This window comes from Bos indicus, chromosome 16, assembly GCF_029378745.1.
Source record: "Bos indicus isolate NIAB-ARS_2022 breed Sahiwal x Tharparkar chromosome 16, NIAB-ARS_B.indTharparkar_mat_pri_1.0, whole genome shotgun sequence".
In the NCBI taxonomy this organism is placed as follows: domain Eukaryota; kingdom Metazoa; phylum Chordata; class Mammalia; order Artiodactyla; family Bovidae; genus Bos; species Bos indicus.
Window position 1 is genome coordinate 9950449 of NC_091775.1, and position 72089 is coordinate 10022537.

The window sequence follows — 72089 nt, forward strand, 5'->3', positions numbered from 1 at the left end:
CACTATAGCTACACTACTTGTATAATTAAATTATGTAAAAGAATATTGGAAACAACCATTTCAGCAAAATAGCATGCAATGTTATTGAAATAGTAGAAAAACACTTGTATGTGTGTTTTGATTCATCTTCCCTTTAATGTGATCATTTATTTTTAAAATACAGAAAAAAAAATGCTTAAAAATTCAGGGGAAGACACAGGATAAACTTCCTATTTCCAGTGTCAGTATTCTAACCTAATTTGTACAATAGATGTTCGTTAAAATTTTGAGAAAGGAGGTGAAATTCTTTACCTCAGAATGAGGTTAGTAAGATTCTTCTTTGGTAATCTTATTTTTGCAATGTTATTTTTAAAAAATTTTAATAGATTAATCCTTTAAAAATGCCATCTAACTGCTGTGACCTTTTGGAGTGACAAATTAGATACTGGGTTGGCAAAAAGTTTGTTTGGGTGTTTTGGAAGATCTTTTAGAAAAAACTGAATGAAACTTTGACCAACCCAATATTTTTAAATAATAGTTTTATTGACAATTATAATTTAGCAGGTAATTATTTTAATAGTTGTCTAAGACAAAATATGAGATAGATTTAATTCATAAATAGGGAAAAATGTTTTCAGGATGAATGTGGATTAACCTAGTGCTATTCTTTGTAAGCAAAGTAGCAGATATTTCATTGCCCTTAGAAGCTGATGGAATGTACTATGTCTTACCTTATGTATTTAGAATTTTCACATTTATTGGTGAAACAAGACTTTCTATACATGACTTTTCGGTAATCTAGAATATGTTTTTCAGATACCCAATCTGAATTAAAGATACAACTCAGCAGTGTGGGTGTCTGGGTGTAAATCCAAGGTCAACAAGTTTTTGTTTAAAATTGGTAGAGTGAGTAAGCTCTCTTTGCCTCAGTTTTCTCATCTTTGAATGAGGCTGATAATACTACATTTTTAAATGGATTAAATAATGTTACTCATATAGTACCAAGACCTTAAAAATGCTTTTTGAATGTAGACATTCTGAAATGGCTGTGTCAGTGCTAGTCTTCATGTTTACTCATGCGATGAAATGATGTAATTTGAGACGGGCTGATGCTTAATCAGATTTGTACATAAGACACTAACATCTGCATCCCCAGTGCAGCTCTGTGGACAGAGCATTCATTTCATCTCCATTTAATTTTATTCTAGAAAGCAGAAGTATCTCTTCTGTAGGCAAATTGGTGGGAAACTCTATTATAAATAAAACTATGCTTATTATTGCAAAATATTTGACAGTCATAGTTGCTGTTTTAAAATTATTTGAAGGTTAATTAGAATGTTATTTTAGTGAGAAGGAAATTTAGTGGATAGTGTAGATTATTTGCATCTTTAGGACATTTTACATTTAAATGCACCATATTTCTATATGATGCAAATTCAGCATTATGTTATGTGTCCTATAAAATAAAACAAATGAAACCTAAATTACTTCATTTTGCAGAATCAGTACTTATAAAATGATATCTAGGGAATTTCAGTTCTACACACAAAGCAAAATGTAATATTAGCAATGCTGTAACTCAAACTGTTGATTTGTTGGACTGGAGATGAGCAAGGGTTCATAAAAACATTAAGATGCCTAGAATTAATAAAATATTTGAAAAGCCATTATCTCCTGCATTGCCAAGTTTTACTCTCATATTAACTAATTCTCATATTTCAACTGGTAAATACAATAGAGGAGTGATGGTAGCAGAATTAAGTGAAGTGAAAGTCACTCGGTCACGTCCAACTCTTTGCGCTCCCATGGACATGCTGCTGCTGCTGCTAAGTTGCTTCAGTCGTGTCCGACTCTGTGCAACCCCATAGACTGCAGCCCACCAGGCTCCTCTGTCCATGGGATTTTCCAGGCAAGAGTACTGGAGTGCGTAGCCTTTCCTTTTTCCAGGGGATCTTTCCAACCCAGGGATCAAACCCAGGTCTCCTGCATTGCAGGCAGATTTTTTACCAGATGAACCACCAGGGAAGCCCAAGAATACTGGAATGGGTAGCCTATCACTTCTCCAGTAGATCTTCCCGATTTAGGAATCAAACCAGGGTCTCCTGCATTGCAGATGGATTCTTTACAAGCTGAGCTACCAGGGAAGCCCTGGAAGAAATTGAAATAGCCACTTTAAATCCTTTATCCAGAAGTAGCTTTCTAGAGGAGAAGGCAGTGGCACCCCACTCCAGTACTCTTGCCTGGAAAATCCCATGGATGGAGGAGCCTAGTAGGCTGCAGTCCATGGGGTCTCGAAGAGTCGGACATGACTGAGTGACTTCACTTTCATTTTTCACTTCCATGCATTGGAGAAGGAAATGGCAACCCACTCCAGTGTTCTTGCCTGGAGAATCCCAGGGACGGGGAAGCCTGGTGGGCTGCCGTCTATGGGGTCGCACAGAGTTGGACATGACTGAAGCGACTTAGCAGCAGCAGCAGCAGCTTTCTAGAAAGGTTTGTTATAACAATTCCAACTTTAAAACAATTCCTATCCTACTTAGCAATGTTGTATCCTTTGAAAAACAGCAATATTGGAATGAAAAAGACTCCTATAATAATGCTAATAGTGAAGGAGTAGCTTTCTCTAATGGGAGACTAAATAGTCCTGAGGAGAAAGGAGAGACAAATCCCTTAAGAAGGTATCATCAGGGAACAAAACATAGCAGAAGTCATATAGTCATTTGATTTGGAATCAATGAGTTTTCAAGTATCAGAGTGTCCCAGTGTGGTGACTGCTAGGGTTTTTAAGCTGTTCCACTGCACCAAATTACAACTTTTAATTTTACAATAAAATGGCACTAAGGACAATAGTTATCCAGATTCAGATTTACAAGGTGTCTCCTAGGTGGAAGGCAACTGGACTCAAAAAATCCACCATAGTCAAAGGCATTCACATAACCAAAATTTCCAAGAAGATGTTACCTGTGTCTGTCAAGTTTCAATCTGAAGTTTGAACATGCAAAATTTAATATAAATATGAATTAGTAAAAGGAAAACTGAATTGGGCATATAATTATGGTGAGGGATACAGTAAAGATACATGAAGAAAGTGACCACTATCTTGGGGCTGATGAAGAGTGGATAAAGGAGAAATTAGGTGCTTAAAAGATTCCCCATATCCTCCAAGAACTAAGATTCTGACTTTGTTGGAGAGGAAAGGAGCATAGATGCAGAAGGCTGTTGAGAAAGAAACTTCCCGAGTGCTGAATCATGGCTGGTCAAGAGGAGCAGGCTGCTGGTGGTGGATAAACTTGCTGTCAAGTGTGGCAGTCTGAAGCTGAGTCATGGGAATAGCTCACATGGTAAAGAAATTCTCCAGATGCTGTTGTAGATACAGGTTCAATTGTGTTGGAACTGGTTCATAGGAAGAGTGTCCTAGGTGGTTGAGAAACTCACTGCAAGATAGATTGGACTTGGTCCATGGATGAGTTGTGTTCTGGATAGGGCAGGCGGGCTAGAGCTGTTCCAAAGGAATGGTCTGCCATGTAGGCCAAGAAACACACTTGTGCATATGCTTCAGGTGGAAGTAGTCTGCGAGAACCACTAAGACGATTGTTACTGGCTTCCAGCACACTGAGCGACAGCCATGCTGGAGAAGAAAACCACCCCAAGACCTAGAGGACATGTCTTTCCTCTTGCCATAGTCTCACAACATCATTCCAGGGACCTTTATTGGCACAGCTTCTATTGTACTGTCTGGCAAAGGAGAAATTAAAGTTGGGGCACAGTATTGGTATTACAAAGTGAAGTCGCTTACTCGTGTCTGACTCTTTGCGACCCATAGACTGCAGGCCACCAACCTCCTCCACCCATGGGATTCTCCAGGAGTGGGTTGCCATTTCCTTCTCCAGAGCACAAAGCAGGAACACAAAAGAACAGTTAGTGCTTAGAGGTAGTAAATTGATAACTTATTGTGCCTGTTAGTTGGACTAATGTGTTATTTCTACTTGGACTCAGGTTATTTAAAAAAAAAAACTATTATATTTTTAAGAATACTCCATTTTGAGTATTGCTAACTATTCAGTGCACACATTACAAGATGTTTGAAATCTTTTTAGGCTTATGTCTCATGCCTTGTCCCACCTGAGCCACCCTGATTGTGACTCATCTGAATATGCCTACTTGTTTTCCCCAGAAACTCCATTATAGATCAAACAACCTACACGGAAGCATAGTGTAGAGACAGAGAGGAGGAATTCTCACCTCTCTGTTTTAATGTCAATGTTTTAGACATTAAAACTACATTTTAATGTCTTTTTAAAATGAACTCTTCCAAAGATGCTAACTGTTTTTTAAGAAGTATTAGAGCTTGATAAACCCATTCCAGTATTCTTGCCTGGAGAATCCCAGGGACAGGGGAGCCTGGTGGGCTGCCGTCTATGGGGTCGCACAGAATCAGACACAACTAAAGCGACTTGGCAGCAGTAGCAGCAGAGCTTGATAATGAATTAGCTTAATTTTTTTCTGTTATTCTTTGCAACATTTCATTTTAGCATCACTCACATTGCCTGGCCCTCCTAAGCATCAATACATTAATACTATATCTTTCCTTTAAGTTTTTGTTGGTTCTGGAGATCCAACCAACCAGTCCATTCTGAAGGAGATCAGCCCTGGGATTTCTTTGGAAGGCATGATGCTAAAGCTGAAACTCCAGTACTTTGGCCACCTCATGTGAAGAGTTGACTCATTGGAAAAGACTCTGATGCTGAGACGGATTGGGGGCAGGAGGAGAAGGGGACGACAGTGGATGAGTTGGCTGGATGGCATCACTGACTCAATGGAGGTGAGTCTGAGTGAACTCCGGGAGTTTGTGATGGACAGGGAGGCCTGGCATGCTGTGATTCATGTAGTTGCAAAGAGTCAGACACGACTGAGTAACTGAACTGAACTGAACTGAAGCTTACTTGGTCTAAAACTATGACAATTCTAGAGAACATATACTCAAGACATTAATTTGGATTTTAATCACATACCTATTTGTAAACAATATGGACCTCATTGCTATTGATAAGTGAAGTAGTAATTATCTTTGTCAAGAAGTAGCATTGAACTTTTAAAACCTTTAAGCTTTTCCTTGTGATCAATTGAGATCTAAATACATAGATTTTAAGATATTGGTAGATCAAGCACCCATAGCATTTAGTATGAGGAAAAGCAATGCTAATTCTGAAGACTGTGGAGTGGAGTCACCTGTGTGACGTTATTTAAGAGCTCACAATAGTACCTTGATAAATTTAAAGGGGTATATATTGATTCCAGAGTACCTGAAGGGCCACTTATGTGGAGGCATAAGGAGATGGGGTGATAAACAGAATTTGGTACAAGGTTCATCTCACAGATGGTTCAATTTATTCATGAATCCATCCTATGATTATTTTCCTAACATATGTTTGATTACACATATAAACACAATTAGGATCTATTTCTCTAACAACTTAGTAGCTACCAGTATTGTTACATATACTTTTTTATTCTTTTTCATAAAAAAATTTGTTGATATAAAATTTATTTACAATGTTGTTAGTTTCAGGTGTACACCAAAGTAATTTATATATATATATATATATATATATATATATATATATATATACCCACACACATATATATTCTTTTTTTACATTATATCATGTTATAGGTTATTGCATGATATTAGGATAGTTCCCTTTGCTATATAGTAGGTTCATGTTGTCTATTTTATGTATAGGAGTGTGCATCTGTTAACCCCAAACTTACTAATTTACGCTTCTCCCACCTTTGCCCTTTGGTAACCGTAAATTTGATGTCTATGGCTGTGATTCTTTTTCTGTTTTATAGATAAGTGCATTTATATAATTGTTTAGATGAAACATATAAGAGAAATCATATGAAATTTGTCTTGTCTGATTTACTTCCCTTGTATAATAATCTCTAGGTCTATTCATGTTGCTATAAATGGCATTATTTCATTCTTTTAAATGGCTAAGTAGTATTCAATTGGGTATATGTAGCTCTTATTAATTTTTCTTTCATCTATTGATGGATTGCTGCCATGTTTTGGGTATTATAAATGTAAATAATGCTGTATGAATATTGAAATGCATAGTATCTTTTTGAATTATGATTTTCTCTGATCTATGCCTAGAAGTTAGGTTGCTGGATCATATGGTAACTCTATTTTTTGCTTTTTAAGGATACTCCATACAGTTTTCCATCGTGGATGCACCAATTTACATTCCCACCAAAAAGGAGGGCTCCTTTTTCTCCACACCCTCTTCCATATTTGTTATTTGTAGATTTTTGATTATGGTCACTTCGACTGATGTACTTTTGATTTGTGTTTCTCTGTAATTAGTGGTGTTTAGCATTTTCATGTGCCTTTTCGTGATCTGTATGTCTTCTTTGGAGAAATATATATTTAGATCTCCTGCCCATTTTTCAATTTGGTTGTTCATATTGTTTTTTTTTGTTTTGTTTTGTTTAAATTTTGAGCTGCATAAGCTGTTTTGTATATTTTGGAAATTAAACCCTTGTCAATTGCACCACTTGCAAGTATTTTCTCCCAGTCTGAAGGTTGTCTTTTTATTTATGGTTCCCTTTCCTGTGCAAAAGCTTTTAAGTTTAATTAGGTCCCATTTGTTTATTTTTGTTTTTATTTCCCCTATTCTGGAAAATAGACTCAAAAAGATACTGTTGCAATGTATGTCAAAGAGTGGTCTGCCTATGTTTGCCTCTAGTTTTATAGTATCCACCCTAACATTTAGATCTTTTATGCATTTTGAGTTTGTCTTTGTGTGTAATGTTTGAGAATATTCTAATGCCATTTTCTTACATGTAGTTTTCCAGTTTTCCTGGTATCACTTATTGGAGACATTGTCTTTTTTCCACTGTATATTCTTGCCTCCTCTTTCATAGATTAATTGATCATAGGTGTGTAGGTTTATTTTGGGGCTTTCTAGCCAGTTTCATTGATGTGTATTTCTGTTTTGGGGCCTGAACCATACTGTTTTGATAACTGTAGGCATATAGTATAGTCTGAAGTCAGAGAGCTTTATTCCTCTATTTCTGTTTTTCTTGAGATCCCTTGGGCATTTTGTATTTATGTACAAATTTAAAAAAATATGTAGTGCTTTGAAAAATGCCATTGGCAATTTGATAGAGATTGCATTGAATCTTTGGAGATTACTCTGGGTAGTCATTTTCACAGTATTTATTCTTCCAATCCAAGAGCACAGTGAATCTTTACATCTGTTTGTGTCATCTTTGGATTCTTTTATCAGTGTCATAGTTTTCAAAGCACAAGTCTTTTGCATAGGTTTATTCCTTTGTATTTTATTCTCAGTGTACACCTTCCAAGAGTGGAGTATCTTTCTCCCAGTATCTTTAATTGAGCTCCTGCAATTAAATCCCAGTGGCCTTCAAAGCCAAATGTTCTGGAAGCTTCTCCTCCCAATGCCAGAGACCTTGGCTGGGGGGCCTGCTATAGGGCTCAGAACTCTCAATCCCATGGGAGAACTTCTGTGACATAATTGTTCTTCAGTCTGTGGGTAGCCCACCTGGGGGGTATTGGACTTGATTATATTGTGAGTGTGATCCTCCTCTAATCTTGTGGTTTCTTCTTTGCCTTTAGATGTAGCATATCTCTTTTGGTAGGTTCCATTCTTTTTTACTGATGTTCATTCAGCAGTTAGGCGTGATTTTGGTGTTCTCATGGGAGGAGTGAGTGCAAGGTCCTTCAACTTCACCGTATTTTCTCAAGTCCTACATATACTTCTTGACCCATGGATTAAGGTTATAATAGGAAGAGCAAAGTGAGAACCTGGCCACTGCTTAACACCCTGTAACCCTATCCTCAAGATAGGAAATAAGAAGATAGTGTGTTTCTGAATGATTGCAGAAACTAAAGTCACTGTCATATACTCAAAAGATTCCAGAGTGGTGGTCTCCATTCAATTCTTCTACCCAGGGTCTTAATAAAACTTATACAGCATGGCAGAAATTAGTGGACTGTTGTAAACCTAACAACGATATGGCCTTTACAGAAGCCATTCTGCTGCTCTGGTGTATTTATTGGCACAGAGCAGTACTGTCACAAGGATTTACTTTTTGCCAATTCCTTTCTTTGAAATTTATGTTAGAGTTAGTATTCCTTTATACAGTAAAGCCAACAGTACATTTTTACTGTATTGCCTCAGGACTATGATAATTATCTCACTCATAACTGAAATATTACATGTAGGAAACTTGCTCATAAATATTTTTTGAGAAAGTCCAAACTCCAGGTGACCTATCTTTGCTTACATTCTCCCTGAATATATACCAAAGACCTCCCTTGACCTTTGACCAACTGAAAGAAGGGGAAAACAATTTAGTCCAAATGCTAATTCGTGATGAATGGATGCTCTGTCTTGGCAGTAATTGGAAAGGAGTTGCTCCATATTACTCATATCAGGGTAATTCTGAGGCACTGAGGTGGTGGACAATTCTCCAAGGACATAAAACGGCATTTGCTAAACTTGGTGATCTACTTTATATGGAAGAAATGTGGCCTGGAACTCATAAGCACTAATTCGTGTGCAAAGATAAATGTGGACAGTTGGTCTATCACCTAATAAAAACAAATCTGGAAGACTGATGTTGGATAGGTCTGACAGATACATAGGTGGATTTATGTTAGTGAAAACAAAGTAAATGAAACTTTGTTTCATGTAAAGTTGAAGGGAAAGCAGCTTGAACCACAGAGCTATTTAACCACTGCATAAAAACGATACTTTCTGGGGAATTAAATAGCTTCTCTCCTGTACCACCTGAGTAATTTGACAGTGAGTCCATAGACAGGGTGGATAGTATGACAAGAAGGATTATGCAGTTTTAAAATGAATTCATTCTCACCAAGTCATCTAGCTGTTGATACCCATGAACGTGCAACCTGCCAACAGAAAAGAAAGATGTTGAGCCCTTGATATTTCAAAGGGACCACTGCTTGCTACATGAAGGTTCGTCAATTGCATTAGATGTTTTGTATTTTGAAGGGTCATTTTTGCCAGAATTAATGCATATTCCCAACAGAAGGATGCCTTTTCTGATATCTCTATAGCATCATTGTCTAAGTGCTTACAGAACACATTTATCTGTGAACATGATATAATAACAACATCAATTCAGACCAAGGGGCATATTTTATACAAAATAGTTCATGCAGTGGGCTTAGAAATTACTAATCATTCCACACACCCTATCAATGAGAAACAATCAGACTGATAGAAGAGTCTCAGACACGTGTAAGTTTTAGGGCAAACCTCTTAGATAGATCAGTGCTGCCTTCCAGGAAACACAGCATGCATTGAATCATTTGTCAACATATAGTAGCATGTTACAGCAGCTACATTAAATGGATCATTGAGCTGACGGATTTAAGCGGGACAACACATGTGTTCATCATACCCACTGAGTCCCTTGAACTTTTGTTTTTCTTCCCTGCAGCTTTAAGTCTGCTAGAAAAGATGTCCTGATTTTCAAGAAGAAAATACTTCTGCCCAGGAATATATTAATAACAATGCTGACTGGGAGCTACAACTAACAATCACCTTCTTAGGGCTCCCCGTGCAGTTTGAAGTACTGGCTAAGGGTGAAGAACTCTAGAATGGGTAGTGATGTGATGAAGGGGTTTCAGCGGTAGAGGCTATAACTTTTGTTAATTTTTAAAATTAACATTCTTTCTTAAGTGCTCTGAGAGATAGAGATTGATCTTCACAGAAACTTGACTTGATTTAACATGTACTTTCACAACTGGTAAAGAAGTGTTCCAAAAGTGGTGTCTCATTTTGCAATAGAAAACTCAGCAGAAAGGTACCATGAGATCTGAATACCACAAGGAATGAACTATATCAGACATACCTGTATTGTATCTTGTTTTCTAAACTGTACTTGTCTCCTTAGCTCTTGGAACTTACACGGAGACCAGGGATCTATCTGCCAAGGCAGATATCCAGAGTCTTGGAACCCTTTAATTAATTTTGAACTCACATATAGCACAATTTTTTTTCAGAGAAGGGTACTGAAATGCCATGTGGTGGTGATGGTTTCGTGGCTAAATCACATCTGAATATTGAGACCCCATGGACTGTAGCCTGCCACGCTCCTCTATCCATGGGATTTCTCAGGCAAAAAGAAGTGTTGTTATTTCTTTCTCCAGGGGAGCTTCCTGACCCAAGGATCAACCCCAAATCTCCAGCATTGCAGGTGGATTCTTTACCAATTGAGCCACCAGGGAAGCAAGCCCCTGAGATACCACAGCAATATCTTGCCAAAGGGGTAAGACAATACTCCTCAAAAGTGTGAAGGTTATTCTTCATAGGGAAAAATTTCACCAATGAGTGATAGGTAGCAACACAGTATCAGAGAAGAATATCTTCTTCATCCTCTCCTTTAATGGATGAATCCAAAGCATAACTTCAGTAGTTTCAGTAGAGACTGCCCAAGGCTACCTTACATGGTCAGGGATTAGTCATTGCTCTTCCTACAGTGACAGTCAACTGAATAACATACCACTGGAGATTTATTTTCTTTCCTGGCCTTGTAATGCTTCTCTTCTCTCTTACTCTGCCCTGGTATTGCACCTGGTTAAATATTACTGCTAAGATTTGCTCAGATTCTATTTTCTAGAGAACATAAACTAAGACATAAGAAAATATTCTAGATGGGAACAATCCTATCTCAATGTACTTGTATATTACATCATCATATTATATGCTTTAATACAAATTTACCAGTTATAACTCAATAATAAATAATTTTTAAAAAGTTACTTAAAATTGGTGGCTCAGATATTAAAAAATCTGCCTGCAACATGGGAGACCTAGGTTCAATCCCTGGGTAGGGAAGATCCCCTGGAGAAGAAAATGGCAACCCACTCCAGTATTCTTGCCTGGAGAATTCCACGGACAGGGGAGCCTGATTGGGTTACAGCTCATAGGGTTGCAATGCGTCAGATATGACAGAGTGGCTAACACTTTCACAACCTTAAATTAACTTGCTTTATTGAGAGGAAAAATCTAGACAGCGTGTTAAAAAGCAGAGATATCACTTTGCCAACAAAAGTCCATATAGTCAAAGCTATGATTTTTCCAATAGTCATGTATGAATGTGAGAGCTGGAATACAAAGAAGGCTGAGTACTGAAGAATGGATGCTTTCAAACTGTGGTGCCAGAGAAGACCCTTGAGAGCACTTGGACATCAGGGAGATCAAACCAATCAACCCTAAAGGAAATCAACCCTGAATATTCATTGCAAGGACTGATGCTAAAGCTGAAGCTCCAATACATTGGCCACTTGATGTAAAGAGCCAACTTATTGGAAAAGTCCTTGATGCTGGGAGAGACTGAGGGCAGGAGGAGGTGGGGGTGACAGAGGACAAGATGGTTGGATGGCATCACCGACTCAATGGACATGAGTTTGAGCAAGCTCTGGGAGATGGTGATGGACAGGGAAGACTGTTCTTCAGTCCACAGGGTCACAAAGAGTCAGACACAACTGAGTGACTGAACAAAAACAATAAAGCTGAGAGGATAAAAGAAGATGTAGTATAAAAGAGGTAAAACCCAGTTTTTTATAGTACAGTCTGAGAAATAATATTGAGTATTAAAAATCAAAGTGAATCGGTAAATAAACATGCTGTTTATGAATAGGGAAGTTACTACCAAAAGAAAATTCTAAAATACTTGGTAGTGAGACCACAGAGTGGGGAGAAGTAGGGAAAAAGTCTTTTTTTGTTTATAAGCTGTTTAGTGTTATTGACTTTTAAAAGTTTATTCACGTATTACTTTGCCTTTAATTAAAAATCAAAAAATTGTTGGAACTGTTAAAAATTACATTTTGCTTTTTAACTAATCAAAAGATTAGGTAATAATCTTATAATTTAATAATATCTCATCTTTATGATAAACTCATGTAGAATAAATACAGGTATTGTTTAAACTGAATGTAAAGTTGCTCAGTTGTGTCCAACTCTTTGCAACTCTAAGGACTGTAGCCTTCTAGGCTCCTCTGTCCATGGAATTTTCCTGGCAAGAATACTGGATTGGTTTGCCATTTCCTTCTCCAGGGGATCGTCCCAATCCAGGGATCAAACCTGGGTCTCCCACAATGCAGGCAGACTCTTTACCATCTGAGCCACCAGGGAAGTATATTCAGTGGTATCTATCTAAAAATAAGCATGTGACCTCTGGTTTTCCCTTGAATCCAATCTATGCTGAATAAAACATATGATGACTTACTCCTGGGGGGGTGGGGGGAAATGTATCTGCTTACAGTAAGTCACCCAGGTTGAATAAACAATCTCACCTTGGTTTAATTTATTTAAAAATTGCTCTATTGGCTTATACACACACACACACACACACAAACACACACACACACCGTAATGTATGCAAATAGATCCAGATAGCCTTTGGTATTTGTGCATTTCAGATAAGTAGCCATTCTAGCAATGACACACAGTTCACATAATACCATTTTCAATTATTGAGAAGAAGGCCCTTTCACGTAAATATATTTTCCACATTATACCACCTATGCTGCTGCTAAGTCGCTTCAGCTGTTTCCGACTCTGTGTGACCCCAGAGACGGCAGCCCACCAGGCTCCCCCATCCCTGGGATTCTCCAGGCAAGAACACTGGAGTGGGTTGTCATTTCCTTCTCCAATGCATGAAAGTGAAAAGTGAAAGTGAAGTCGCTCAGTCGTGTCCGACTCCTAGCGACCCCATGGACTGCAGCCTACCAGGCTCCTCCGTCCATGGGATTTTTCAGGCAAGAGTACTGGAGTGGGGTGCCATTGCCTTCTCCGATACCACCTATATCTTGTATTAAATAAAATGAGTAAGAGTGTAATTCAATGTTTTTGACCTTTATGCATGCTGCGAACTTTTGGAAAGAAATGTGTTCTACATTATATTTAAAATTATCACCATTAGTATTACTCAAAAACGGTTTGACTGACAGGGCCCGTTCCCAAGCTGTTTTTTCTTTCAGTCACAAATTCTTATTCTTGACCCAGAGGCAAAATGTTATGCAAAGTGAGAGTGTTGAAAGGGGAACAGTACATCTTTCTGAATATAAAATCTCTCCCACTTTAACATCTCAGAAAGCTACAAGCTTCTCTCCTTGGAGGTGCCTCTGAGGGGGTGATAGGTTATTGCATTTATTTAAGGAAGGCAAGAGGGGGTACAAAAGTCTTTCTTGAATGTGTTATGAGACTTTCTGGGCAATTGTGACATGGGCTTTTATATTCAGGAGTGTGGTGTCTCATGACTGTAATATATTTTGTTGAAAATGTAAAGTTTTCAAATAGTATTGCTGGATTCAATCATCATAAATCCACAATTTATTTAAAAGTAACATCCTAAGATAATAGAACCTTAGTGTCTCAAGGTCATTGCTTACAGTCTGTTCTTTCCCAACCTGCCACGTCCTTTGGCATTGCCTTTCACTTTTCTAGGAACAGTGAGCTCGCCACTTCATGATGGAAATCTTCCATGTTAGGTTTATTCCTGTCTGCACATATTCTATTTAGAAGAAAAGAAAAAGACTTTGGCCTCACTAACATAAACATAACAAAATCTCATTAATTCAGCTGAACTAGAGGGAAAGTCCTAATAATATGAAATGCAGATACTTTTAAAGGAAGAGTTTACAGCTGTGTACACCCGTGGCAGATTCATGTTGATGTATGGCAAAACCAATACAATATTGTAAAGTAATTAGCCTCCAATTAAAATAAATAAATTTAAATTTAAAAAATACCTATAAAAAAAAGATAAAGGAAGAGTTTCAGTCATTCCCAGGGTATCCAGCAATTAAAGCCAAAATACAAAAACTGCCAAGTAGAAATCCTGCCAAACCCTATTTAAGGCACAAATAAAGCTAATTTTTAATTATAATTGGTATACAAATGATTGCTTCTAATTTAATCAAAAAGAAATTGCTTCCTTAAGTTGAACATTTATTCTTCATATCTTGTTTATATTGTTAATTTCCTTGCCAGATCTTTTTATATTATTATTAGCACAAGGAAAAGTCTAGCCTAGTCCTTGTCTGAATCAGCATAGAATCATTTTAAGATTATTCATAATAAACAACTTAACACATTATTTTTACTTGTGAATTGTGAGCCCATATTTAGAGGTTTTTGTTGATTAAATGTGTGTGTGCTTGGTTTAATCTTAATTTGTATATATTTGTAAGTTTTATCTTATGAACTAAGCAAAACAGTATAACAAAAAACTTTATAAAACTTTAGTTCTATCAAACTGTAAAATTCAGGAATTAGATTTTGTTTGAAAGCTTTTTCTTTTAGTGAAAATGTATACACCACTAGAAAGATAAGTAGCTTCACTATTTCAAAAAGTTCCTAAGAAAGTTTTGCTATGTAAGTACTGTTGTTTGCTTTTGTTTATAATCTATAATATTATATGCACTGCTAAAGCAACTAATTTTTGTCTTTCTTATTAGAAAATATTAAATACTTATAAACACTTTTTATTAAAGCTTGATGTTATATCCTATGTTTTGTATTAACTCTTTAAAAAAATTATTTAAGATAGTATATATTACTATAGGACCTAAGGAAGAAGAAATATTCTCTGCCCCTTTACTCTCTGAATTTATTTTCTAAACATTTACATGAACTATTATTCTACCTATTATTATGTAATAATTTTGTTCATTTAAGCAAATATGAATTACTTTGTAACATCAATATAAAACTTAATAATAATGAATTGTGTGTAATTAAAATATGTCACTGCAGTTTTTGAGATTTGGATTACTTCTACAATTGGTGATGTAAAAATTGCCCATAAACATATCCTTTAATAAACAAAATTATGAGTAATAATTCCAGAAATAAAAATTATTGTATTATTGTGGCATTCATTTTTATATATTTTCTCTAGAAAATCTACCCATCTGAAGGGAAACATGTAAAGGACACCACTTTTTTGCATAGTCTTATTTAGATGTTTGACAAATTCTTAAGTCATACAAACATATCTAATTTTGTGATTTTCATTTACTTAAAAACAAATGACTTTAGAAATTTTACCTTCTTTATATCCCTATTGATCATTTATATTGAAGCTTTAATTTATTTTAATTGGAGTATAGTTGCTTTACAACGTTGTGTTAGTTTCTGCTGTACAACAATGTGAATAGCTATAAGTAGACATACATCCCCCCTAATGGATCTGCCTCCTACCCACCCATCCCATTCATCTCGGTCACCACAGAGCACCAAGCTGAGCTTCCTGTGCTATATAGCAGGTTCCCACTAGCTATTTTACGCATGGCACTGCACATACATCACCTTAATCTCTCAATTCATCCCACTCCCTTCTCCCTCTGTGTCCATGTCTGTTTCCTATGTCTGCATCTCTATTCCTGCCCTGCAATTAAGTTCATCTGTATTATTTTTCTAGATTCTACATACATGTTAATATTATGTTTTTATTTTTCTGATTTACTTCACTCTGTATGACAGACACTAAGTCCACACCAATCTCTACAAGTGATCAATTTCATTTCTTTTAATGGCTGGGTAAAATTACATTGTATAAATGCATCACATCTTCTTTATCCATTCATCTGTTGAAGGATATTTAGGTTGTGTCCATTCCCTGACTACTGTAAATAGTGCTGCAGTGAACAATGAGCTGAATGTGTTCTTTTGAATTATGGTTTGCTCAGGGTATATGCTCAGTAGTGGGATTTCTGGGTTACATGGTATTTTTAGTTTTTATTATTTTAAGTAACTGCAAAACTGTCTTTCATCTTTTATGACTCTTTTCTCATTTATTTCCTTTGTCTGTTACCCATTCATAAAGAATTATCTTCACATGCTAATATACCTCTCTATACATTGTGCATATTTCCACACTTTTTATTTAAAAAGTTGATTTTTAACATAATGAATTTATATACATCTGTAATATTTGATTTCTGCTCTTGATATTACATTTAAAAGCTTTGTCACATCAAACTTAAATGAGTAACATCACTTTTTTTTTAGTATGCATAGACCATTTATATGTAAAGTTTGAACATCTAAAGTTATTTACAGCGTATTATAAAAATAATTGAATTTTGTTTTCTCTGATGCTCACTTGTGTGGTAAAATGGGTACATTTACTGTACATTACCATAAAACTTAAGTTGTTTCAGAACACTTTTGACTATGGATTATCTGTGTATTTTTGCTGCTGACTCATATTATTTTTGGTCACTTTATAGTATACCTTAAATTTTTATTTAGATAAAGTCATCTCAGTTTTTATGTTAATAATTTTCTTGGCCTATTGTGAAATACTGGGTTTTACGGTTACTTAATGTTATGTTAAGTGCTAATTAATGTTTCACTGGGAATATAACTGAATGAATAAATCAATTATATAACTTGAAAAAGATTGTCTCCATTCTATCAAAAAAAAAAAAAAAACTTAATTCATCCTACCCAAAAGCAGGAACCAAAATATAATAAACTTCCATCTCTAGCAACGTTAAATTGATCTAAAATTTTGGTTTTGGTTTGGTTTCAGGATTCTCAGAATTATGCATAGTGTTACAAAATGAGTTATAAAGATTCCTATCTGTTTATTCTTTGGAAAATTAATCTCATTATTTGAATTTAACAAACTGATTCTTATTTTATGTTTTAGAAATTCATGTAGATATTATCTTTCCTTCAGTGAACTTTATAAAATGCATACCTGGGGTGTAAAATAAAATGAGATTTGAAAAATACATCCAGCACTGCAATTGACATCCTTAAAAAGAAAATACATCCATATCTCCAGAAAACTTTCTAATATTTTTGCAGTCAACACCTCAACTAACTCCAGACCTGTTCTTGACTTTCATATAGTGAAATAACTCAATAAATATTTTTGTGGCCACATGAAGTTGATACACATCTAGAAGATTATTCCATTGATGTTATATACATATCACAATATTTTCATTTTATTTTAGAATGTATCCCAATAAATTTTCCAAAATGTGTACATTTATTCTCCTCCTGATAGACATTTGAGTTATTTACAGTTTGAATTGGGCTTCCATGGTAGCTCAGCTGGTAAAGAATCCACCTGCAACACAGGAGTCTTCAGTTCAATTCCTGGGGCTGGGAAGATCCACTGGAGAAGGGATAGCCTACCCACTACAGTATTGTTTGGCTTCCCTGGTGGTTCAGCTGGGAAAGAATTCGCTTGCAAAGTGGGAGACCTGTGTTCCATTTCTGGGTTGGGAAGATCCCCTGGAGATGTGAGTGGCTACTCACTCTAGTATTCTGACCTGGAGAATTCCATGGACTGTACAGTCCATGAATTTGCAAAGAATTGGACACTACTTGGGGACTAAACCACCATCACATGATGTTTTTGGAGACATGAAATTAAGATACGCTTACCCCTTGGAAGGAAAGTTATGACCAACCTAGATAGAATATTCAAAAGCAGAGACATTACTTTGCCAACAAAGGTTCATCTAGTCAAGGCTATGGTTTTTCCTGTGGTCATGTATGGATGTGAGAGTTGGACTGTGAAGAAGGCTGAGCACCGAAGAATTGATGCTTTTGAACTGTGGTGTTGGAGAAGACTCTTGAGAGTCCCTTGGACTGCAAGGAGATCCAACCAGTCCATTCTGAAGGAGATCAGCCCTGGGGTTTCTTTGGAGGGAATGATGCTAAAGCTGAAACTCCAGTACTTTGGCCACCTCATGCGAAGAGTTGACTCATTGGAAAAAACTATGATGCTGGGAGGGATTGGGGGCAGGAGGAGAAGGGGATGACAGAGGATGTGATGGCTGGATGGCATCACTTACTCAATGGAGGTGAGTCTGAGTGAACTCCGGGAGTTGGTTATGGACAGGGAGGCCTGGCGTGCTGGGATTCATGGGGTCGCAAAGAGTCGGACATGACTGAGCCACTGATCCTATCTGATCTGATACTTATATTGGCCTGGCGTGCTGTGATTCATGGGGTCACAAAGAGTCAGACACGACTGAGTGACTGAACTGAACTGAACTGATACTTATATTTACAGACATATGATTGGACTTTCCTGATGGCTCAGTGGTAAAAAGTCCACCTGCAATGTAGGAGACACTGGAGATGTGTATTTTATCTCTCAATCAGGAAGATTCCCTAGAGGAGGACATGACAACCCACTCCAGTATTCTTGCCTGAAAAATCCTATAAACAGAAGAGCCTGGCAGGGTTAGGAAACTGGCAGTCTATTAGAGTTGCAAAGATTCAGACATGACTGAAGCAAATGAGCACACATACATATAAGTAACTTTTTCAAACCTAAATGCATTTTTAGTGCAACATTTCAAAGCAAAATGTTTTATTTTTTAATTTTTTTTTCGGTGAACAAGGCCCACACTTTATTTTTCAAAATAGTTTTTATACCTTAAGTTGTGCATAGAGGATAATGGGGGAAGGGGTAGAGTCATGCAAGGACAGCAGTTCCGGGTTCTAATCAAGCCAGGCTTTCAAACTTATCATATGCAAAAGTTCAGGTGAATTACATCATCTTCTGGCCAGGAGGCCTGTTAACATTTTAAGAAACTTATCTTTCTCTAAAGGTGATTATTCCAAAGTCAGGCACCAGCCTCCAAAAAAGCATTGGACAAAGCTGCATTCCTATAGGGCAAAGGTGAGGTGGGCTCAATCAAGAAAAGAATTAACTCAAGGGTCCAAGGTTACAAACATTGAGGCTGCTACTTACATTTCTATACACCCATTATATCAATCAATACACTGCCAAGGACACAGTAGGTAAGGAGTATGGAGACTTAGCAGCAAACATTGGCCCAATAAGTGAAAAACCCTTCACCAATACAATTTCTAATCAATCTTTTAACTACTCAAAGGAATCTGTGTTTATACAGTTTAGAACATCTCCTGCCTCTCACAGTTGGGAGACTCTGAACAATCACATGTGGCCAGAAAAACCTATTCAGGCAGGCTAGAGGATTTCCAAAGGAGTTTGTAGGTTAAACACTCTCACACCCAGGAATTATTAACTGGAGCTGTAAGCTAACTCTTTTTTCAGAGAGAGGTAGTGGCGGACAGCCCCCCATAAAGTCAGAGGTGTAGGTGAAAGCACAAAGCAGAAAGTAGGCAGAGATGCTCGAGAATTTCCAGGGGGACTCCTGAGGCTCGATCCCGCCTTTGTGTATGCAGAGCCTCCTTCCTCATGACCTTTGTCATGGGTGGAGCTCCTCACGCTGGCTCCTGGCAGTGATAGAATTCCAGTTGAGCTATTCCAGATCCTGAAAGATGATGCTGTGGAAAGTGCTGCACTCAATATGCAATATGCACTCAGTATGTAATATGCTGGGTCCCGGCATCTCCCCCTTTTTTTATTTCTTAAAACAGCCAGATGCAGCTTAGTCGCTAGCTTCTGAATGTTCTGCTGAAGAATCCTGACAATACAAGGAAGAATGATTATGAGAAGATTAGACAGAATGTTTTTTCCTGAAATGAAGTTAGAGAAAGTGTGAAAAAAGTCATTAGCTGCTCCAGCAGCGGTAAAATCCAGTTGAGAGTGTTCCAGGGTCTGTATTTGATTATGAACTTTCCCTAAGTCCAGGCCAATGTCAGAGCTGTTCCAAACACCTGAGATATGATTTTTGATTTTTTACCATTCATAATCTGTCTCGTTTACCTTTAAAGATGTCACGCATATCCACCGGTAATCAGCGTGGCATGACAGAGCCATTTTCACTTTTAAAGCCTGTAACTCAGTCCCAATATGCATTATTGCTTCTTCCAAGGCATCTACTCTCATCTCCAATTTTCTATGTGTAGCTTCCTGTGTTGCTAGAGTTAAAGAAGCATTTTTAGACATGATATCAACATATTGGGCAGTATGCACTTGTTGAGTCAATGATATTGCTGCCACAGTAACAGAAGTAATTGCTGCTATTAAAGCTGATATTCCTAAAATAAGTAAGCCCACAAATCGTGGTGATCACATTAAATCTTGTAGTTGTTGTAACACAGCAAGACTATAGTTATATCAATAAGTGGTTACATCATAAGATAAGGTGGACATTGTAACACTACAAAGGAGCAAACATTATATTGAGGGTTTAAACAAGATGAGAGCATGCATTGTTCACAAGTCACTACATTGGGTCCACCAGTGAAAGTCATATGTAGATTAAGTTTTCCAGAATCGTTGGTAAAGAGAAAAACATAAGGAAAGGGTAGACAAGCCAAAACAGAATAAGTAGAATTATTCTCTGGTTGGAGTTCGCGCTGTAGCAGCCCTGTCCGTCTCTCTGGGATCTCGATGTTTATCTTGCCTCCCCTTCTGGCGGGCTCCTCTTTTGTGATCGAAGCAATTGGGGAACCGGATGTCTGGGGGACTGCAATATGGCGAATCAGCCTGTCCCGGAACTAAATTGGAGAATCTGCATCCTTCAAATTAGCCTGTTCCGGGCGCCACTTGCCGTGGTCCAGGGAATTCAAAGCAGGGATGGCGTCGGCGAGGATCAGGAAACAACTGCTTAATTAAACATTAATTAAGGATATAAAGAGTAATAGAATAAGGATAGCTCAGTAGGAAAATTCAGTGGAGAAGAGAGGCTGAGTAGCTTGGTTTACGCGGGAGACCAATAAAACTTCAAGACAAGAAGTTTGCACCACTTACGTAGGCCGCAGGTGTCCTTCCGTTCTCCTGAAGGAGAGGAGACACTGAGGCCTCCCCGGTCGGATCTTAGAAGCCCAGGCATAATTAGCAAGCATGGCGGATTCCGCACTCCAGATGGAGATTCAGCCAGAATTTGGGAGAGAGAGCGACATCGGGAGACCAAGTTTCGGTGAACAAGGCCCCAGCAAAATGTTTTAAATACAAACTATAATTCTTATTGCTACCAACTTTTGAGTCTATACAGTAAATTTTTTCTACTCTAAATTCATGGAAAATGTTCTCATACTCTTCTTCTAAAATTTCATATCTGTATCTTTTAAATTTTAGTTCAGGCCCACTTTAAATTAAAATTTACATAAACTTTTTTTTAAAAATTGAAGTATAGTTGATTTACAATGTTGTGTTAATTTCTGCTATACAGCAAAGTGATTCATATATTTATATATGTTCTTCAGTATTCATTTCTGTTATAGTTTATCACAGGATATTGAATGTAGTTCTTCATTCTACAGAGTAGGACCTTGTTGTTTATTCATTCTGTATATAACAGTTTGCATTTACTAATCCCAGACTCCTAGTCCATCTCTCTCCTTGGCAACCATCAAGCCTGTCCTCTACGCCTGAGTCTGTTTTTGTTTCATACATAGTTCATCTGTGTCATATTTTAATTCCCACATATAAGTGATGCCATGTGGTATTTGTCTTTCTGTTTCTGACTTACTTCATTTAGTGTGATACTCTCTAGTTCTATCCGTATCACTGAAGCTTTATCCATCCATCTATTGATGGACATTTAGCTTGTTCCCATGGCGGGGTTATTATGAATATTGCTGCTATGAATATAGGGTACATGTGTTTTTTGAATTATAATTTTGTCCAGATATATGTCCAGGAGTTGGATTGCTGGACCATGTGACAGATATATTTTTAGTTTTTGGAGGAACCTCCATACTCTTTTCCACAGTGACTGGACCAAACTTTTTGCTGGTGTAATTGTTTGGTTTTGATATTAGGGTGATGATAGCTTCATAAAATATGTTAGGGAGTGTTCCTTCCTCGTCAGTCTTTTGGAAGAGTTTGAGAAGGACCAGTTAAAGGTTTTTTGTGTTTTTTGGTACATTTGGTAGATGTCACCTGTGAAGCCATCTGGTCTGGGACTTTTGATTACAGGAATTTTTTTTTTCTTCTTACAAATTCTATTTCACTTCTAAGGGACTTGTCTGTTTAAATTATCTGTTTCTTCTTGATCCACTTTTGGTGGGCTGTTTGTTTCTAGAAACATTTCTGTTTCTTCTAGGTTCTTGAATTTGTTGGCATATAATTGTTCATAGTATTCTCTTGTTTTGTTGCTGTTGTTTTTTCTCCTGTATTTCAGTTATTCAAACACATTTGTACTTTTACTGAGATTTTAAAAATTGATAACAGTATTGTCTGTGAGTAAGAATGGCTTTACTTTTCCCTTTTCAATTTTTATCTTTTACTATCTCTTTTTATCATATTCTTTAAGTGTTAAAGGGCTTTCCTGGTAGCTCAGCTGGTAAAGAATCCACCTGCAGTGCAGGAGACCCCGGTTCAATTCCTGGGTCAGGAAGTTTCCCTGGAGAAGGGATAGCTACCCACTCCAGTAAAGATGTTATATGCCCAATTTTGCAATGATATTATGCTTGCTCTAAACAGCCATGTTCCTTTTAACAATACTGAAAGAGGCTAAAACCTAGTCTATTATATTTATACACAAATTTATCTTTTTGGTTCTTTTTATTCTGTCTTGCACATCTGGGTTTCTGCCCTGGTATAGTTTTCTTTCACCATAACAATATTTCTGCATTACATCTTGTAAGACAAGTCTGCTGACAATGTGGCTTTTTGGTTTTCCTTTAAATGAAAATGATTTTTTATCTATCTCATTTTGAAGAATATTTTCACTGAATATACAATTCTGGTTAATGTTTTTTCTTTCTTCAGCACTTTTTTATCTTCAGCACTTTAAATATGATATTTATTTGTTTTATGGCTTTCATTTCTAAGTTAGAAATGGTCTGTCTCACACCTTTCTAAGTAAAGTATCTTTCTGGATGTTATAATTTTTATAAACCTATTTTTAGTTTTCAACAGCTTAACTATTATTGGAAAAAGGTGTTTACATTTTTATATTAATTTCCTCTTCATTATTGTTGGAATTTGCATTTACCTCAAAATATAAGGGAAACTTTTGCCTGTTTTTTCAGTATATTTCCCTGACTTCTTCCTATTCTGGTTCACAATCAATCTCCTGACCCCACCCCTCTTTTCCAATTGGTTTTGATCTCCAACTATATGTGTGTGTGTGTGTGTGTGTGTGTGTGTGTGTGTGTGTGTGTAAAACTTTGTTTTTCATCAATAAAGATTACTTTTATAGCAGTTTCAGATTTCCATCAAGATTGAGTGGCAAGTGCACAGAACTCCCATATACTTTCTATTTTCATATACACAATTGTCTCCACTACTGACAGCCTCTTCCTAAGTGGTATATTTGTTATAACTCATGAACCTACACTAGTCAATCATTATCACCTAAAGCCATAGTTCACATTAGAGTTCACTGTTAGTGTTTTACATTCTATGGGTTTGGACAAATGTATAATGATATATATCCTCCATTGCAGTATTACATTAAATCACTTTACTGCCCTAAAAGTCTTCTATCCTCTGCTTATTCATTCTATCTTCTCTATGCAAATTTTTGATCTTTTTACTGTCTTCACAGTTATGTCTTTTTTAGAATGCTATATACTTGAAATCACACAGTATGTAGCCTTTTCAGATTAGCTTTGTTTCACTTAGTAATATGCATTTAAGATTCTTTTATGTCTTTCATGACTCAATAGCTCATGTCTTTTTGTTGCTGAATAATATTTCATGGTTTGTATATACAATGGTTTGTTTACTGAAGAACATCTTGATTGTTTCCAAGTTCTGTCTATTATGAGTAAAGTTGGTATAAACATTCATGTATAGGTTTTTGTGTTAAAATAAGGTATCAGTTTCTTGGGGAGATATCAAGGAGCACAATTGTTGGGTTGTATGGTTACAGTACATTTATTTTGTAAGAAATTACTGAATTGACTTCCAAAGTTGCTGTACCATTTTGCATCCCCACAAGCAATGAATTAGAGTTTCTTTTATTTACATCCTCTCCAGCACTTCAGAGAAGGCAATGGCAACCCACTCCAGTACTCTTGCCTGGAAAATCACATGGACAGAGGAGCCTGTTGGGCTGCTGTCTATGGGGTCGCACAGAGTTGGACACGACTGAAGCGACTTAGCAGCAGCAGCAGCACCAGCATTTGGTGTCAGTGTTTTGAATTTTGGCCATTCTAATAGGTGTGTAGTGATACTTCACTATGTTTTAATTTATAATCACTTAATGATATATGTTTTTTCTGGATATTTTTCTGAAATAGATGTTTTTCTGGAACTCTCTTGCTTTTTCAATGATCCAGTGGATGTTGGCAATTTGATCGCTCTTTCCTCTTCCTTTTCTAAAACCATCTTGAACATCTTGAAGTTCACAGTTCACATATTCCTGAAGCCTGGCTTGGAGAATTTTGAGCATTATTTTACTAACATGTGAGATGAGTGCAATTGTGCGGTAGTTTGAGCATTCTTTGGCATTACCTTTCTTTGGTATTGGAATTAAAGCTGACTTTTTCCAGTCCAGAAAAACATCTATTTCTGCTTTATTGACTATGTCAAAGCCTTTGACTGCATGGATCACAATAAACTGTGGAAAATTCTGAAAGAGATGGGAATACCAGACCACCTGACCTGCCTCTTGAGAAACCTTTATTCGGGTCAGGAAGCAACAGTTAGAACTGGACGTGGAAAAACAGACTGGTTCCAAATAGGAAAAGGAGTATGTCATGGCTGCATATTGTCACCCTGCTTATTTAACTTATATGCAGAGTACATCATGAGAAACGCTGGGCTGGAAGAAGCACAAGCTGGAATCAAGATTGCCAGGAGAAATATCAATAACCTTAGATATTCAGATGACACGACCCTCATGGCAGAAAGTGAAGAGGAACTCAAAAGCCTCTTGATGAAAGTGAAAGTGGAGAGTGAAAAAGTTGGCTTCAAGCTCAACATTCAGAAAACGAAGATCATGGCATCCGGTCCCATACTTTATGGGAAATAGATGGGGAAACAGCGGAAACCGTGTCAGACTTTAATTTTTGGAACTCCAAAATCACTGCAGATGGTGATTGCAGCCATGAAATTAAAATATGCTTACTCCTTGGAAGGAAAGTTATGATCAACTTAGACAGCATATTAAAAAGTAGAGACATTACTTTGCCAACAAAGTTCTTTCTAGTCAAGGCTATGGTTTTTCCAGTGGTCATGTATGGATGTGAGAGTTGGAAAGTGAAGAAAGCCAAGCGCCGAAGAATTGATACTTTTGAACTGTGGTGTTGGAGAAGACTCTTGAGAGTCCTTTGGACTGCAAAGAGATCCAACCAGTCCATCCTAAAGGAGATCAGTCCTGGGTGTTCATTGGCAGGACTGATGCTGAGGTTGAGACTCCACTACTTTGGCCACCTCATGCGAAGTGTTGACTCATTGGAAAAGACCCGGATGATAGGAGAGACTTGGGGCAGGAAGAGAAGGGAACAACTGAGGATGAGATGGCTGGATGGCATTACATGAGTTTGGGTGGGCTCCGGGAGTTGGTGATGGACAGGGAGGCCTGGTGTGCTGTGATTCATGGGGTCACAAGGAATCAGACACGACTGAGCAACTGAACTGAACTGAACTGAATGATACATGATCTTGAACATGTTTTCAAATGCCCACTTGCCATCTTTTTATCCTCTTCACTTAGGTTCCTGTTCAGGTCTTTTGTCTATTTTTTAATCAGGTGGTTGGTCTTTTTATTGTTGAGTTTCAAACACTTATTATAGTGCTTTATCAGATGTGTCTTTTTCTAATATTTTCCCCCAGTCTGTGACTTGTCTTCTCATTATCTTCATATTATCTTTCACAGAGAAGTTTTTTAACTTTTTTGAAGTTCAACTTATCAAATATCTGTCTCATGAATCATGACTTTTGTGTTGTATATAAAAAGTTATTGCCATAAAGGTCTAGGTTTCTTCCATTTTATTCTCTAGGAGTTGTTTCATTTTTGGTTTTACATGTAGACCTATTATCCACTTTGAGTTAATTTTTGTGAAGGGTGAAGAGTTTGTGTCTAGGTCCATTCTTTTCTTCTAGCACCATATGTTGAAAAGATTTTCTTTGCTTCATATTGTTGCATTTGCACCTTTGCCAAAGATCAGCTGCATATCCTTGTTCATTGATCTCTTGTCTGTTCTTTCAGCAGTACCACAGTATCTTGGTCACTATTAGCTTTGTAGTAAGTCTTGAAGTGTGGTAGTGCTAGTCTTTCCACTTTGTTCTTTTTCGATATCAGGTTGACTCATAAGGCTTTGTTCATTCATAGATTTTAGGCTCAGTTTGTCAACAACAGCAAAACTTGCTGGGATTTTAATTGGAATTGCATTGAATTTATATACCAATGTGACATCCTCACAATATTGAGTCTCCCTCTCAATGAGTGAAAGCATTTACATTTATTTAGTTAGTTGATATCTTTCATTAGAGTTTTATAATTTTCTTCATGCTGTTTGCTTGTTAGTTGCTAAGTCCTGTCTGACTCTTTGTGACCTCATGGACTGTAACCCACCAGGCTCCTCTGCCCATGGGATATTCCAGGCAAGAATACTGGAGTGGGTTGCCATTTCTTTCTCAAGGGGATCTTCCTGACCCAGAGATCAAACTTGTGTCTTCAACACTGAAAGGTAGCTTCTTTACCACCAAGTCACCAGGGAAGCAATTTTCTTCATGTAGATCTTATAAATTACTTGTTAGGTTTCTATATAAATATTTCATTTTGGAGTTTTAATGTCAATAGTACTATTTTTCATTTCAAATTCCTCTTGTTCACTGATGGTATTTTTAATCTTCTTTTGTGTGGGACTGAAGTCATTCTTAGGACATCTTGTCAGGAGCCCTGCTGAGCTGATACAAAAGGCTGAGCTGCCAAGTGTCAGAAGAAGACAGAAATGAACTTACTGTGATGGCAAAAACAAGAGTCTCATACTGGAGAGATGCCAGATTCCCCTATTCCACTTTTCCCAGGGAAAGGATCACAGGTTGATGACCAAGTGGATTAACACAGAAGTGGGAGTCATCACACTATTGAGGGACCCCCAAACAACATGCATGCTCTGGCAGTTTCATAGACTCTTGGGTCAAAGGAGGAGGGTGAGGAAGCAGTCTAGGAGTAGAAAAGCAATTAGTACTGAGTTAGAGTGGAGAAAATTATGTTCAAGTTCCCCACTCCCACCCCCATATGGAAGCCTCAGCAGAAGGCTTCCGTCCAAAGTCCTGGCAATGAAGGCACAGGGGCTAGGACTAAAGATCAAGAAAGATCGTGACTATCCAAAGGAACTGGAATCCATGACTGCAACTCCAGAAACCATGATACTCTGAGTAAATGGGGAAGGAAGCTTTCTGTCATATGGCCTGAAAAAGATTTAGCCTTTGTAATGGCCTATTATTGTTCCTGAAAGATCACACATAGGTTTTCAATAGAAGCCAGACGTCTCAATGAATTTTTAGTTCCTAAACCAAATACCCAGAGTATTTAGGTGATCATTTCATGCTTTGTGTCCATCACTTTGATATTCCCAAGCACTGTATAATTCTGTTAACTTGGTCTGATATTAACCCTGTGATATTTGCTTTCCGATAGGGCCTGTGGTATCTGGCCCTCATATTTGCAGTCCCATGCTCAGCAAGGACAAGGGAATAATCACATATATTTACTAGACCCAACATTACCACTTCCTATTCCGATAACAAATACCTTGATCTGTAGGTTCTAGCTGCTCCAGCTGCCGGGTATTCCAATATCTGCCTAATCAACTCAGTGAAGATGTCTTGACCTTGGGTTCTGTTTCCTATGCTCCATAAGCAGGTGTCTGAAAATTATTCAAGGCAGAGAGCCAGAGTAAAGATGAGGCTCACTCTGTGTTTTTCTTTGCTCAGGGATTTCAGGTCTATGATGTCGAATGTCCAATTCCTGAGAACAGTTGCTATGTGCATGCTGTCTAGTATTAAGATTCTTTATGGAAAGATGGAAACAGTACCAGCAATTCATCATTGTCAAGTAATAAGACTTTTAGGCCATGATTATATTTTTGCACTGAAACTTTCCTTCATTTTGTTAAAATTATGTGATCTGAAGAAACCAATACAGGACATTGCCATGGACATATTCCTGCCAGTTTTGCTATAAATTTCCTAAGAAATAACACCAAATATTAATGATTTACTTCAACTCAGACATATTTAATGCACAATTAAAAAGATAAACACTAACCCTGTGCTTAGTTGCTGAGTTGTGTCTGACTCTTTGTAACCCCTTGTACTGTAGCCCAACAGGCTCCTCTGTCCATGAGAATTCTCCAGGCAAGAATACTGGAGTGGGTTGCCATGCTCTCCTCCAGGGGAACTTCCCAACCTGGCATCAAACCCAGGTCTCCCACATTGCAGGCAGATTCTTCACCAGCTGAGCCATGAGGGAAGCCCAATCACTAACCCTACAAGAGGTAAAATAGAATATTGGTAAATGATCTAAACATAAAATATAATGATACATTAAAAAATAACATGGTGTATAACATAACTGGGAATTTAAAATGGAAAAATTTGGAAATCTTTTTAAAAACTAAATTAGGAATTTAAAGACAGAAATGGCATGGACCTAACAGAAGCAGAAGGTATTAAGAAGAGGTGGCAAGAATACACAGAAGAACTATATAAAAGAGATCTTAATGACACAGATAACCACAATAGTGTGATCAATCTTTGTGTGATTGCTTCAACAGTACATGAACCGAGAACTTCCAGATGTTCAAGCTGGGTTTAGAAAAGGCAGAGGAACCAGAGATTAAATTGCCAACATCTGTTGGACCATAGAAAAGGCAAGAAAATTCCCAAAAAACATCTAATTGTGCTTAATTGACCACACAAGCCTTTGACTGTGTTGGTCACAACAAACTATGGAAATTTTACAGAGATGGAATTGCCAGATGGGTGTTACCAGCCTCTTGAGAAACCTGTATGCAGGTCAAGATGCAACAGTAAAAACCAGACATGGAACAGCAGGCTGATTCACCATTGGAAAAGGAATAGGTCAAGGCTGTATATTGTAACCCTTCTTATTTAACTTATATGCAGAGTACATCATGTGAAATGCAGGCTGGAAGAAGTGCAAGCTGGAATCAAGATTGCTGGAAGAAATGTCCATAACCTCAGATATGAAAATGACACCACCCTTATGATGGAAAGCAAAGAGGAACTAAAGAGCCTCTTGATGAAGGTGAAAGAGGAGACTGAAAATGCTGGCTTAAAACTCAATGTTCAAAAAATGAAGATTATGGCAGTCAGTCCCATCACCTCATGGCAAATAGATGGGTAAAAATGGAAACAGTGGGAGACTTTACTTTCTTGTGCTCCAAAATTACTGCAGATGGTGACTGCAGCCATGGAATTAAAAGACGCTTGCTCCTAGGAAGAAAAGCTATGACAAAACTAGACAACATGTTAAAAAGCAGAGTTAAAAAGCAGAGATATTACTTTGCCAACAAAGGTCCGTCTAGTCAAAGCTATAGCTTTTCCAGTAATCATGTACAAATGTGAGAGTTGGACCATAAAGAAGGCTGAGCACCAAAGAACTGATGCTTTTGAACTGTGGTATTGGAGAAGACTCTTGAGAGTTCCTTGGACAACAAGGAGATGAAACCAGTCAGTTCTAAAGGAAATTAACCCTGAATATTCATTGGAAGGACTGATCCCGAAGCTGAAACGCCAATACTTTGGCCACCTGATGCGAAAAACTCTCATTGGAAAAGACCCTGTTGCTGGGAAAGATGAAGGAAGGAGAATGGGACAATAGAAGATGAGATGATCTGATGGCATCACCGATTCAATGGACATGGATTTGAGCAAACTCCGAGAGCCTGAATGACAGGGAAGCCTGGGGTGCTCTCGTCTGTTGGGCCACAAAGCAACTGAACAACAATGAATAATCTTTATATCATATAATTATTTCCACATGTTCTCTTTTTATTTAGTTAGCCTTTCCTCAGTTTAGAGGTGATAATTTTTATATTTGTCATTTGACTTCAACATTTCTTAGATTACTCACATGTTAATTTGTTTCATAATTACTGTTATTCTCTACCACTTTTTTGTATATTTTTTTTGCATTTTTTGTATCTAAGTGACTGTTATAGATTCATCTGTATTGAAAATTTTAAAAACTTTGCACAAATCATCTTTCTGGGTGCTTTTTTCTTTGAATTATACACAGTTGAAATACATGGGATTCAGGATTTCTTTCTGTTTTCATTTACTTAAATTTGGACATTACTTTAAATTTTACAATTATCTTTAATTTTTTTTTTAAATCTTACTATCAGTTCGGTTCAGTCATTCAGTTCTGTCCGACTCTTTGAAACCCCATGAATCGCAGCACGCCAGGCCTCCCTGTCCATCACCAGCTCCCAGAGTTCACTCAAACTCATGTCCATCGAGTCGGTGATGTCATCCAGTCATCTCATCATCTGTCGTCCCCTTTTCCTCTTGCCCCCAATCCCTCCCAGCATCAGGTCTTTTCCAGTGAGTCAACTCTTCACATGAGGTGGCTGAAGTACTGGAGTTTCAGCTTTAGCATCATTCCTTCCAAAGAACACCCAGGACTGATCTCCTTTAGAATGACTGTTGGATGTCCTTGCAGTCCAACGGACTCTCACGAGTCTTTCCAACACCACAGTTCAAAAGCATCAATTTTTCGGTGCTCAGCTTTCTTCACAGTCCAACTCTCACATCCATACATGACCACTGGAAAAAACATAGCCTTGACTAGACGGACCTTTGTTGGCAAAGTAATGTCTCTGCTTTTGAATATGCTATCTAGTTTGGTCATAACTTTCCTTCCAAGGAGTAAGCGTCTTTTAATTTCATGGCTGCAATCACAATCTACAGTGATTTTGGAGCCCCAAAAGATAAAGTCTGACACTGTTTCCACTGTTTCCACATCTATTTCCCATGAAGTGATGGGACCGGATGCCATGATCTTCGTTTTCTGAATGTTGAGCTTGAAGCCAACTTTTTCACTTTCCTCTTTCACTTTCATCAAGAGGCTTTTGAGTTCCTCTTCACTTTCTGCCATAAGGCTGCTGTCATCTGCATATCTGAGGTTATTGATATTTCTCCCAGCAATCTTGATTTCAGCTTGTGCTTCTTCCAGCCCAGCGTTTCTCATGATGTACTCTGCATATAAGTTAAATAAGCAGGGTGACAATATATAGACTTGAAGTGCTCCTTTTCCTATTTGGAACCAGTCTGTTGTTCCATGTCCAGTTCTAACTGTTGCTTCCTGACCTGCATACAGATTTATCAAGAGGCAGGTAAGGTGGTCTGGTATTCCCATCTCTTTCAGAATTGTCCACAGTTTATTGTGATCCACACAGTCAAAGGCTTTGTCATAGTCAGTCAAGGAGAAATAGATGTTTTTCTGGAACTCTACTGCTTTTTCGATGATCCAGCAGATGTTGGCAATTTGATCTCTGGTTCCTCTGCATTTTCTAAAACTAGTTTGAACCTCTGGAAGTTCATGGTTCACGTATTGCTGAAGCCTGGCTTGGAGAATTTTGAGCTTTACTTTACTAGCGTGTGAGATGAGTGCAATTGTGCGGTAGTTTGAGCATTCTTTGGCATTGCCTTTCTTTGGGATTGGAATGAAAACTGACCTTTTCCAATCTTGTGGCCACTGCTGAGTTTTCCAAATTTGCTGGCATATTGAGTGTGGCACTTTCACAGCATCATCTTTCAGGATTTGAAATAGTTCACCTGGAAGTTCATCACCTCCACTAGCTTTGTTCATAGGGATGCTTTCTAAGGCCCACTTGACTTCACATTCCAGGATGTCTGGCTCTAGGTGAGTGATCACACCATCGTGATTATCTTGGTCTTGAAGATCTTCTTTGTACAGTTTTTCTGTGTTTTCTTGCCACCTCTTCTTAATATCTTCTGCTTCTGTTAGGTCCATACCATTTCTGTCCTTTGTCGACCCCATCTTTCCATCTGTTCAGATCAGTTCAGTTCAGTCACTCAGTCATCTCCGACTCTTTGCGACCCCATGAATGGCAGCACACCAGGCCTCCCTGTCCATCACCAACTCCCAGAGTTCACTCAGACTCACGTCCATCGAGTCAGTGATGCCATCCAGCCATCTCATCCTCTGTCGTCCCCTTCTCCTCCTGCCCCAATCCCTCCCAGCATCAGAGTCTTTTCCAATGAGTCAACTTGCCGCATGAGCTGGCCAAAGTACTGGAGTTTCAGCTTTAGCATCATCCCTTCCAAAGATAGCCCAGGGCTGATCTCCTTCAGAATGGACTGGTTGGATCTCCTTGCAGTACAAGGGGACATCTTTGCATAAGTAGTATATATTTGAATTTGTTTCTAACTGTAGTTATATTTACAGCACACATATTTTGTCTCTGCATTCCTTTAACCTTGTGTCTTTTTAAAAACTTTCTTTTAATATTAGTTAATTTTTCTATGTCCAATTTTTAATATTTTCTCTATAGCTATGATATAATAATAATGCCAGGTATTTTACTTCAAGTAGCACTTAAAATTTTTAAATGCATTTATTATATTTTGTTTTTCTATCATTTTTAATGCTATATTAGCAACTCTAAAATCTCAGATAATTTAATCTAAGGTATGTAATATAAGGTATGTAATCCAATAGTTTTGCTTCAAATCTTCTTTCCCCAAGTATTTGTGAATCATTGACTATATAACCAGGAATTCTGATTGAGATTATTCTTATTATATTAAATAGTATCTTCATGTAGTACCTCTTTTAATTTTTACTTGTGTCTCATGTTTCAAAACTGATCTTAAAACATTTATTTTGAAGATGTCTTTTCAGCTTCAATAGTATTCTTATTTGGGACCAGATGATTCTTTGTTGTGGAGAGCTGTCCTGGGCATTGTAGGATATTTAGCAAGCTATGGTTAGCTGTAATGATCAAAAATATCTGCAGATTTTGCCAAATCTTCTCTGGGGATAGGTAATATCTCCTGTTATTTTGATAGAGACTTCATTGAATCTACAGATTGGTTCGTATCAATATCTTAACAACATTAATTCTTCCAGTCCATGAATGAAGAATATCTATTTCTTTACATAATTTTTAATTTTCTTCATCAGGTTTTCAAAGTTCAGAGTATGGGTCTTACATCTACTTGTTTAAGTATATTTCTAGGTATATTTCTTTTAAATGTAATTTTAAAGGGGATATTGTCTTGATTTTTTTCTTATAGTTCATTATTAATGTATTAAAAAATACTTTTATGTGTGTTTGCATTGATTCAGGTTGGTGCTGAATTTTAAAAAAAAAATAGTTAACAAGAACAGTGAGCAACATAACCTATTATTTACTGAATTCAGATATACTATGCATGTTTAAAACATTATCTTATTTAATCCTCACAACAATGTCAATTTTCAGAAGACTAAAGTACTTGAAGAAATTCAGTTAGGATGAACATACAAAGTTTTCAAAGATGTGGACTAGTACTTTTATCTACTGCTAACAAATACACACGTGGCACTAGTGGTAAATAACCCATCTGCCAACACAGGAGACATGAGAGACATGGGTTTAATTCCTGGGTTGGAAAGATCCCTGGAGAAGGGCATGACTGCCCACTCCAGTATCCTTGCCTGGAGAATCCCACAGACAGAGGAGTTTGGTGGGCTACATTCCACAGTATCACAAAGAGTCAGACACAACTGAAGCGACTTACCATGCAACACAAATACAAATTGGAAGAGGTTTTTTTTAAAACAGGATGGTAGTTTCTTTCAAATTTAAAACATGCATATGTTCCAGTCATTCAATGCCTAGGTATTTATAATGGAAAAGAAGACACAAAGATTTGTACAAATATTCATAAAGCTTTAGAATTGATGTCTTTGAACTGTGGTGCTGGAGAAGACTCCTGAGAGCCCCTTGGACATCAAGGAGATCAAATCGGTCAATCTTAAAGGAAATCAATCCTGAATACTCATTGGAAGGGCTGATCCTGAAGCTGAAACTCCAGTGTTTTGGTCATTTGATGCAAACAGCTGACTCACTGGAAAAGTCCCCGATGCTGGGACAGATTGAGGGCAGAAGGAGAAGAGAACATTAGAAGATGAGATAGCTGGATGGCAAAACCAATGCAATGGACATGAAATGGGCAAACTTTGGGAGATGCTGAGGGACAGAGAGGCCTGGCCTGCTGCTGTCCATGGGGTTGCAAAGAGTCTGGCATGACTGGGCAACTGAACAACAACAACTAGAAACTATAAAAATGTCCATAAAAAATTGAATAAATTAATAAACTTTGGTATAGATACCATTGGGATATTTCTCAGCAATACAAAGGAACACAATTTTTTTTTTTTTTAATTCAACTATAAAAAAATCTCAAAATCTATGCTGAATGAAAGAAACCAGGAAAAACTAGAATGCATTCTATCTATACAGAATTCTAAAATAATACCTGTTGATCTATAAGGCTAGAAAGCAGATCAATGGTTACCTGAAGACATTGTGGCGGTGGGGGCAGTCATGTAACAAAAGGGCATAAAACATGTATAGTTGCATTCACTCATTTTCTCCATTATATGACTATTAAGAAGCTTAGATAGGATGATTTTTTTTCATTAAATTTTTACTTACATGCAATCAAATTCACTCAATTTAAGTAAATTTTGAACTACTGTAATTGTTTATAGTTGTATAACTGCAGTAGAGCCTTTTCCTCATCATAAAGTTTCTTACTTTTTTATTATACCCACTCCCAACCACAGGCATTCTCTATTCTACCTTGTTGTTTTTCAGTCACTAAGTCATGTCTGCATGACTGCAGCACGCCAAGCCCCTCTGCCCTCCACTATCTCCCAGAGTTTGCTCAGATTCATATCCATTGAGTTGGAGATGCTATATAACCATCTCATCCTGTGCCAACCTCTTCTCCTCCTGCCTTCAATCTTTCCCAGCATCAGGATCTTTTTCAGTGAGTCGGCTCTTCATATCAGGTGGCCAAAGTATTGGAGCTTCAGCACCAGTTCTTCTAGGGTTAATATCATTTAGGATTGAATGGTTTGATCTCCTTGAAGGACTCTCAAGAGTCTTCTCCAGCACCACAATTCAAAGACATCGATTCTCCAGCGCTCAGCCTTCTTTATGGTCCAACTTTCACATCTATATGTGGTTACTGAAAACAACCATAGTTTTTACTTATATGGACCTTTGCCAACAAAATGATGTCTTTGCTTTGTAATACTCTGTCTAGGTTTGTCATAGCTTCTGTTCCAAGGAACTAGCATCTTTTAATTTCATGGCTGCAGTCACCATCTGCAGTGATTTTGGAGCCCAGAAAAATAAAGTCTGACACTGTTTCCACTGTTTCCCCATCTATTTGTCATGAAGTGAGGGGACTGGTTGCAGTGATCTTAGTTTTTTGAATGTTGAGTTTTAGGCCAGCTTTCTCACTCTCCTCTTTCACCCTCATCAAGAGGCTCTATAGTTTCTCTTCAATTTCTGCCATTAGAGTGATATCATCTGAGGTTATTGATATTTCTCCTGGCGAACTTGATTCCAGCTTGAGATACACCCAGCCTGGCATTTCCCGTGATGTACTCTGTGTAAGTTAAATAAGCAAGGTAACAGTATACAGACTTGACATACTCCTTTCTCAATTTTGAACCAGTCTGTTTTTCCATGTCCAGTTCTAACTGTTGCTTTTTTTTTTTCTTTTCTTAAACATTTAATTCACATTATAGAGGGATTTATGTTTGCTTTTTTCCAATCATTAACAGTGGTTGAGGAGTACTGAATCCATCACTACTTTGATAACACAGTAGATTCCAGATTCATTTTTCCAGGTACCAAGAGATCCCTCTAAATCAAATCAGCCTTTGTATATACTTATTTTTACTGAACACAGTAATGCCTGTTGGTATCTCTGAAGCATAATCACATCTTAGGTTGGTATTTCTCCAGGTAAAGAAGCTGTTTGGAATTGAATGCTCCCCTTCTTTTTTTGTCTTATAAATTGAAATGCATCTTCATTCCACATGTGTACTTCATTCAACATTCCACATTCAAGCAAAGCAAGTGCAACCGGTACAGGTCCCCTTCCCAATCCTGCAACGCAGTGCGCTACAACACAGCAACCTTGTTCTTCAGGATATTTGGTTTTAGTAGGCTTAGCCAACGGAGAAGACAATGGCACTCCGCTCCAGTACTCTTGCCTGGAAAATCCCAGGAATGGGGGAGACTGGTGGGCTGCCGTCTATAGAGTCGCACAGAGTCGGACACGACTGAAGTGACTTAGCAGCAGCAGCAGACTTAGCCAATCATCTACTACCTGACTAGGGGGTGGTGCTCCACTGTCAAAAGGCCAATCTAGAACGTGAATTTCCTTCTTTTTCAATATGTAGCATCATAAACTCGAGCCAAAGTTGTCACTTCATACTTCCAAAGTTCCTCTGTAAACGAACTTGTTGAGGGTAGGAGTGGTAGGGTTGTGGGTTATCAGAAAACTCACGTTCTCATAGGAGATCTCCACAAGGGCTGGACGGTTCATTATGGCAAATAAAAAGTGTGACTGTGCGTGTGTGTGTGATGGTGAAAATGAAAAAAAGAAAAAAGAAAAAAATCAATAAATCTTGAAATGTTTCATAGCAGAGAAGATTAAAAAGACCACTAAAATGTCTAAATCAGTTTTCTCTATTCAACTAGCTTATTCTTTCAGAAACTTCTCTCTTTAAGATAAGCAGATAAGCAGAACTATTTAGAATCCACTTGAATCCAAATTCAACTTGGGCCTCAATGTCTGCTGATGGATACCATGACTACCAAAAAAAAAAAAAAATCCAACTACATAACAACACTTAAGCAGCCTTTACTACATTTAGGCACTAGTGAGACACGTTAAAAGCATAGGTCGCTCTCCACTTTTGTTTACTTGATGCTTAATTTTACTGGAGTCATCAAAATAAATATGCTTGCAAAAAAAAAAAAAAAAAATCCAACTATTTCTGAGATCAATCTGGGTGTCCAGAGTCTTCAAGGTGATAGTAATTATGGCACATAGACCCTCCAAGCTCACTTGTCAACGGAAACACCGTGCTGAGCCTGGCAGAAGTCTGCCCTCGCACTCAGAAGCGCCATAAATATGCAACCTATATTCCACCGAAAACGCTACTGAGCTGAGGCCTGGGCATTGAACTCTGGCGGCAGCGGAGTCCAGCCTCTGAGCCCGACACCCGGCTCGGTCCGGCAATGGCGCATGTCCAATCCCGGTCTAGATACTGCTGCTCCTCCTGCTGCTATGGCCGCCGCTGCCCTGTGGCGTCGCCTCTGCCCTGTGACCTACTGCCGCTGCCGCTCCAGCTGCTACCCGTTGGACAACGGTTACCTGCATATAGGTTTCTCAAGAGACAGGTAATGGGATCTGGCATGCCCATATCTTTAAGAATTTTCCACAGTTCATTATGATCCACACAGTCAAAGGCTTTAGCATAGTCAATGAAGCAAAAGTAGATCTTGAGTTGTGTTTTGTTTTGTTTTTAATTCCCTTGCTTTCTCTATGATCCAACAAACATTGGCAATTTAATGTCTGGTTCCTCTGGCTTTTCTAAATTCTGCTGGTACCGGTGGAAGTTCTCTATTCATGGTCTGCTGAAGCCTAACATGAAGGATTTTGAGCATTTCTTTGTCAGCGTGTGAAATGAGTGCAATTGTGTGGTAGTTTGAACATTCTTTGGCATTGCCCTTCTTTGGGATTGGAATTCTTTGGGATTGGAACTGACCTTTTCCAGTCCTGCAGCCACTGCTGAGTTTTCCAAATTTGGTGACATATTGAGTGTAGCACTTTAAAAGCATCACCTTTTAGGATTTTAAAAAGCTCAGCTGGAATTCCCTTGCCTGCTTTGTCTACATTCATTATAAGTTTACTTTTATTTTATAAGCTGCAAATATTTGGAATCATACAGTATATAATCTCTTGTATTTGACTCTTAACTTGGCATACTGGTACGAAAATCATCCAGGTTATTACATGTGTTATTATTGCATTTCCTTTTGTTTCTGAGTGTTATTTCATAGTATGACTATCCTAGATTTTTTTAATTTATTCATGTTTTAATTGAAGGATAATTGCTTTACAGAATTTTGTTGTTTTCTGTCAAACCTCAACATGAATGAATCAGCCATACGTATACATATGTCCTCTCCTCTTGAACCTTCCCTCTCATCTCCTTCCCATCCCACCCCTCTAGGTTGATACAGAGCCCCTGTTTGAGTTTCCTGAGCCATACAGCAAATTCCCTTTGGCTATATATTTTACATATGGTAATGTAAGTTTCCACCTTACTCTCTGCATACATCTCACCCACTTCTCCCCTCTTCCCATGTCCATAATTCTGTTTTCTATGTCTGTTTCTCCATTGCTGTCCTGCAAATAAAGTCTTCGGTGCCATCTTTCAAGATTCCGTATATATAGGTGTTAATAGACGTAGTTCAGTCTGTATAATAGGCTCTAGGTTCATCAACCTCATTAGATCTGAATCAAATATGTTCCTTTTTATGGCTGAGTAATACTCCATTGTGTTTATATACTACAGCTGCTTTATCCATTCATCTGTGGATGGACGTCTAGGTTGCTTCAATGTTTTAACTACCGTAAAAAATGCTGCGATGAACACTGGGGTACATATGTCTTTTTCCATTTTTGTTCCCTCAGGGTATATGCCTACGAGTGAGATTGATGGGTCATATGGTGGTTTAAGTTCAGTCTCTCTGTTGTGTCCAACTATTTGCGACCCTATGAATCGCAGTATGCCAGGCCTCCCTGTCCATCACCAACTCCCGGAGTTCACTCAGATTCACCTCCAACGAGTCAGTGATGCCATCAGCCATCTCATCCTCTGTAGTCCCCTTCTTCTTCTACCCCGAATCCCTCCCAGCATCAGAGTCTTTTCAATGAGTCAGCTCTTCGCATGAGGTGGCCAAAGTACTGGACTTTCAGCTTCAGCATCATTCCCTCCAAAGAAATCCCAGGGCTGATCTCCTTCAGAATGGACCAACCAGAATGGACTGGTTGGATCTCTTTGCAGTCCAAGGGACTCTCAAAAGCCTTCTCCAACACCACAGTTCAAAAGCATCAATTCTTTGGTACTCAGCCTTCTTCACAGTCCAACTCTCACATCCATACATGACCACTGGAAAAACCATAGCCTTGATTAGACGGACCTTTGTTGGCAAAGTAATGTCTCTGTTTTTCAATATGCTATCAGCTTGGTCATAACTTTCATTCCAAGGAGTAAGTGTCTTTTAATTTCATGGCTGCAGTCACCATCTGCAGTGATTTTGGAGCCCAGAAAAATAAAGTCTGACACTGTTTCCACTGTTTCCCCATCTATTTCCCATGAAGTGATGGGACTGGATGCCATGATCTTCGTTTTCTGAATGTTGAGCTTTAAGGCAACTTTTTCACTCTCCACTTTCACTTTCATCAAGAGGCCTTTTAGTTCCTCTTCACTTTCGGCCATAAAGGTGGTGTCATCTGCATATCTGAGGTTATTGATATTTCTCCTTGCAATCTTGATTCCACCTTGTGCTTCTTCCAGCTCAGCGGTTCTCATGATGTACTCTGCATATAAGTTAAATAAGCAGGGTGACAATATACAGCCTTGACGTACTCCTTTTCTTAATTGGAACCAGTCTGTTTTTCCATGTCCAGTTCTCACTGTTGCTTCCTGACCTGCATACAGATTTCTCAAGAGGCAGGTTAGGTGGCCTGGTATTCAGAAATCTTTCAGAATTGTCCACAGTTTATTGGGATCCACACAGTCAAAGGCTTTGGCATAGTCAATAAAAGATAAATATATGTTTTTCCGGAACTCTCTTGCTTTTTCCATGATCCAGCGGATGTTGGCAATTTGATCTCTGGTTCCTCTGCCTTTTCTAAAACCAGCTTGAACATCAGGAAGTTCACGATTCAGGTATTGCTGAAGCCTGGCTTGGAGAATTTTGAGCATTACTTTACTAGCATGTGAGATGAGTGCATTTGTGCAGTAGTTCGAGTACTCTTTGGCATTGCCTTTCTTTGGGATTGGAATGAAAACTGACCTTTTCCAGTCCTGTGGCCACTGCTGAGTTCTCCAAATTTGCTGGCATATTGAGTGCAACACTTTCACAGCATCATCTTTTAGGATTTGAAAGAGCTCAACTGGAATTCCATCACCTTCCATCATCGTAGTGATGCTTTCTAAGGCCCACTTGACTTCACATTCCAGGATGTCTGGCTCTAGGTGAGTGATCACACCATCGTGATTATCTGGGTCATGAAGATCTTTTTTGTACAGTTCTTTGTATTCTTGCCACCTCTTCTTATTCTGCTTCTGTTAGGTCCATACCATTTCTGTCCTTTATTGAGCCCATCTTTGCATGAAATGTTTACTTGGTAGCTCTAATTTTCCTGAAGAGATCTCTTGTCTTTCCCATTCTGTTGTTTTCCTCTATTTCTTTGCATTGATCGCTGAAGATGGCTTTCTTATCTCTTCTTGCTATTCTTTGGAACTCTGCATTCAGATGCTTATATTTTTCCTTTTCTCCTTTGCTTTTCGCTTCTCTTCTTTTCACAGCTATTTGTAAGGCCTCCCCAGACAGCCATTTTGCTTTTTTGCATTTCTTTTCCATGGGGATGGCCTTGATCCCTGTCTCCTGTACAATGTCACAAACCTCATTCCATAGTTCATCAGGCACTCTATCTATCAGATCTAGGCCCTTGTATCTATTTCTCACTTCCACTGCATAATCATAAGGAATTTGATTTAGGTCATACCTGAATGGTCTAGTGGTTTTCCCTGCTTTCTTCAATTTCAGTTTGAATGTGGCAATAAGAAGTTCAGGATCTGAGCCACAGTCAGCTCCTGGTCTTGTTTTTGTTGACTGTATAGAGCTTCTTCATCTTTGGCTGCAAAGAATATTATCAATCTGATTTCAGTGTTGGCCATCTGGTGATATCCATTTGTAGAGTCTTCCCTTGTGTTGTTGGAAGAGGGTGTTTACTATGACCAGTGCATTTTCTTGGCAAAACTCTATTAGTCTTTGCTCTGCTTCATTCTGTATTCCAAGGCCAAATTTGCCTCTTACTCCAGGTGTTTCTTGACTTCCTACTTTTGCATTCCAGTCCCCTATAATGAAAAGGACATCTTTTTTGGGTGTTAGGTCTAAAAGGTCTTGTAGGTCTTCATAGAACCATTCAGCTTCTTCAGCGTTACTGGTTAGGGCATAGACTTGGATTACTGTGATATTGAATGCTTTGCCTTGGAAACAAACATAGATCATTCTGTCGTTTTTGAGATTGCATCCAAGTACTGCATTTCAGACTCTTTTTTTGACCATTATGGCCACTCCATTTCTTCTGAGGGATTCCTGCCCACAGTAGTAGATATAATGGTCATCTGAGTTTAATTCATCCATTCCAGTCCATTTCAGTTCGCTGATCCCTAGAATGTTGACATTCATTCTTGCCATCTCTTGTTTGACCACTTCCAAGTTGCGCTGATTCATGGACCTGACATTCCAGGTTCCTATGCAATATTGCTTTTTACAGCATCGGACCTTGCTTCTATGACCAGTCACATCCACAGCTGTGTATTGTTTTTGCTTTGGCTCCATCCCTTCATTCTTTCTGGAGTTATTTTTCCACTGATCTCCAGTAGCATATTGGGCACCTACTTACCTGGGGAGTTGCTCTTTCAGTATCCTATCATTTTGCCTTTTCATACTGTTCATGGGGTTCTCAAGGCAAGAATACTGAAGTGGTTTGCCATTCCCTTCTCCAGTGGACCACATTCTGTCAAATCTCTCCACCATGACCTGCCCGTCTTGGGTTGCCCCACTGGCATGGCTTAGTTTCATTGAGTTAGACAATGGTGTGGTCCTAGTGTGATTAGATTGTCTAGTTTTCTGTGAGTATGTTTTCAGTGCGTCTGCCCTCTGATGCCCTCCTGCAACACCTACCATCTTACTTGGGTTTCTCTTACCTTGGGTGTGGGGTATCTCCTCACTGCCACCCTTCCTGACCTTCAACATGCGATAGCTTCTCTAGGCCCTCCTGCGCCCATGCAGCCGCTGCTCCTTGGACGTGGGGTTGGGGTTAAACCTGTATGGTGGTTTAATTCCTAGCTTTTTAAGGAAACTCCATATCATCTTCCATAGTAGCTGTATCAATTTACATTCCCCCCAACAGTGCAAGAAGGTTCCCTTTTATCCACACCCTCTCCAGCATTTATTGTTTGTAGACATTTTGATGATGGCCATTCTAACCAGTGTGAGGTGATAATCTCATTGTAGTTTTGATTTGCATTCCTAGAATTTATTTGTCCATTTACCACTTATGGGTTTGTACACTTGCTTCTAGATTTTGTATATTATCTGTCCACATATTTCTGTAGGCATGTTTTTATTTCCTTTGGGTAAATGGGTAGGAGTAAAATTGCTGGATCCTGTGATAAGCATCTGTTTACCTTTATGATACTGCCATACCGCTTTCCAAAGTGGTTGGGGCATCTAGCATTTGCATTGCTAATTTTCAAAATTTTCAATTGGCACATGCTCACCCACATTTGGTTCATTAGTTTTTAGCTGTTCTAGTTGGTATATACTGTTATTTTATTGTTGTTTAATTTGCATTTTTTCATGAATATTGATGTTGTGCTTATTAAATATATATATACACCCACATATATATATATATATATATATATATATATATATATATATATATATATATAATTTAGAAGTATATGTTCAAATAGTTAGACCATTTTTTCTTATTGGGTTGTTAATATTCTTATTATTGAGTTGCATGACTTTTGTATATATTCTGGATATAAACTCCTTTTCAGATAAGTTTTCAAAAAGTTTCTTCACATGCACTTGCCTTCTTGTCATCTTAATTTTCACATTGGGAGACATTATTATTTTACTTTACTTACTTCCCTTTTATCATTCTTTTGTAACTTATTATTATTTTTGCTATCTTTGAAAAATCTTTACCTAACTCAATATCACAAAAAATTTCTCCTTTATTATTAAAAAATGGGAAGTCCTTTATTGCTTACTTGCCTAGATTAGTGATCAAAGGTAAGACCTATTTTAGCATGGGCACTTCATGCTACCTCTACCTATATGTAAATCCAATTCTTTACATTATGCTTATGGTGCATCTGCTTCAATTGCCCAGCCAATACCACGGTATTTATTCCACGAATATGGAAGAATGTTGATCAAGAATAGAGCCATGGGACGATAGCCCCAGTTGTAGATTCCAGGACTCAGGCTGCTCTGGCCCTGATGTGGACCCAGAATGAGAGCAAAATTTCAGAAAATGACAGCTCCAACTGCAAGCAGGCCAGTACAAGAAGGAGTCTTAGAACTCAGAGTCCCATCCATGCTTGAGTACCATCTTCCTGTGTGGGTTAAAAAATCAGATGTTAGTCCTCCTCCATGGGTAAATAAAAGATGAATAAAAAGAGGAAGTCTTCCCAACCAGTTAGTTCTAATTCTCTGAGATGGAAGCCAATGTGTTTTATCAGCCCCTACTTTATTAGCTTGTAGGCGAAATAGGGAAGGAGCTATTTATGGCACACATTATTCAGATTCACTGTGTGCTTATTTTTATTTCTTTTAAAAAATGTATTGTTTATTATTTGGATAGCCTGGTGGTGTTAGCTATGTACTGATGAACCACTAATTTTTCAGACCTATCAATTCACTTAGGTTATTTAAGATAACAGTATTCTCTCTTCACTTTTTTTATGTATAAGCTGAGGGAAACCTCAGCCAATTACACTTTGTACAAGGCAATGAGTGCCCTGCAGTTTCTACTAATACATTGGCAGCCTGTTTGTGTGTTTCAAAAGTGCCTGCAAGTCTCAACTGTTTTATTTTCCAGGACTAATATTATTAGCTTGCATTTCACCAAAATGTCAAAATCAAAAAGAAAAGCCAAGATATTTTATAGTTGTTAGTGTTTTGCAGTTACTTCTTTAGTTAAGTGGAATTTTTTTTAAAAGAGTATTGTTGATCTTCCTCTTGAGAAATTTGTATGCAGGTCAGGAAGCAATAGTTAGAACTGGACATGGAACAACAGACTGGTTCCAAATACGAAAAGGAGTACGCTGTATATTGTCACCCTGCTTATTTAACTTATATGCAAAGTACATCATGAGAAACACTGGACTAGAAGAAGCACAAGCTGGAATCAAGATTGCTGGGAGAAATATCAATAACCTCAGATATGCAGATGACACCACCCTTATGGCAGAAAGTGAAGAGGAACTCAAAAGCCTCTTGATGAAAGTGAAAGTGGAGAGTGAAAAAGTTGGCTTAGAGCTCAACATTCAGAAAACGAAGATCATGGCATCCGGTCCCATCACTTCATGGGAAATAGATGGGGAAACAGTGGAAACAGTGTCAGACTTTATTTTTCTGGGCTCCAAAATCTCTACAGATGGTGACTGCAGCCATGAGATTAAAACATGCTTACTCCTTGGAAGGAAAGTTATGACCAAACTATGACCAAGTTATGACCAAAGATAGCTTATTGAAAAGCAGGGACATTATTTTGCCAACAAAGGTCCATCTAGTCATGACTATGGTTTTTCCTGTGGTCATGTATGGATGTGAGAGTTGGACTGTGAAGAAGGCTGAGCACCGAAGAATTGATGCTTTTGAACTGTGGTGTTGGAGAAGACTCTTGAGAGTCCCTTGGACTGCAAGGAGATCCAACCAGTCCATTCTGAAGGAGATCAGCCCTGGGATTTCTTTGGAGGGAATGATGCTAAAGCTGAAACTCCAGTATTTTGGCCACCTCATGCAAAGAGTTGACTCATTGGAAAAGACTCTGATGCTGGGAGGGATTGGGGGCAGGAGGAGAAGGTGACGCCAGAGGATGAGATGGCTGGATGGCATCACTGACTCGATGGAGGTGAGTCTGAGTGAACTCCGGGAGTTGGTGATGGACAGGGAGGCCTGGCGTGCTGCGATTCATGGGGTCGCAAAGAGTCAGACATGACTGAGCGACTGAACTGAACTGATTGTTAGGTATTTTTTTGTAGTCTGCATTATTTATTTATTTTATTGGCGTATAGTTGATTTACAAGGTTTCTGGTGTACAGCAAAGTGATTCTCTCTCCATATATATAATATATATTTATACACTCTTACATTTTGTTTATTATAGGATATTGAATATAGTTCCCAGTGCTGTTCAGTAGGACCTTATTATTTATCTATTTCATATGTAGTTAGATGTAACTGATAATCCCATTCTCCCAAATTATCCCTCCCCCACTACCTTAGAGAAGGAAATGGCAAGCCACTCCAGTATTCTTGCCTGTAAAAGCCCATGGGCAGAGGAGCTTCGTGGGCTATAATTAGTGGGATCACAAAGACTTGGACACAACTGACTAATTAACACACACCCCACCTTTGGTAACCAGTTTTTTTTCTGTGTCTGTGAGTCTTTTTCCTTTTCATAAATAAGTCCATTTGTATCACATTTTCAATTCCACCGATAAGTGATTTCATATGGTATTTGTTTTTATTTTCTTGAGTTAATTCCCTTAGTATGATAATCTGTAGATCCATCCACGTTGCTGCAAATGGCATTATTTAATTATTTTCTGTAGCTGAGTACTATTCCATAATGTGTGTATTCCGCATTTTCTTCATCCATTCATCTGCTGATGAGCACTTAGCTTGTTTCCGTGTCTTGGTTACTGTGAAAAGTGCTGCTATAGACATTGGGGTGCATATATCTGTTCACAGTAGAGCATTATCTGGATACATGCCCAGAAGTCGGATTGCTGGATGATATAACAACTCTGTTTTTAGTTTTTTTTTTTAAGGAAACTTCATACTATTTTTGATAATGGCTGCAGCAATTTAAATTCTTATCTTATCTCCACACCCTGTCCAGCATTTATTATTTTTAGGCTTTGTAATAATGGCTATTTTGACCACTATGAGGTGATATCTCATTGTAGAACTTCTAGAACTCATAAATTCAGCAAGCACATAATTAATATTCAGAAATCTGTTGCATTTTTATTAACAATGAAATATCAGAAAGGAAAATAAAATCCATTTTAAATTGCATCAGGAAAAATTACTTAGAGATAAACCTGACCAAGAAAGTTAAAGACATATACTGAGAACTATTAAACATTGATAAAGGAAATTAAAGGTGATTCAAAGAAATGAAAAGGTATCCCATGTTCTTGAATTAGATGAATTAATATTGTTAAATGGCCATACTACCCAAAGAAAACTATAGATTTAATGTTTTCCCTATAAACTATGCATGATGTTTTGCATAGAAGTAAATATATATGGAACCCTAAAAAACCCAGAATTCCTAAAGCAATCCTGAGGAAAAATAACACAGCTGGAGGAATAACCCTCTCAAACTTCAGACAATGCTCGAAAGATCAAGTAATAAAAACAGCATAGCGTTGACACAAAAGCAGTCATACAGAGCAATGGGACAGAATAGAAAGCCCAGAAGTAAACCCACATACCTACAGTCAATTTAAATTTTGACAAAGTAGGCAAGAATATACACTGAAGAAAAGATGGTCTGATCAGCAGGTGGTGTTGAGAAAGCTGAATAGCTTCTTGTAAATCATTGTAGTTAGAGCACACCTTCACATCCTGCATGAAAATAAAATGGCTTAAAGACTTAAACATAAGCTGTTACACTATTAAATTCCTAGAAGGGAATATAAGCAAAATGTTCTCTGACAGAAATCTTACCAATGTTTTCTTAGTTTAGTCTCCTCAGGCAATAGAAATAAAAGCCAAAATGGACAAGTGGAACCTAATCAAACATAAGCTTTTGCACAGTAAAGGAAGCCATAAACAGAATGAAAAGACAGCCTACAGAATGGGAGAAAATATTTGCAAACGATGCAAAGAATAAGGGCTTGCTTTTCAAAATATATAATCAACTCACACAGCTCAATAACAACAGCAACAAAAATCCCAGCCAAAAATAAGGGCAAAAGACCTAAATAGACATTTCTTCAAAGAGGACATCTATATGGCCACTAACCACATGAGAAGATGCTCATCATTGCTAATTATTAGAGAAATGCAGTGTCTGCATTTTAAGATTATACTGTTGGCATCGCATTATCAGGTTTGAGACAGATTCTGAGTTTCAGTGCATAACTGTAGTAGTTGACCTCATGAAAGGGTGAATGGAATTGCTGAATGACAAGAATGTACAGTAGAATATTCATTGAAATTTACATATGTTGGGAAGTGTAAATAAGAGTCAAGAGCAGAGAGACTGTAAAAGGGTGGAGTATAAAAATGGGAGAAAAATATTTATACTCTAATTGAAACATAAATGAGAATTTGAATGAGAGTGAAAAAAGAGAAAGAGAGAGGTGTTGGCAAGTGAAAAAATGCAAATTTTAAAAAGGTGGGTATGAAACTTAGCTCATCACAGCTGATCAGTGAAAGTGAGCTTTCAGTAACATAGCAGTTGTTAAATCTAGATTATTAAGTATTGCTGAATGCCCTACAAGGAAATAAGTCTATGATACAAATAATAATATTCTACTAGAGTAGACCGGTATGCAGGTCAGGAAGCAACAGTTAGAACCGGACATGGAACAACAGACTGGTTCCAAATAGGAAAGGGAGTATGTCAAGGCTGTATATTATCACTCTGCTTATTTAACTTATATGCAGAAACATCATGAGAAACGCTGGGCTGGAAGAAGCACAAGCTAGAATCAAGATTGTCGGGAGAAATATCAATAAACTCAGATATGCAGATGACACCACCCTTATGGCAGAAAGTGAAGAGGAACTCAAAAGCCTCTTGAGGAAAGTGAAAGAGGAGAGTGAAAAAGTTGGCTTAAAGCTCAACATTCAGAAAACAAAGATCATGGCATCCAGTCCCATCACTTCATGGGAAATAGATGGGGAAACAGTGGAAACAGTGTCAGACTTTATTTTGGGGGGACACCAAAATCACTGCAGATGGTGACTGCAGCCATGAAATTAAAAGACACTTACTCCTTGGAATGAAAGTTATGACCAAGCTGATAGCATATTGAAAAACAGAGACATTACTTTGCCAACAAAGGTCTGTCTAATCAAGGCTATGGTTTTTCCAGTGGTCATGTATGGATGTGAGAGTTGGACTGTGAAGAAGGCTGAGCACCGAAGAATTGTTGCTTTTGAACTGTGATGTTGGAGAAGACTCTTGAGAGTCCCTTGGACTGCAAGGAGATCCAACCTGTCCATTCTGAAGGAGATTAGCCCTGGGATTTCTTTGGAGGGAATGATGCGGAAGCTGAAACTCCAGTACTTTGGCCACCTCATGTGAAGGGTTGACTCATTGGAAAAGACTCTGATGCTAGGAGGGATTGGGGGCAGGAGGAGAAGGGGACGACAGAGGATGAGATGGCTGGATGGCATCACTCACTCGATGGACATGAGTCTGAGTGAACTCCGGGAGCTGGTGATGGACAGGGATGCCTGGCGTGCTGTGATTCATGGGGTCGCGAAGAGTCAGACATGACTGAGCGACTGAATTGAACTGAACTGAACTCGAGTAGAATATTCTTTAGTAATTATTTAATAATATGTTATAAATTATTATATTTTAATATTTTACAATTTCATAATTGTTAATTTTATATTTAAAAAATTTATATTTCCAAATAGTATAATGCAAAACATTTTTCTGTTCCATTGGGGGCAAAGAATCAGCATCTATGTGAGTTATAAATAATAAGAGAACATGCATGACTTTGCTTTACTTATGTAAAATTTTCACCCTCTTTGCTCTCAGCTAAATTAGCTCCTGACTGCACTGGGGCTGATCACCTTGTTTTGTCCATGGTTATACTGGCTTCAGATCCTTTCCACAAATAATCTTTAAGCTGTTTATTCTGCTGACATTTTCATATGTTGCCACCCTATAGCAGATGGCTGAGGACTGTAATCAAGAGATTTTGTATAAATCAACAAAAATCTCTGGCCAGAATCTGTAGTTATTGAGGGATTAAAGAGTCCTGAACCATATGTTCCAGTATCCTGTGTGCCACTCTGGTAGGAAGTTTGTACATCATTTAATCATCCTGTTCCACATTACAATATAATCCTTCACTGTGTCAGCTGCTCATTATTTAAAGCAGCTGAAGTCAACCCCCTCTGCATTAAAGAACCTCATAAGTTTTTAAATACAATGAATTATTTATTTCTTTATATTATGGTCAATTCAGTTCAGTTCAGTCACTTAGTGGTGTCCTACGATTTGTGACCCCATGGACTGCAACATGTCCAACACCAATTCCCAGAGCTTGCTCAAACTCATGTCCATCAAAAAGGTGATGCCATCCAGCCATCTCATCTTCTGTCGTCTCCTTCTCCTCCTTCTTTCAATATTTCCCAGCATCAGGGTCTTTTCAAAGGGTCAGTTCTTCGTATCAGGTGGCCAAAGTATTGGAGCTTTAGTTTCAGCATCTGTTCTTCCAATGAATATTCAGGACTGATTTCCTTTAGGATGGACTGGTTTGATCCTTGCAGTCCAAGGGACTCTCAAGAGTCTTCTTCAACACCACAGTTGAAAAGCATCAGTTCTTCAGTGCTCAGTTTTCTTTATGGTCCAACTCTTACATCCATGAATGACTACTAGAAAAGCCATTGCTTTGACTAGACAGACTTTGTTGGCAAAGTAATGATTCTTCATTTTAACTTGCTATCTAGGTTACTCATAGCTTTTCTTCCAAGGAGCAAGTGTCTTTTAATTTCATGGCTGCAGTCACAATAAGCAGTGATTTTGGAGCACAAGAAAATAAGTCTGTCACATTTCAATCTTTTCCCCATCTATTTACCATGAAGAACTGGGACCGGATGCCATGATCTTCATTTTTTGAATGTTGAGTTTTAGGTCAAACTGTTCACTATCCTCTTTCACTTTCATCCAGAGGCTCTATAATTCTTTGCTTTCTCCTATAAGGATGATGTCATCTACATATCTGGTTATTGATATTTCTCCTGGCAATCTTGATTCCAGCTTGTGCTTCACCAAGCCCAGCATTTCACATGCTGTACTCTGCATATCACTTAAATAAAAAGGGTGGCAATATACAGCCTTGACGTACTGCTTTCTCAATTTAGAACCAATCCACTGTTCCATATCTGGTTCCAACTGTTGCTTCTTGACCCGCATACAGATTTCTCAGGAGTCAGGTAAGGTGGTCTGGTATATCCATCTCTTTAGGAATTTTCCACATTTTATTGTGATCCACACAGTCAAAGGCTTCGGCATAGTCAATAAGGCAGAAATAGATATTTTCTGGAACTCTCTTGCTTTTTCAATGATCCAACGAATGTTGAAAATTTGATCTCTGGTTCCTCTGCCTTTTCCAAATCCAAAATGAACATCTGGAAGTTCGCATTTCACTTACTGTTGAAACCTAGCTTGGAGAATTTTGAGCATTATTTGCTAACATGTGAGATGAGTCCAACTGTGCAGTAGTTTGAACATTCTTTGGCATTACCTGTCTTTGGGATTGGAATGAAAACTGACCTTTTCCAGTCCTGTGGCCACTGATGAATTTTCCAAATTTGCTGGCATATTGAGTACAGCATTTTAACAGCATCATCTTTTAGGATTTGAAATATCTCAAATGGGATTCCATTACCTCCACTAGTTTTGTTCCTAGTAATGCTTCCTAGGGACCACTTGACTTCATATTCCAGGATGTCTAGCTCTAGGTGAGTGATCAAACCATCGTGATTATATGGGTAATGGTTTTTTTTTTTTTTTTTTTGGTATAATTCTGTGTTTTCTTGCCACTTCTTAATATCTTCTGCTTCTGTTAGGTCTATACTATTTATGGACTTCTTTGTGTTCATCTTTACATGAAGTGTTCCTTCATCTTTGCATGAAATGGTATCTCTAATTTTCTTAAAAAGATCTCTAGTCTTTCCCATTCTATTGTTTTCCTATATTTCTTTGCACAGATCACTGAGGAAGGCTCTCTTATCTCTCCTTGCTATTCCTTGGATCTCTGCATTCAGATTGGAGATCTTTTCTTTTCTACTTTGCCTTTACCTTCTTTTATTTTCTCAGCTATTCATAAGGCCTCCTCAGACAGCTGTTATGTGTTTTTGCGTTTCTTTTTTTGTGGATGGTCTTGATCCCTGCCTCCTGTACAATGTCATTAACCTGTGTCCATAGTTCTTTAGGCATTGTGTCTATCAGATATAATGCCTTGAATCTATTTGTCACTTTCACTATATAATCATAAGGGATTTGATTTAGGTCATACCTGAATGGTGTAGTGGTTTTCCCTACTTTCTTCAATTTAAGCTTGATATTTGCATTAAGTTCATGATCTGAGCCACAGTCAGCTCCCGGTCTTGGTTTTGCTGACTCTATAGAGCTTCTCCACCTTTGGCTGCCAAGAATATGATCAATCTAATTTCAGTATTGACCATCTGGTGATGTCCATGTGTATAATCATCTCTTCTGTTGTTGTAAGAGGGGGTTTGCTATGACCAAGTGTGTATACTTGACAAAACTCTGTTAGCCTTTGCCTTGCTTCAGCTTTTACTCTAAAGTCAAACTTGCCTGTTACTCCAGGTATCTCTTGACTTCCTACTTTTGCTTTCCAGCCCCCTATGACAAAAAGGATATCTTTTTTGGGGTATTAGTTCTAGAAGGTCTTGTAGGCCTTCATAGAACCATTTAGCTTCTTCATCATTGCTGTTTGGGTCATAGACTTGGATTACTGTGATATTGAATGGTTTACCTTGTAGAAGAACAGAAATCATTCTTTCGTTTTGAGATTGTAGCCAAGTACTGCATTTTTGGACTCTTTTGTTGACTATGAGGGCTATTCCATTTCTTCTAATGGATTCTTGCCCACAGTAGTACATATAATAGTCATCTGAATTAAATACACCCATTCCAGTCCATTTGATTCCAGATCATTGATTCATAACATGTCAATGTTCACTCTTGCCTCTCCTGTTTGACTACTTCCAATTTACCTTCATTCATGGACCTAACATTCCAGCTTACTATGCAATATTGTTCTTTACAGCATCAGACCTTACTTCTATCACAAGTCACATCCACAGCTAGGCATTGTTTTCACTTTGGCTCTCTTTTCCTTCTTTCTGGAGTCATTTCTCTGTTCTTCTCTAGTAGCATATTGGGCACCTACCAACCTGGGAGTTTCATCTTTCAGTGTCATCTCTTTTTGCCTTTTCATAGTGTTCGTGTGGTTCTCAAGGCAAGAATACTGGAGTGGTTTGCCATTTTCTTCTCCAGTGGACCATGTTTTGTCAGGACTGTCCATCATGACCCATCCATTTGGGTGGCTCCACACAGCATGGCTCATAGTTCCATTGAGTTAGACAAGGCTGTGGTCCATGTGATCTGTTTGATTAGTTTTCTGCGACTGTGGTTTTCAGTCTGTCTGCCCTATGATGGATAAGGATAAGAGGCTTATGGAAGCTTCCTAATGGGAAAGCCTAACTGTAGAGGTAACTGGGTCTTGTTCTGATGGGTGGGACCATGCTCAGTAGATCTTTAATCCTATTTTCTTTTGATGGACAGGGCTCTGTTCCCCTCTGTTGTTTGACCTGAGACTAAACTACGGTGGAGGTAGTGAAGATACTAGTGACCTTAATTAAAAGGTCCTGCACACTCCTGCACTCAGTTCCCCCCACCCTGGAGCTGGCCACCACTGACCCACACTTCTTTTGGAGACTCCTGGACACTCACAGGTAAGTCTGGGTCAGTCTCTTGTGGGGTCACTGCTCCTTTCTTCTTGGTCCTGGTGTGGACAAGGTTTTGTTTGTGCCCTCCAAGAGTTGGTTTCCCAGTCCGCTGTATGGTCTGTAATCAAACCCCCTGGCTTCCAAAATCAAATTCCCTGGGGGTTCTCAGTCCCTTTGTCAGAGCCTAAGGTTGGGGAAATGTTGTAGGTCTTGGAACTTTCTTAACAGAGCAAGAATTTATTTTGTATAATTGTTCTGCAGTTTGTGGGTTTTCTGCTCGGCAGCTCTATGGTAGAGTTAGTGGCGACCTCCTCCAAGAGGGCTTGTGCCACAGGCTATGTGACCCAGATCTACTGCACCCAGAGACCCTGCTCCTGTGGCAGGCCACTGCTGACCCATACCTCTGAAGGAGACAAACACTCGAAGGCAGGTCTAGCTCTGTCTCTGTGGAGTCTCTGTGCCCTGGTTTTGTTTCAGCCCTCCGAGTGTCTCTGGCAGGTTTGGGATTTGATTCTAAACTCAGTTTTGCCCCTCCTACCATCTTGATGGGGCTTCTCCTTTGCCCTTGGAGGCGGAGCATCTTTTTTTGGTGGGATCACACATTCTCCTGTTGACGGTTGTTCAGCAGCAAGTTGTAATTTTGGTATTCTTGCAGGAGAAGAGGAGTGCCTGTCTTCTACTCCGCCATCACATTTCAGCAAGATGGTCTATTTCTGTTATGGTCAGTACACCCTTAATGAAGGAAGATATGCATGTGGTTTTCAAGTTTTATTTATTTCATGGATTTAGAATAAATGAACCTCAACATTCAAAACATATATTACAACATGAAAAAGCACATGCCTGATCTAGGTCGAATTATAATATGAGCTGAACTTTAGACATGCACAGGTTTTTTTCCTAAAAGAAAATCAAGATCAGTGCTAAAACATACATAGTATGAAGGCATCAGCAACTTTAAATGAATTTGGCTTTCTGAGTAATAGACTTAAATGCAGCTAAATCATATATCTTTGATTATAGCTTAATTTGCATGTAAAGTTATGTAATTGCTGTATTGCAATGAGGCAGGGTTATTATACAGCAATTGTCTGTGATAGCTTATATCTGCTCAAATAGATGCAACTTTTTTTTTTTTTAAAGTGACCTTAAATAGAAATCAATTTCAAAGGATTTAAACCCTTAGACTTGAATTTGAACCTGTTTTCCTCCTACATATCTTAACAGCAATCATAAATTAACTACATAGATCAAAAGCACAAAATAAATTTCAATCTATACAGATTCTATTCCTAGAACTTGAATATGATGTGGTTCTTGTAAAGCAAGTGATGTTTTCCCTTAAAGACAGTTATAGAATTGTAGGAGTTTGCATTCCTCAAAAATTTCTCTATATAAAATGGTAGATAGGATCAATAACTGTTCTTAAAACAAAGATACAGCAACTGTATGTTTTTCAGTAATCTAGATTAGTTAGACTTGGTATAAATTCCATATTATGGATGTATGCACACACACACACACACACACACATATTATAAACTTCATTCATAGTTTCCAGTGTACAAAAAGGAAAACCACTATGCTTCTATCATAAATTTGCTCCATCATATTACACATGACAGACATTAACATGCACTTAAATTGCTGCACTCAGTATGCCAGCAAATTTGGAAAACTCAGCAGTGGCCACAGGACTGGAAAAGGTCAGTTTTCATTCCAATCCCAAAGAAAGGCAATGCCAAAGAATGCTCAAACTACTGCACAATTGCACTCATCTCACATGCTAGTAAAGTAATGCTCATAATTCTCCAAGCCAGACTTAAGCAATATGTGAACCATGAACTTCCTGATGTTCAAGCTGGTTTGAGAAAAGGCAGAGGAACCAGAGATCAAATTGCCAACATCTGCTGGATCATGAAAAAAGCAAGAGAGTTCCAGAAAAACATCTATTTCTGCTTTATTGACTATGCCAAAGCCTTTCACTGTGTGGATCACAACAAACTGTGGACAATTCTGAAAGAGATGGGAATACCAGACCACCTGAACTGCCTCTTGAGAAATCTGTATGTAGGTCAGGAAGCAAGAGTGAGAACTGGACATGGAACAACAGACTGGTTCCAATTAGGAAAAGGAGTAAGTCAAGGCTGTATATTGTCACCCTGCTTATTTAACTTATATGCAGAGTACATCATGAGAAACGCTGGGCTGGAAGAAGCACAAGCTGGAATCAAGATTGCCGGGAGAAATATCAATAACCTCAGATATGCAGATGACACCACCTTTATGCCAGAAAGTGAAGAGGAACTAAAAAGCCTCTTGATGAAAGTAAAAGTGGAGAGGGAAAAGTTGGCTTAAAGCTCAACATTCAGAAAACAAAGGTCATGGCATCCGGTCCCATCACTTCATGGCAAATAGATGGGGAAACAGTGGAAACAATGTCAGACTTTATTTTGGGGGGCTCCAAAATCACTGCAGATGGTGACTGCAGCCATGAAATTAAAAGACACTTACTCCTTGGAAGAAAAGTTATGACCAACCTAGATAGCATATTCAAAAGCAGAGACATTACTTTACCAATAAAGGTTCGTCTAGTCAAGGCTATGATTTTTCCTGTGGTCATGTATGGATGTGAGAGTTGGACTGTGAAGAAGGCTGAGCACCAAAGAATTGATGCTTTTGAAGTGTGTTGGAGAAGACTCTTGAGAGTCCCTTGGACTGCAAGGAGATCCAACCAGTCCATTCTGAAGATCAGCCCTGGGATTTCTTTGGAAGGAATGATGCTAAAGCTGAAACTCCAATACTTTGGCCACCTCATGCGAAGAGTTGACTCATTGGAAAAGACTGATGCTGGGAGGGATTGAGGGCAGGAGGAGAAGGGGACAACAGAGGATGAGATGGCTGGATGGCATCACTGACTTGATGGACATGAGTCTGAGTGAACTCCGGGAATTGGTGATGGACAAGGAGGCCTGTCGTGCTGAGATTCATGGAGTCGCAAAGAGTCAGACACAACTGAGCAACTGAACTGAACTCAATAATGCTTTTATTCTCCTTAGAAATCCTTTGTAAAACTATTAGTCCTTGTAAAAATAGATGCTGTTCAAGGAAGTTTGAACTCGTTCCCATTTTCCTCTAAGCAATTGTTCTTTTACTTGGAAGAAACTTTTAAAATCATTCAGCTGACCTTAAATTTACATCAAATTTCTCTAAAATTTTAAATAAATATTTTATGATTAGTCATAATTTCTCCCCTCTCCCCAAAATTTTAGGTAAAGAAAAATTCCACATATTTTGCTTGAAATCCCATTTCTTGGTTTAGTTAAAACTTTCTCTAAGGCTGCTGTCAGAACAAATATATGTCTTACGAGTGCAACTGTTATTAAAAGGAAGTATTTTTGTTTATCTATATTTTATTTATTTGTGTTAATCCTTGTGTGTAGTTGTCAACAATAAAAACATTATTTTCATGATAAAATCTCTGTCTTCACAGAACCCCCCTCCAGAAAAAAACCAAAAAGCTTATATTACATTTTCCACTACTCATAAGACATGGTTGGTAAAAATAATAATGTCAAGGAAACAAACATGTCTTAATTTAGCATGAGCAAAAAAGGAGAAATGAGAAGTGAAGAGAATTTATTTCACTCTACGAGTATTAGTCTCTAAGGGTTGAAAACAGTTTTTTAAATTCTCATGTTTGATCAAGGCAGTGCAGGATTGGCTGAGAGTTTTGTAATGCCCCACTGTTTTTTTTTTTTAAGCAAAAGTTCAGTTCAGTTCAGTTCAGTAGCTCAGTCGTGTCCGACTTTTTGTGACCCCATGAACTGCAGCACACCAGGCCTCCCTGTCCATCACCAACTCCCAGAGTCCACCCAAACCCATGTCCATTGAGTCGGTGATGCCATTCAACCATCTCATCCTCCATCGTCCCCTTCTCCTCCTGCCCTCAATCTTTCCCAGCATTAGAGCTTTTTCCAATGAGTCAGATCTCCACATCAGGTGGCCAAAGTATTGGAGTTTCAGCTTCAACATCAGTACTTCCAATGAACACCCAGGACTGATCTCCTTTAGGATAGACTGGTTGGATCTCCTTGGAGTCCAAGGGACTCGCAAGAGTCTTACCAACAGGATAGTTCAAAAACATCAATTCTTCAGTGCTCAGCTTTCTTTATAGGTTAACTCTCACATCCATACATGACGGCTGGAAAAACCATAGCCTTGACTAGATGGACCTTTGTTGGCAAAGTAATGTCTCTGCTTTTTAATGTGCTGTCTAGGTTCGTCATAACTTTCCTTCGAAAGAGTAAGTGTCTTTTAATTTCATGGCTGCAGTCACCATCTGCAGTGATTTTAGAACCCCCAAAAATAAAGTCTGACACTGTTTCCACTGTTTCCCCATGAAGTCATGGGACCAGATGCCATAATCTTAGTTTTCTGAATGTTGAGCTTTAAGCCAAGTTTTTCACTCTCCTCTTTCACTTTCATCAAAAAGGCTCTTTAGTTCTTCACTTTCTGCCATAAGGGTGGTGTCATCTGCATATCTGAAGTTATTGATATTTCTCCTGGCAATCTTGATTCCAGCTTGTGCTTCTTCCAGCCCAGTGTTTCTCATGATGTTTCTGCATATAAGTTAAATAAGCAGGGTCACAAAATACAGCCTTGATGTACTCCTTTTCCTATTTGCCAGTCTGTAGTTCCATGTCCAGTTCTAACTGTTGGCACCCTCTTGCTTTCTTGATGATTCAGCGGATGTTGGCAATTTGATCTCTGGTTCCTCTGCCTTTTCTAAAACCAGCTTGAACTTCTGGAAATTCATGGTTCACATATTGCTGAAGCCTGGCTTAGAGAATTTTAAGCATTACTTGGCTAGTGTGTGAGATGAGTGCAATTGTGCGGTAGTTTGAGCATTCTTTGCCATTTCCTTTCTTTGGCATTGGAATGAAAACTGACCTTTTCCAGTCCTGTGGCCACTGCTGGGTTTCCCAAATTTGCTGGTGTGTTAAGTGCAGTACTTTCACAGCATCATCTTTCAGGATTTGAAATAGTTCAACTGGAATTCCATCACCTCCACTAGCTTTGTTCGTAGTGATGCTTCCTAAGGCCCACTTGACTTCACATTCCAGGACGTCTGGCTCTAGGTGAGTGATCACACCATCGTGATTATCTTGGTCATGAAGCTCTTTTTTGTGCAGTTCTTCTGTGTATTCTTGCCACCTCTTCTTAATATCTTCTGCTTCTGTTAGGTCCATACCATTTCTGTCCTTTATTGAGCCCACCTTTGCATGAAATGTTCCCTTGGTATCTCTAATTTTCTCGAAGAGATCTTTAGTCTTTCCCATTCTGTTGTTTTCCTCTATTTATTTGTGTTGATTGCTGAAGAAGGTTTTCTTATCTCTCCTTGCTATTCCTTGGAACTCTGCATTCAGATGCTTATATCTTTCCTTTTCTTCTTTGCTTTTTGCTTCCCTTCTTTTCACAGCTATTCATAAGGCCTCCTCAGATAGCCATTTTGCTTTTTTGCATTTCTTTTTCTTGGGGATGGTCTTGATTCCTGTCTCCTGTACAATGTCATGAACCTCCATTCATAGTTCATCAGGCAATCTATCAGATCTAGTCCCTTAAATCTATTTCTCATGTCCACTGTATAGTCATAAGGGATTTGATTTAGGTCATACCTGAGTGGTCTAGTTGTTTTCTCCAATGTCTTCAATTTAAGTCTGAATTTGGCAGTAAGGTGTTCATGATCCGAGCCACAGTCAGCTTCCAGTCTTGTTTTTGCTGACTATATAGAGCTTCTCCATCTTTGGCTGCAAAGAATATAATCAATATGATTTCAGTGTCGACCATCTGGTGATGTCCATATGTAAAGTAAAATGAAAGTAAGAATCAATATATATTAAGAAAACTCACACAAAAGACCAAGAACAAATTAACAGACAAAACTTAAAGTGAGAAAACAAGAGTAAGAAGAAGATGTACCCAGGAATAGGAGCAATAAAATTATTAATTTTGTCAGACTTCAGATATGTCAAGCTAAAAAAAAAGGTTGGGGGGAGAAAGATGGTGCTGTGAAGAGGAGTGATCAGAATGAGGTAAATTAATCTCTTTGAAATTGAAAATATTCTAAAGTTAATATTTAACTAAAAGTTTTGGAAAATAATCTAATAAGAAATTTTTTTAAGTGAAAAAATTTAGAGATATTGTATTTCAAAAATTAGATGATCAGTCCAACTATGTAAGTGGAAGATGCAGAAGGGCTTGGCAAGGTATGCATTGGAGATATGTGGATTCAGTTCCAGGCCACTGTAGTAAAGTGAATATTATAATAAAGTGAGTCTTAGGAACATTTTTATTTCCTGGTATATATGAAAGTTATGTTTATACTATACCCCATAAAGTGCACATTAGTATGTCTAAAATGTACATAACATATTTTAAAGTACTTTATTGATTAAAAAAAATGCCATCATCTGAGGCTTCAGTGCGCTTCAATTTTTTGCAACAGTAACTTTAAAGATCACTGTTCACATAAATATAATAATTAAAATTTTGATATATTGTGAGAATTCCTCAAATGTGACACAGAGACATGAAGTGAGAAAATACTATTGAGAAAACAGCACCTATAGTTTGCTCAGTGCATGGCTCTCACAGACCCTGTGGCCATCGATGTGTACCAGAACTGCCAGGCAACCAAGGTGATTAATTAAGTTAGATTAAGTTAGAAAGTGACCACACTTTTTAGTGATCAGTCACTTATTGGTCAGTAGGTGACCTCAAGCCCTCTCTACCCATACAGTCTGAAGCATTTATTACCTTTGGATCTGTGTGTGACCTGTGAAATGATTTCTTCTTTTATTTTTTTCATCCCATGAAAAATGACTTGTCTTTTTATTATTATACTGAAAAATTATTATAGTCACATACTTGGCAGAGTTTAAACTTTTCCAAATACTGATTTATTTTTAACATTTTTTTATATTAGCATATACCTGATTAATGATGTGATAACTTCAGGTGAACAGCAAAGGGACTCAGCCATACATATACATGTTATCCATTCTCCCCCAAACTCCCCTCCCATCCAGGCTGCCATAAAACACTGAGCAGAGTTCTCTGTGCTATACAGTAGGACCTTGTTGGCTATCCATTTTAAATACAGCAGTGTTTACATGTCAATTCCAAACTCCCAAACTATCCCTTCATCCACCAAAGTTCAGGAAGTATACTAGTTTTTACACCTTCACCTCAGGGGTGTCCTTTCCCATCACTTTTGTAAGGTTCATACTTAGACATAAAAATAGTCTTCCAGATCCTAGGATGGATATGATTTTATCAGACTCTTCCTTAACTATCTCTTTCCCTTTTAAATTTCTTTCCATTACTTTTTTTTTCTTTTTCTTTTTTTTTAAATTTTCTTTTCAAACATTAAACATTTTATTTTGTATTAGGGTAGGGTATAGCCGATTAACAATGTTGTGGTAATTTCAGGTGAACAGTGTAGGGTCTGTCCATCTACGTTTTCTGTAACAGAGATGTTAGCTGCCCCTAAACACATGGGAGTTGCTGATTTGCTTCTACTTGCCCATCCAAACTAGGTTCTTCATGAAGGGGAGGTAACAGATATGAGTGGCACTCAAGCTGAGTCCATTTTGAATACCTCTCACAATACAGACCTGCAAAGGGTTGGCTCCACCAGTCCTTGGTTTTGCCCTATCTGACCAGAATAGATCTCTGTAACAGGACACCAGGGGAAATAGATGCTGCCCTTGGCACAAAGGTCACAGCCTCTCACTGTTCTTACCAAGTACCTGTATATTTTGTTAAGTAAATGATTTGCACTTGTTATATGCTCTTTGGCCAATTTCCAGAGCTTTAAATGACCATCTTAGATAATTATGATGAGGTCAGTTTTTGTTTTGGCGGGGGTGGGTTTCATTCACAGATGCCCTAAATCTACGATAAGGGATTTGAGAAAAGAGAAGGAAATATGGATTTGTCAAAGAGGACAATAAGAAACAGAAATTTCAGGGACACATAACTGGACAAGAAGTGAGCCATAAAGCAGAGCATGAATTTGGAGAACTATGAAATTTTGGTGAAACAATTTCAAAATAATAGATTTGATTTTCCAAGAGTGATCAGTGTTCTGTGTGAAAGGATGCATCTGTTTGATAAACAGATTAATCTTTAATGAGAAAAGACATAGATCTATCAAAAAAAGAAAAAAAAAACTTCAGAAAAAGAAAATGAATGGGGAATAAACATATAAGCAAATTAACAAACCAAGGTAATAATTTTCAGAATAAAGAACACAAATAAAGATTTTGAAACACTGAGAGGGAATACATTTGTGAAGATATTTGAGATCTCTGAAATCTCAGTGTAATTACTTTGGAGGAACCCAGTTTGTCCTCCAAAGTATTCCAAGAGTAATTTTCAGTTAATGAGAAATCTTATGATATGTCCTTCAGAACAGCAACTACTGCTGTAATTTAAGACATGTTATTGTACATGAAATCACCAAGCAATTATACAGAGAAGTTTTGTTGGAATGATTTTCCATGGGTATTAAATCATTCAAGGGCTTTAATGACTACCATTTCCTTCTCTGCACAACTCTATCATTTCCTTAGTCACAATGCTTCTTCCCTCTTTCAAATCTCACTCTTGTAACACCAAATCATTGTGTACAATAATCAGGCAGTTTGCAGGAAAGGCGTGTGCTGTATTGTCAGTTGTCAACTTTCTATTTTAATCACTCACTTTGAACATTTCCTCTGCACTGCATTGCAAAGAAGAGCCCAGAAATCTTGTTTGCCAGGTTTCCCTTCATTCTATGGTTCCAGATTAGAGTTTGCCATTGAGAGTAACTCAAAAACTATTTGAAAGTTGGGAAGAGGAAAAGCTATTGTTTTTGAGAGGTCACAGATGTAGCACAGAGGTTTCTTGGTCTTCTTTGTAAGTACTTTTTTTATGACAACTATTAAGGTGGTAGTGGGATTTTCCCAACAAATTTTGGGAAGTTGATTCACTATTTCACAATGAAGTCATCAGTGAATATTGCCCACCTTGACTTTCACTCTCCCAGTTCTTTACACATTTGAGTAAGTCCAGCATTAGATGTATGTTGAACTCCCTTATGTCTATAATACTTTGAATGTATCTGTTCATGGCAAGTCCCAGATCAATTCAAGGGGTACTTACTGGCAGGGTGGTTATGTCAAAATATGTGTACCATGTTAGCTTAATTATTGAAAATTGCTAGACTTGTTACTTGGATGAGCAGGGGATGCTACTGTCAGAAATGATTAGGGCTACATATTGAGGCTCTGCTGCTGCTTCTGCTAAGTCGCTTTAGTCATGTCCGACTCTGTGAGACCCCATAGATGGCAGCCCTCCAGGCTCCTCTGTCCCTGACATTCTCCAGGCAAGAATACTGGAATGGGTTGCTATGTCCTTCTCCAATGCATGTGTGCATGCTAACTTGCTTCAGTCGTGTCTGATTCTGTGCGGCCCTATGGACAGCAGCCCACCAGGCTCTGTCCATGGGCTTCTGTAGGCAAGAATATGGAAGTGCGTTGCCATTTCCTTCTCCAATTCAGGTTCTACATGACTTTAAATTAAAATGAACACTAAAAATGTACATATTTATTCAAGCTTGATCATATGGAGGACATGAAAGATTCCGGGAAAGCTAAAATATTGGCAGGGACATAGGATCAATTTTATTATTATTATTATTTTTCTTTACAATATTGTATTGGTTTTGCCATAAAAGAAGGAAACCCTCCCATGGAAGGTAGTTAGACAAAGAAACTCACAATCAGTATAAGAACACACTTTCTTCCTAACACAATGGAGAAGGAAAACATAGTGGTTAAGAACATGTGCACTCTGTAAGCAGGTGCTCTGTCTGATTTTTGTCTTCATACTAATCTAGAAGTTTTCTTAACCTTTGTACATTAATTTCTTCATCTGTAATCTGGGGTAAATAATAGTATTTAACTCATAGAGTTGTTGTAAAAAATGAAAGTATTTATAAACATACCTTTTATCATATTTTGCTTTACTGTGCTTCATAGATATTGCATTTTGCAAATTGAGGTTTGTGCCAACTCTCAGTCCAGCAAATCTATGGGTGCTGTTTTTCCAGTAGCAGTTGCTCGCTTTGTATCTGAATCACATTTTGATAACTTGTGCAACATTTCAAAATTTTAAATTATTATCTGTGATCTATAATCTTTGATGTTACTGTTGCAAAAAGATTACCATTCACTGCAGGCTCAGATTACAGTTAGCGTTTTTTAGCAATAAAATATTTTTAAATTTAAGGTATATATGCTGTTTGCTTCCCTGGTGGCTCAGTGCTAAAGAACTCACCTACCAGTGCATGAGCCTTGAGTTCAGTCCTTGGGTCAGGAAGATTCCCTGGAGACAGAAATGTCAACCCACTCCAGTATTCTTGCCTGGAGAATCCCATGAACAGAGGAGCCTGGTGAGCTACAGTACATGGGGTCACAAGAGTCAGACACGACTAAGCGACTAAACAATATATACATTGTTTATATATAATGCTATTGCACACTTGATAGACTATAGTAGTATAGTATAAACATGACTTTCATATGCACTGAGAAATCAAAAAAAATTGATGAGACTGCTTTATTGCAATATTGAATTTTTTGCAATGGCCTGGGATCAAACCTGAAATACATCAGAGGCTTCCCTGGTAGCTTAGCTGGTAAAGAATCCGCCTGCAGTGCAGGAGACCTGGCTTTGATCCCTTGGTTAGGAAGATCCCCTGGAGAAGGAAAAGGCTACCCATTCCAGTATTCTGGGCTGGAGAAATCCATGGACTGTATGGTCCATGAGGTCGCAAGGAAGTGGACACAACTGAGCAACTTTCACTTACCGGCACATAGTGATATACTGAAAATAGTATTTGGGGCACAGTAAGAGCACAATAAGTTCTGGGCAAAAGCTAGGGTTTTAGCTAATACCTTTTCAGCCCACAGTCTAAAGTTTTCTTCAACTTACTCATGACCAACACAATTATGAAACTATTGCTGTAACATGTGACCTATTAGGGAGGGACTGCTCAACAGGTGGGGCAGATCTTATTTTTGACATTTAGAACAGATAATATTAATTTATAGAATACCAGGGCTTCCTGTGACACTTTTAATGGTTAAATTGTATCCCCCCCCCCTTTCCACACCTCCATTGGATTCATGTATTATTAGAAATTAAATACATTCTAGCTAGCTGGAAGCATTTTGCAGATACCTGGAGCCCTAGTAAAAATCCACAAGACACATCTCAGCTGCAGCAACCTCTGACATTTTGAGTGTGTCATTATCCATTCTAGGATTTAGCAATTTTTCTCTTTTTTTACTTGCATTGCCTGATGTTCAAGCAAGAGAGGAAACACAAATGCAAAAATGCAGGTGAAGTGACATTCATATCCCTTTTAGGCTTGGCTAAATTTAAACCTGCATGAACAATGCAAAACGCATCATGGTCTAGCCCTCAGGTGGCTGGCACATGTTTCTGAATTTGATTTAAAAATATTTCATAATATCAAAAAATGTGAAAATAGAAAATGTATATCTTAGAATGAAAAAATAAATTGATTTCACAATAATTTTATTTGATTCATAAATTATTTAAACAAGAATTATTTGGCAGAGGATGAAGCAGTGAATTGTGAGCATGAACTTGAAATATATTTTCATTCTATCATAATTGCTTCCCAAAGGCAAGACCTCCAAATATCACATTTGAAATATAGAGTGTCAACATAGAAATTCTGAGGGGACACTGACATTCAAAAAAAAAAAAAAAAAAAAAGATCATAGCTTCCAGTCCCATCACTTCATGGCAATAGATGGGGAAACAATGGAAACAGTGACAGACTTTATTTTCTTGGGTTCCAAAATCACTGTAGATGGTGACTGCAACCATGAAATTAAAAGATGCGTGCTCCTTGGAAGAAAAGCTATAACCAACCTAGAGAGCATATTAAAAAGCAGCGACATTACTTTGCCAACAAAGGTCCATCTAGTCAAACTATGGTTTCTCCAATAGTCATGTATGGATGTGAGAGTTGGACCATAAAGAAAGCTGAACACCAAAGAATTGATGCTTTTGAACTGTGGTGTTGGAGAAGACTCTTGAGAGTCCCTTGGACTGCAAAGAGATCAAAGCTGTCAATCCTAAAGGAAATCATTCCTGAATATTCACTGGAAGGACTAATGCTAAAGCTGAAACTCCAATATTTTGGTCACCTGATGCAAAGATTGACCTGATGGAAAAGACCCTGATTCTGGGAAAGATTGAAGGCAAGAGGAGAAGAGGATGACAGAGGATGAGATGGTTGGATGGCATCACTGACTTGATGGACATGAGTTTGAGCAAGCTCCAGGAGTTGGTGATGGACAGGGAAGCCTGGTGTGCTTCAGCCCATGGGGTCACAGCGAGTTGGACACAGCTGAGTGACTGACCTGTACTGAACTGAACTGACATTCAATACATGGCATGCCTGTGTGTGTATGAATTAGCACAGACAAAATATGTAAAATTTATATATTTTTATATAAAAAAGCACTCCACCAACTAAGAACAGCCCTGCACCACCACCCATGGACTCAAAAAAGCACTGTCAATCTGTCAAGCCTGTCCATGTCTGGGTCAGGTGAGTTTTCCTATGTTGAGTCAAGTTAAGGTGTAGGCTCCACTCCTGGAGTATTCTTGCCTGGGAAATCCCATTGACAGAGGAGCCTGGCAGGCTGTAGTCCATGGGACTGCAAAGAGTTGGAAACAACTGATTGACTTAGCCCATGTGTAAAAAATATACAGTTCTGAGAAGAATTATATTGTGATAAAAGTACTAAATCAGAGTTCATGTGTTTTTAAGTTGGCCCTCAATGTGGACCTGAAGTGCTCTGGACCAAATGTGTGTCCCCCTCAGTTAGGAATGGATTAAATTATTAGATCCTTATGGTGGGATCAATGCATCTGCAAAAACAGAAGAAGAAAAGAAGTCTCTCTGTGTGCTCCACCATGTGAAGACACAGCCAAAAGACAGCCGTCTGCAAACCAGGAAGAGAGGCCTCACCAGATTCTGACTGTGCTGGCACCTTGATCTCAGATTTCCCAGCCTTCAAACTGTAAGAATAAATTTCCATTGTTTCAGTAACTGGGTCTATGGTTTTCTATAACAGCTCAAACTAGGGTATCAAGTATCAAGTAACAGTAAACACATAAGAATGTTATATTAGACCTATCCAAGCAAATAGTGCATTTTACATAAACACTAAGGAGCTTTTCCACTTTCAGTTAGAGAAATCAAGGAAACATAAAAAGAAGCTTAGCAAGAAAGAACACAGAATAACTTGACAGAATGGACAGCAGTCAGTAGCACACTGCCCATGAATTGTTTCAATATTCTTGGCTCTGTCAGTGCTTATAGAAGCAAAATTATTTTGTTCTCTAAACATAATTTTGGCCTAATGTTGTAGAGAACATGTCATTCACTGAGAACTATGTTTCTTCTCATCAGTTCTGGGTTAAATACTTCTGGAATGCAAAGCAAAGTTTCACAAAACTGACACTTATGTTCTAATAATGTTTAATTATTGGGTATAATTTTGCAAAAGAAGGAAAACACTATTCTGAGAATAATAGTGGTGTTTAGGGGAAAGAAGGAGATAATTTATCTTTTCAATGAACTTTTTCTAAAAGCAATTCTATTTGTAGAAGCAGTAGCTTGTGCCAGTTCATCACATGGTTTAGTTAGAAATCTTTACCATGGTTGGTGTCCCTTAGTCTTCACAAGGAACACTATCATTAGTTATTAAAGTCATATCCTATGCCTTTATGTTACCACAGGAATTGATTTTTTGAGGTGAATTCGTGTTTTCATCATAAATAATATCTTCAACTGTTCTTAGAAAAAATATAGCTATTAGGGTATTTATAGCATTACTGTTAGAGTTTGTCATTATAATGAATTCCAGAAATAAAGCTTTCCAAAAAAAATGTTTCCTGAATTTGAAAAAAAAAGCAATTCAAAACCAACATCAATTCTACAATAAAACACTTAATAGGATTAGAATATAAATTTAAATCTTTGTGAGCTTCTTAAAATAGTGTGTGTCCTTCATAATAAGAGTAAACAGAAAATTAGACTCATTTATTCATTTCAAGGATGTGTTCACTGGAAGTAACATAACCTATAATAAAGTACTATGCATTTAAATTCCATCATTATTCAGATATGCACATTTATACAGTTTCAGATACATATATGTGTATATACATGTATTTATATCATGTGTATCATAACACAGAATTGTAATTAAGAAAATATTAATGAGAGACTATGACTATTAATATTCACTGCTTCTATGTCCTTCATCACCTACCCTCTTTCTTATTTCTGCCCTCTTATTGCTGCTTCTTCAATATTCTTTAGTGTTTACCATGGGAGGATAACCAAGAGATACACATAAGCTTCAATGTGTCAGATTTGTGTCGTGGTTAATTTGAAAATTGGGATGATTTAATGGGAAAACTGAACCATTGATACAAGTGTGTATATACACACACACACACATAGGTATATACACACACATATATATATACACATATATAGTATATAGTCCACCTTGCATCAAAATGAGCAATTCAAGAGATTGAAAATAAGCTCTTTTGATAGTGTATGGAAAAGTAATAAATAAAAATATATTAACTAAAAGTCAGCATTGCAGTAGAGGTGAGGTAGCTCTCTACCATCGCAGGTGAAAGTCAGGTCTCTCATATCCCTACCGCAGTGATATCGTCTCTGCCTCCTTGTACAATGGGTCAATATAATGCATACTCTAAACACATGTGGGCACTCCTAGAATCTTATAATTAATGTATATCCTCAATGGCTGAGATAAACACAAATATAGTATTTTTAGTCAGTACTGTGGAAGACTCCTTACTAAAATCCATTTGAGTCATTGGATAGTTAGACGACAATGTCCACTGTAAAATAAACCTTTAGGTGTTTTCATCTGGTGCTAATTATTAATGACCAGGAGGCCACTCCTTAATATGCTGACACACTTCACCCTGAATCTGAAAGCGTGGTCCTTAGATTTGTTAAGTTTATTAATGCTCATTGAATGTCATTGTTGTGACAATATATTTTTTTAACAAATCAGACATGAGTATGAAAAGGAAGAAAAGTGCTTTAATGATCCTTCCTTGAAAGCTGTAGAAAAGGCAAAAATGAGTTGCTAAAATATCCTTTTTCTTAGTAAATCACAATAAGGCTTCTATAAAGTAGTGATAGGGATGATCTATTTATAATAATTATTGCTTCAGGTTTACTTCCTAAGAATTTTGAAATTATCACCTGAATTTAAAGAAGTCCAAATTGGAACTTTGTCATTTACAGAAGGGAACACTCACTATCCTTAAATCCATATTCAAAGTCTTCAGTTCTATGTCAAATATTCAGCAAAGAAATTGATACTTATAGATTTTAAAGTAAAATCAAATATTTGAAATAGACAAAATAAATTTTTCATACCTTATTGTTTAACCACATTTTAAATTAGAATTAGGATTTTAAGGTTTTGATTGCTTTAATAAAGCTTTATAAGATCTGCGATGGTATAATAAAAATAACACTGAATTGAGAATGAAGATAAATCTGTCCACTATTTATTAATCACATTCCTTTCTGAAATTTGTGTTCCTCTTCTTTAAAATAGTTACACTGGATTTAATGGTACCTAGAAATATTTATATAAATGGTTATCATGGTAATTGGAAAGTGTCCAGTTCCTTCCTTGCACCTGAACAAAGAATGTTTAGGAGACTGATAAAACTTTAGGAGATTAAGAAACAATTTTAGCATGTACCTGAGTCTTTATCAACAGTGGGAGTTTTGAAGAGCAAAAAAATGTTACATTCAGACTCCACAGCTTTGTTTGTTCGGTTGATTTTCATTTAATTTTTCTCCTTGCAAATATTGAAGTAAGAAACCAGCATTACACAGCTATTGTGATTCCCTGATGAACTATTAAAGAAATTCAACTAGGGAGCTAACAAAATTTAAATGACAGAGTAACTTCATTTAAAACTAGAAATTGTATCACTCCTGAAAATTGGTCTGAGTTACCATTTCCTGAAGGATATCTATTAAATTTTATTTGTCTCTTTCAGTATAACATGCATTAATTAAAAAAATTTAGAACCAGAATATTCTTCCACAATTTGGGAAATTATATAGGATTATCAGTGATCTTTGGCTTTATTAAGTGTTCTTTTAATTATATTTATTTCGCTAAAATGTGTATTCTACTGAAGGGTTTCATAATAAATACCACAATTTCATTAGTCCTTTAAGGATCTGCATACTATTCAAATATTCACTCCCTCATTCATTCTTATGTTCAATGAACATCGACTGAGCACTTGCCATGTATCAAACACCATTCAAGTCATCATGGACACAACAGTGAACAAACAGACACCAATCCCTACCCACGTGGAGCTTATGTTCTGGTTTAAGAGACAGGCAATGGACAACCCAATTAGGGAAAATACATGGCATGATAATAATGATTGGTGGAAAGGAGGAAATAAAGTCAGAGAACAGAAGTATCAGGGATGGTACAGTTTTAGATAGGTGGTCAGGAAAGGCTTCAGTGAGAAATTTATATTTAATAAAACAATGAGGATCTACCCATCTATAATCCAAGGCAGAAGAGCTCTGTTTGTTTTTGTATGTTGATATGCATGCAGCATGAATGAGCTGTTTATAAATTTCAGAGACTAACCTCTTGTTAGAAATTAACTGTAAGAAAGAAGGAAAGTAAAGAAAGTGCTGAAATTTATGTTTAGCAATGAAGGCATTCAAAAGATGAAAACAAGTTAAAAGACTGGAATTTCAAACAAATAAAATTGTTCATGAATTGTTTATGTTACATACCCTGTGCCAGTCTTGAATACTATAACATACATTTTCACCATTTGACTTGTACAGTAGTCCTTCCAAAGCAAGCATTTTTTTTTCCTTTTTTTTTTTTTGGTTCAGTTCAGTTCAGTCACTCAGTCCTGTCTGACTCTTTGCGACCTCATGAATCACAGCATGCCAGGCCTCCCTGTCCATCACCAACTCCTGGAGTCTACCCAAACCCATTTCCATTGAGTCAGTGATGCCATCCAGCCATCTCATCCTCCGTCGTCTCCTCCTCCTGCCCTCAATCCTTCCCAGCTTTAGGGTCATTTCCAGTGAGTCAACTCTTCTCATGAGGTGGCCAAAGCATTGGAGTTTCAGCTTCAGGAGACTGGTACTCAGAAGCTTAAACATTTTGCCAAAGAGAACATGTAAGATTAATAACTGCAGCAGATAGCTAGAACATATTAAGTCCTTACTAAACAACAATTAAAGCTGTCATTATTATTCCATTTCAGAGGACAAAAATTAGAACTAGCATGTTAAGTATCTTGCTTGAGCTCTCACAGTAGAGAATTGGTAGAAATACAATTTCCATACTGTTGGCTAGACACAAAGAGACCAAGACATTAAATAATTATAATCAACTGCTTCCTCTAAGAAAACAAGTATTCAAAGTGTAGTATTGGGCTGGCCAAAAGGTTCATTTATGTTTTGACCAACCAAATGCATCTCATTCTAGAATTTGTGTGTTTTCTATTATCCCAGCTATTTTCTTTTATTACTCAATACTTGTTCATGAATCAGAATCACCTGGAGAGTTTATTATGTACCGATTCTTGGGTCCTCTGCCCAGAAGTTTTGATTCAGTTTGTCTTGGTGGTGGTTCAGTATTTTCTTTCTAACAAGTTCCCTGAAGATGCTGAGGATGACACATCTGTTTTGGAAATGCATTTCAAGAACCATTGATCTACTGTACTGTATGGAATATTTTCATATAATATTGTGAACTAATCCTTTCAAATTGTGGTGCTGGAGAAGACTCACGAAAGTCCCTTGGACAGCAAGGAAATCAAACCAGTCAATCTTAAAGGAAATCAAACCAGTCAATCCTAAGGGAAATCAAACCCTGAATATTCATTGGAAGGACTGATGCTGGAGCTGAATTTCCATTACTCTGGCCACCTGATGAAAAGAGCTGACTCACTAGAAAAGACCCTGATGCTGGGAAGAATCGAAGGCAAAAGGAGAAGGGGGTGACAGAGGATGAAATGGTTAGATAGCATCTCTGCCTCAATGGACATGAGTTTGAGCAAACTCTGGGACATAGTGAAGGACAGGGAAGCCTGGAGAGCTATAGTCCATGAGCAGAGTTGGACATAACTTAGAGATTGAATAACACCAACTGTAAACTCTCCAAAGAGTATGTTAATGTATATAGTCTTCCGAGAAGGCAATGGCAACCCACTCCAATGTTCTTGCCTGGAGAATCCCAGGAATGGGGGAGACTAGTGGGCTGCCGTCTCTGGGGTTGCACAGAGTTGGACACGACTGAAGCAACTTATAGGTATGGACCTAACAGAAGCAGAAGATATTAAGAAGAGATGACAAGAATGCACAGAAGAACTGTACAAAAAAGATCTTCACGACCCAGATAATCACGATGGTGTGATCACTGACCTAGAGCCAGACATCCTGGAATGTGAAGTCAAGTCGGCCTTAGAAAGCATCACTATGAACAAAGCTAGTGGAGGTGATGGAATTCCAGTTGAGCTATTCCAAATCCAAAAAGATGATGCTGTGAAAGTGCTGCACTCAATATGCCAGCAAATTTGGAAAAGTCAGCAGTGGCCATAGGACTGGAAAAGGTCAGTTTTCATTCCAATCCCAAAGAAAGGCAATGCCAAAGAATGCTCAAACTATTGCACAGTTGCAATCATCTCACACGCTAGTAAAGTAATGCTCAAAATTCTCCAAGCCAGGCTTCAGCAATATGTGAACCGTGAACTTCCTGATGTTCAAGCTGGTTTTAGAAAAGGCAAAGGAACCAGAGATCAAATTGCCAACATCCGCTGGATCATGGAAAAAGCAAGAGAGTTCCAGAAAAACATTTATTTCTGCTTTATTGACTATGCCAAAGCCTTTGACTGTGTGGATCACAATAAACTCTGGAAAATTCTGAAAGAGATGGGAATACCAGACCACCTGATCTGCCTCTTGAGAAATTTGTATGCAGGTCAGGAAGCAACAGTTAGAACTGGACATGAAACAACAGACTGGTTCCAAATAGGAAAAGGAGTTCATCAGGGCTGTATATTGTCACCCTGTTTATTTAACTTATATGCAGACTACATCATGAGAAATGCTGGACTGGAAGAAACACAAGCTGGAATCAAGATTTCTGGGAG

The 72089-nt window shown here is 37.9% G+C and overlaps 1 pseudogene; it reads right to left on the reverse strand.

Moving 5' to 3' along the window:
* Nucleotides 1-35813: 35813 nt before the first annotated feature.
* LOC109570261 (protein tyrosine phosphatase type IVA 2-like) lies at nucleotides 35814-36468 on the reverse strand (annotated as a pseudogene).
* Between the last annotated feature and the right edge of the window lie 35621 nt (nucleotides 36469-72089).